We start from the raw sequence: 60,948 nt of genomic DNA, 5'->3' as shown, positions 1-60,948 counted from the left end.
CAAATTAATAACGTGGACCAAAGCCACATAACTAATTCGAGGCCCAGCAATATGTTACACAAAATGATCCACGCTTATAAGTTATGTAATGAGATTAATATTTACTACAGAGTACAGACGTGTGTTTTTGTAACAGAATTACAGCAACATAAGAGTAACCACAACTTTGTTTACTGACCTGGAGAGGTAAATAACTAGATATATAAGGATGGCTATTCGGGCTGGGCTGTTCCCGGTTTTGGCATGGCGGAGATAACTCATAACCAGCAAGTCTGTGAACTGGGCCGTGCCTTGCCCGGTAGAGCCGGTTGGGGCGTTGGGCAGGATGGTTTTAATATTTTTTTATAATCCAATCTTTGTATGCAAATTCCGAAAACTTATCTTCAAATTGTATAAAACTTTAACTAAATTTTAAGCTGTATACCTGTTTTTTTTTTTTTTTTTGATTTTGAATTTGCTTAAAATTTTGTTGTTATTCGAATTATTATAGTAGGCTTATATGAAATATTTTAGAATGTTTAAATGAAAATGGAAATATTATAGAATGTTTAAATGAAACTGAATTATTTTGTTCATTTTTTATTTATATTTCTTTTATAATTATAATGAAAAAACTAAGGGAACTAATTCTTTCAAATCGGTTCAGCATTATTTTTCCCAATTACAACAAATCTTTGTGATTTGTTTTGAATTATATTTTTGTTTAATATTTAGTTGGAAGAACAATTTATTTTTACTTCAATTTCTTTCTATAATTTTGATAAAAATATTTGATTTAATAACTGAAAACAAAATACAAAAAATATAAAAAAACACAACTCGAACCCCCGAGGCCGGCCTGTCACTGTTTTGAACCCCTAAGCCGCGCGCATTTGGCTCGTCCGTTTCAGCAGGTTCGACGAGTCGCGGGACAATATTTTTGCGTGCCCAAAAAATTCCAGTAGACAGGCGTTTGGCCAGCTCTACGGAAACATTTCCCTCTCTAGAGTATCTCTGTTTACTTTCCCGAACTGACCTATTTTGTTCAATTATTTTCAAAATGATCTATTTTTTTCAACTCTTGCCAAACTAACCTAGTTTTTTCATATTCTAATATTTGGTTATAATTATAAATATACAATATTATTAATATATATTTACTGAATTAATATTTTAATATTATATTCAAGCAAGTATTAATGAATTATTATTTTAATTTTAATATTTTAATTTATTATTGAAAATATAATATTAAAATATTAATTCAGTATATATATATTAATAATATTGTATATTTATAATTATAACTAAATATTAGAATATAGAAAAACTAGGTTAGTTTGGGAAGATTCGAAAAAAGTAGATTATTTTGAGAAGAATTGAACAATTAGGTTAGTTTGGGAAAGTGAACGGATATGTAGATTAGACAGGGAAATGCTTCAGCTCTACGCACATGAGACACTCTCTCAGAGAAACTACAGAACATACACAATCTAGATTTAGAAGGTTTTTGATGATCAACGAACCTGACGATCAGAAATTTTTTTGTTACATTTTTAATATTAATTTTTTGTTACATTTTAATGATAGTTTTATTTTATTTTTTTAAAAGATTTTCCCTTACTAAATTTTAATTTAAAAATTCAAAATATAATCTCGAGAGGTATCAGGTCGATCTATGTTTGAAACCTAAGCGTACCTTTCACTAGCTACTTTAGTAAAGATACGTGTACTGTGTCCATAGATATACCGGGAGGCCGGTTTTAACCTCGAAGACAATAAAACCTCGTCCTATATCATAAATTATATTAAATTTTTTGTCCTTGCATTATACTGTCTACCAAAACTACATACAGTAACTACTTTAAGGCCCGGCAACGTGTTGCACAAAATAGAAAAAAATGATCGACGATGTGATTATAAGTTAGGTGTATGAGTATTGAGAGGGGTAGGTCATAGCCTCGATCCTAGGTTGTGTATGAGATTATTAGTACTATAAGTTATTACCCAGCTGTGTTTATGTTACAGAACAAAAGAGAGCGCCATAACACAGCAACATAAAGATCACACAGATCTCCCTCCCTCTCTCCCTCTCTCTCTCTCTCTCGTAAAGATTGATAGATACGGAATCTTGGTCGATCATGCAAAAACAGCAAAAGCATTAAGTCGAGTATATGGTCCTAATATTCACATGCAGAAACATTCAAGTTGCTGCAGCAGCACAGGAGCGAGCTGAGAGCAGGACCACTGTACCAACAGAACACTATGCTTACATTCAAACCGAGCGTACGTATATTTTATATGTGAAATTTCGAATTAACATATGCAATATCGCGCCTTAAGATAATAACAGAGACTATCAAATTTCGATGTTCAATTAGGGTTTCCAGGCCTTATTACTTTATGCATCTCTGGTTTGTCACACTGGCCATGTAATTTAGCTTAAAATATTGTATAACTGTAGTATTATTCTTTCTTGATAAAAGAATGGTACAATCAAGTACCAAGTGATTGCAGCCAACTTTTTCAGAAAAATGTTGACTGCATTCAATTCTGCAAATTAAAGCAAATGCATGCAATTTTAACAGGTGAAGGGGTGGCCTATGTATTCATGCATCAAAAAGCAGGCAGTACTTCATAAATTAACCTCTTATATATCTTATATGTGTAGAGTAATCGGTCCAACAAAATCTTATATTATTCAATATTTCCATCTTCATTAATCGTATATGCAAGACACAGCAGATTAAACCAGATAAGTCAAACACGATGGGGGAAATTGAAAACGAGACCCTTGTTCAAGATCAAGAGAGGGAGAGGTTTTTATCTTCTTAATCTTAATTATATACGACCAGTATCTTTTTATGCAGACCTATATATGCAGCTAATATTTCGTTTCTCTAGGTCCTTTATGGAACTTGAACAACTGGGCACATATTTGTGGGGTTGAGGGTCATGCATGTTGCTGGATTTGCTGTCCGGTGGTCCAGAAGAGCCACATGAACATATAAAACTGATATATTTATGAAACACACCACATGTTTGTCGGATAGGGGCATGCTCTTAGCTAGGGTTATTTAACCAGTACAAAAAGTCAACCTTTTTTACTTAAATTGAATCCATGTTCAGACTACCCTAGAATGGGTTATTCATATACTCTCTCGTTGTAGTGAATTATATATGGGATTTAGACGTGACACCCATTTTAATGTTATAGTATTTTTTTAAGAATTTTTTGTGATTTAAATTTTTATTTAGAAAAAAATGTGAAAATAAATTGTAGAACTGAATTTTGTAGATGTATTAAAATACGTGTTGAGTATTGAAAAAAAGACATATATAAATGAATAAGACTGTGGAAGTAATTAATTAATTACAGGGTACCCCTTAAAAATTTACTGTATAAGTTTGTAAGAAATAGTCAGGTTATGTTGCGGTGTCGATAATATTTTGCTGGCCAAAATAAAGACAGTAAAGTTGAGTTAATAAAAAAGAGCGCCAATAAATCCTTTTTCTTGTAGGGTTATTGCATGACTTCTCAGTACTGAAATAGTAATATCAGAGTCGTTAATTCTCGGTCGGGATAAAGGTGGGTGTACGTATTACAATTTCGCAACCTCTGAATTCTGTACATTTTCCAATTGTCAAATTCATCAAGGCAATCTCTCATGAATTGAACTGTGCAGATGTCTATTCTGTTGTGCACATATAACAAATAATTTTTTGCACTCGAGAGCTGAGCTTGAGTCTTTTACTACAGGACTAGCTAGGAGGTGCAGTCATATATACAATAGCCCGCCATTCCAGGCTTTTCTAATCCCTAGCTAGGGTTTGATATATATTTGAAGCTAGCTAGCTATTGTCTTATTTTTTTATTATTTCTGGAATGAGTGTTGTTAAGAAACCGAGAAGCCAGAAAGGAACTGGAAAAAGGCTTACACAGGCTCTTAAGAGTGAAAACAACAAGTGAATCGCTCCCATGCACAGGTCCCTTTCTTGATACCTCTACCTCTTCGGGAATGCCAACCATACAATTCCATATCCTCTATATCTACCGTTTGTTTCATACAGATTTAAATACATACATGGCTTTGGGGAGCTACAACATACTAGACTAGACTGTTAGAATATAAGATCCTGGAAAGGGTCATTCTCTAACACCTTGAGGTTTTAGAGTAACTGGTTCCTTGACATGGTATCAGAGCGAGGTTGGCAGAGGACTCAGGTTCGATCTCTGCCACCCCCAATATTCTCACAATTTATAGTGGCACGAATGGCAAATTAATGCTCCAAAGATGAGCGCCCGTGATCCACTCTTCGACCCATAAATGGGCTCTCGATATTCTCACAATTTATAGTGGCACGAATGGCAAATTAATGCTCCAAAGATGAGCGCCCGTGATCCACTCTTCGACCCATAAATGGGCTCTCGAGTGAGGGGGAATGTTAGAATATAAGATCCTGGAAAGGGCCATTCTCTAACACCTTGAGGTTTTAGAGTAACTGGTTCCTTGACATAGACCTATCCGGATATAGTATCGGTTGTAACCTTGTCTATTCTATAATTCTATGGTAGACTTGTTTGGCTAACAAAAACTTATTAGCCAGTTGAATTATGGCTTAGTCTTCGTTTGTTTGTTAAGCATGTTTCCTAATTTTTCGGCGAAAATAATAATTCTGAAAATTATTTTATGTGTGTTTTCCATCTCACGAAGATAAAATATGTTTGAGATAGTGAAAAATTAAAATTGAAACTTATGGAAATAATAATAATTTCCATGTGCTTTTCTCCATCCGGGAGAAATAAAATAAAATAAGTTTGGGATAGTGAAAAATTAAAATTGAAACTTATGAAAATAATAATAATTTCCATGTGCTTTACTCCGTCTGGGAGGAATAAAATAAAAATGTTTGAGATAGAGGAAAACGTTATGAATTCATGAAAAATGAATTCTTCTTTTTAAAAGAGAGATAATATTTCTCAAATTGAACATGTTTTCCCCATCTATTTTCTGATAAACAAATTTTTTTCCGATTTAAGATTTGCTGAAAATACATATATTTTTTGATTTAAAATGCAGCACTGCCCTATTTTGATCGGTTTAGGCTCCGGCGGGTGGTCTAGGATCGGTTTGTTAAGCTCATGTTTGTTGTAAATATGGAACCTTTATATATGCTAAATATTTATTTTATCAATATGCTGTTTTTCTTCTACACACATTTCTCATTTCTATTACATAATGAATGAAAATATAACAAATAGATATTTTTCACGTCTTTCCCACCCAAACGCCAATCTTTAATCTCACCCGATACCAACGGAATCGATAACTAAATTTTTAGCCAAAAATACGTGAAACAAAGTTAGAAAGATGTTTTTTCAACAAACAGTGAAGTTTCACCAAAGAGGAGAGTTCACAGTGGCCCGAAAGGAAACGCAGGGCAATAAATAAAAAGCATCTCGAACTGTTAAATCAAAGAGAGAGTCCTATATATGAGGGAGTGTCCCTGTCCTTTTCCCCCACTCTTTCCTCTTTTTTGTGTTAATAATTCTCATATGATCACTTTCTCACAAAACATTCAGAAAGATCATCAGATCCAAGTTGGTTAGTCATTCTATCAATCAATCTCTTGCCCACGTCTACTTGTGTATATATGTACTCGTCACTGATGAGTCAATATTTCAATCAATCAAATCATAACAGAATCAGTCTTATAGTGTTATTATATTACAGGTGAAAAAACATGTCCTCTTCAGCTGCTTTTTCTTCACCGGACCACCAGTACCACCTTTCCCCCAGCTCCGAGAAGCTCTGTTACGTCCATTGTGACTTTTGTGACACGGTCCTCGCGGTACTCAGTATATATAGTCCTTTTTGTGTTAGAATATAATATGATTCTGATAACAGTTTCTCCTTTATTTTTCATGGAGAATGACAACCTTACATTTATCGTCCTAATTAATTTTCACATTTGTCTAATCTACCTTATTAATGTGTTGTTGCAATTGTAGGTGAGTGTTCCTTGCTCTAGTTTGTACATGACTGTTACGGTTCGGTGTGGGCACTGCACCAACCTGCTGTCTGTAAACATGAGAGCCCTGCAGCTTCCGTCCAGTACTAATCAGCTCCACCAGCTCGGACACTCCAATAACTTCTTCTCTCCTCAAATTAACCTTATGGTATGTTTAGAACTGGTCCATTTAAAACTTAAGATATTACTTAAGATGTTAGAGGAAGACTCCAAATAGATTTTATGTTATATTTCAACATACGTAGATTGAATTAGGGTTCATGACTCTGACGTAGTATATAGATCTCATTCTCCAAATTCAGGAATATGCTAGTTAAGTTGTGTGTATTCTCTGAAACCTAATAGAGAAGTGAGGATTCTCAATTCGTCGAATCATTTCGTCTTTGAAGGTCATGTTATTCATGATTATTTTGTGTTCAAAGTTTATATGCTAGACATGGATAATAAAAGGATAAGGTTATAATTTAGAGATACTATCTCTAATTTGCGGATTGGTCTTATCATGTTTTTCTGCTATTACTCCACTTCTTGTTTGCCTTATGGTGCCATTCTGCAGGAGGAAATCCGGAGCTCGCCTTCTAATATGTTTCTCATGAATCAATCAAACCCTAACGAATCTCCCATGCCAGTCCGAGGAGCTGGTGAGCTTCCTCGACTCCCTGCAACTAACAAAGGTATGATTCTTCATATAATCCATTTATCTCAAGTTCGCAACCCTCCCCTTAAGTTTTGTTCAGTAAAAACCACTTCAGATTATTATTCGAGCCATTTCTTCCAAGTTCTTAGTAGAAATCTTACTTGTCAACTTTGATCAGCAAAATGTGTCAAGAACAAAACTGTTAAAAGTAAAATTTTAAATTTCCTCCCTGGGAAATAAGACATAGAGATCCGTATATGACCTGTCTAGATGATGCTAAAGATAATGATGAAGCAATGATAGATAAAAATAAGATGGAGGGGGAGAGAAAGAAGGGGGGTATGTAGGGATAATGAAAGCAGCCGAACATGAGAAAAAGTCATATAAAGCTTGTATGAATGTCTGTCAACTTATTTTGTCCTTTTTATTCATCCATATGCAGCCCCAGAAAAGAGACAAAGAGTCCCCTCTGCTTACAACAGGTTTATCAAGTAAGCATTATCTAACTAATTTTCATATTCGATTAAAATTCTGGGAATGTGACTATACTTGAGATCGAATATTAAAGACTACTGCTGTGATTTTGCTGCATGCAGGGAAGAGATCCAGCGTATTAAAGCTGGCAATCCTGATATTAGTCACAGGGAAGCTTTCAGTGCTGCTGCCAAGAATGTGAGATCCAAGAAACTACATTTAATCAATTAATTTATATATATACAGCTTCTTATATTATATATTTCTCCGTCCTAAATTACTTATCTCGTTCGACTTTTGCATATAATAGCTTCATAAAGTAATTTTTAAATTTCATTGTTATGAATAAAAGTTTGTTATCAAGTTTGTACTTCCAACAAGAAATTTTCAAAAATAAGTTAATGCAGCTTAATGTACATGTAAGTCAAAATGGAAAAGTATTTTGTAGCGGAGTTATATTTTAAATTTTTTAAGTTATTAGTAATTACAGTAATTGTCAGGTTGACTACTAGGGTTTGATTATATCATAGCTTACTTAATTAGGTGGCTAAATTTTAACTTAATCAAGTGCTGATGATCACTAATTTTGTTGCATTAGTGGGCACACTTTCCTCATATTCATTTTGGGCGTTTGCCTGATCAATCCGTGAAGAAACCTAATGTGTGCCAACAGGTACTCTATCTTATCTCACAGTATATATAGTTGTTTGTTAATTTCAGCCTTATTATTATTTAAGGCCACACTTAAGATTCATGTGTTCTGGGTATTGTCTAGGACGGATCAGATGATGCGGCGAAGAATGACGGATTTCGAGCTGCAGCAAGTGTGGGGATTTCTCCATACAACTAATCAAGAACCGGAAATTAATGTGTGTTAATTAGGGCTTGTTGAGTTATGTTTACTCAGTTTCTTTCGACTTGTATGAGTAATTAGGGTTCTTGCATGTTTTCTGTTGTCTCTGTACTGGAAGATATAACAGTTTGTTCGAAAGATGGATTTCAAATTAGTCGCTCGTTCTAGCCTTATATACTTTCTGCGCCTGACTTAAATCATCGACTCGCTAGTTGGATCGGTCATTGTTATGTTGAGTTTGATAATAACGACATTATTTTTAATTCCATTCAGTTTAAATCAGTATTTTTTCCGATACGGGAGGATTCGAACTTCGGAGTATCGGGACCAAAACCCAAAACCCGTTGCAAAAATCGACCGAAAAAGTTCAATATTGGTGCATAACATGGTTGGTAGTAATATTCGATATTTAAATGGGTGAGAAAAATTGTTTTCGTTGTTTTGATGTTAATCAAAAGCAGCAACCGGTTGATTTTAAATGAACTGCGAGTAATTTGTATCCCGTAAAATGTATCTATAATTCCTTGAGTTTGATTGCGCAAAGATACCCAGGTTTCTGATTTTGACTTGTAAGGGCGAATCGGTTTATTGGTATCATTTACGGTACTGTTTACAAAAAAATTACGCCAAAAATGAGTTAGTTGACTTTGAGCACGTACTTTAAATGCATTGACTGTCTATTTCCGAAATTTATTTTTTTATTTTTTTTGTAAATGAAAATTTCATATTTTAATTTTTATTTACAAACATAAAATTTTAAAAATAAATGATATAGTTATGCAGTCAATGAACCTTAAATTGTGTGCTCAAAGTTAACGGGTTCATCTAATTTGGGATGGAGGAAGTATTATCCAATTAAATTTTTATAATTTATTTTAATTAAATTGATTTTACAGAAATATATAAGATCATTTTATAATATTATTATTATATTACTAATTTTTATATTCAACAAGTTATATATACCAAAAATTTTACCTAAACACACAATTAAATGAGGTAAGTTTTCGCTCATAATTAGATTCCCACTTATGAGCAATATGATACAGGAAAGAAAATAATAATAATAATAATAATAATAATAATAATAATAATAATAATAATTATTATTATTATTATTATTATTATTATTATTATTATTATATAAGAATAAACTGTAAAGTAGTATCTGCATCCGTTTTAGCATTTTTGTGATCAGAATTTTAATTTTATAATAAAAATATCCCATTAGCATTTTAGTTTTTATGGTTAAAGAAAACGTCTTAAAAGTAGTTTTCCCCAGCCATTTTTGGCAAATAAGAATAATATTTAGCTATTATATTCTTGATTTGAAACATCAAGGGGCTTAACCGAGTCACAACTCTATAAATTACTTGGTTAACAAGATGAATTGTGACAAATGTAATTGAGCTTGAAATATGCATGAACTGATCATAAATAAATTCCTCATCCTTTTATACAAGAACTGGAGTTAGAACTTAACAGAAACTTAAATCCTTCTATACAAAATCCAAGTACAGAATTTTACAGAACTAATTTTAAGTACAAGAACCAACCTATTTACTATGCTCTGCAGCTTGAATTAGCTAAAACAATATTGCAGAGACTCTGAAGATCAAAAATTACACTAATGAAGTGACAGAGTTACAAGAGGATCTACTCCAACTAATCAGAAAAGGGCTTGAATGTCTTGGCATCAAGAACCAACTGTCGTATTGAAGAGAATGCGCCCAAGAGTCCCACACATGTAAAGACTATCATAATTGTGTTGTTAAACCAATACATGAAGGAAGATCGGGAAGGCTTGAAAGTCATGTTGTATAAAAGCATTGGAAGAATGAAATCTAGAGGAATGAAGCCAACTGCTCCAACTACAGCACTGATGTCTGCAAAAAATGGCAGCATTGCAGCAAAAAGGCCGCATAATAGCATGTAGAGTGAGCGAAGCATGATCCGTGGGATTAAGTTTCTTTTGGAGAACAATCCTTTCTTCACATCAGCAGATTTCTTTTCCATGATCTCGTATGTTACTTGAGAGTAAACCTAGTGATGATAAATCAAATATGTCGGTACTAATTGTCATAAAACTGTATCTTACTTGATAATACAATTTAAAAAAAGGTTGGCGATTTGGATATATAAATAAAGTGGTTAAGAGCTTACCAGGGTAATGGCAAAGAGTTGAAGAATAACAAAGCTAACTGTAAGTGCTATAAGCCATTTTGGAGCCAATGACGGTCCTTCAAAGGGCAGTAAGTTATTCAGAATGTTTGGACTGGATTTGTTCCCGAATACCAAGTAGCCCGAAATTGCAACAGAGCAGAAAGTGACAAAAATTACCAAATAACACAGTGTTAGGCCCTTCACCATCTTCCCAGTGGCTGGTGGCGCCAGTGTTGCCTGTTCAGATTGACATAGTTGCCGTTCATATCGTTAGTAACAATGTACTGAAAGCTTATCTTCTACCTTGTCCTAAATATGAAGTAGGAAACGGGGCCATCAGTAAGAAAACAGTAAGTCAAGTGAAGGTAGATTTTACAATAACTGATACGAACTACATAATAAGTTGCTTTTGATGAGGTGCTGAAATTACCTGTATCTCAGGCAGTATCCCATTTCCAAATATGGCAGCTATTATAGAGATGGAAGTGAATGCACCGAAAAGCTTTGACGATGATGAGTTTGCTAGAGAATAATCCCTCGGAGGTGCATTCTTTGAGGAACCTACAAGATATGACAAAAGATGAAAACACCTATATTTATAAGCTAGGAAATCATCTGAGCAACTTTTTACACCCGAGCCGAATTCAAGTGCTCTGAAATTAACAAGGAAATACAATAATGTGACTGAACACTGAAGAATTTACCTGCATAGATGCAAGCCCCTGTAATAAGAAAAGAGAAGCCTAAGCAGAGAAGAAGTGAACCTAGATTGATATGCCTGAGAGAGTGGAAGGTCGGCATTTGAGAGAGAAGCATCATTACTACTGTCACCATTGCAATGAATTCATACAATTTTATGGATCCGGTCGGAGTGATTAACCTGTAGATGATCTTAAAACAAAGAGTCAGAGAGGACTCGGCTATTACTAGATATATATATAGGCACTCAGTGACCAATTACTCGGCATGATATTTTCTGAGATACGGTAATGAGCTAGAAGGTTCCTATACCTGGAGGCAATTTCCCGCAAGCAAAATGCATCCCACTGATACTGCAAAATTGATTGCCGTTTGTATTGATACAACAAAATAAAACATCCATCCAGACCCTAAAGAAATGAACACATTAACATTATGGTATTAATCTATCTGTTGTTTCTGTAAAGACCCCGGGATATGACAATGCAAAAATACTAATAAAAATAAGCACAAGAACATCTAATCCATCAAAGGTCCATTGACTTCAACAACATATTCTTTTCAAGAAAATGTACGCTAAAAAGCAAACCAAACCAAACATACTCATACCAGTGTTACAGAAATCGGGAATCGGACCTAATCGGTTGAGCTACCGATTTAGGGATTAATCGGAAATCGGGGATTAATCGGAAGGATTAATCGTAGTGAAAATCGGATTTATTTTAATATTAAAATATTATTTAATATTTAGTTATTATTATATTAGCTATTTAGTAACTAATATATTTACTATATTCATAAACACTATAATTATTCATATTTAAAGTAATATAGTATATTAATTTTAATAATTTATCATATATACTTCGATTAAGGAATATATATAAGGATTAATCGGATTTCAAAAATCGAATCGGTGACCGACCTTGCAGGGTATTAATCGGTTAAATCGGGGATTTTTACAACACTGACTCATACAGCTATCTCTTAAAGTGAACTATAATAAATAACACACGATCCATTATCTGAACTGTATTATTGCAATTAAAAATCCAGACTAAGCAACCATTAAGTCAAAATGTGACAACTTACCTAATACATCAGCAGCAAGTTCACGAAATCGGATGTGGCGACGCCCGGAATTTTCACAGTAATCAAGCACAAGTGACATGAGATAGTAAGCATAAAAAGTAACAGCACCCATCACAGTCAAGGAGAAGAATCCCAGCGCCCAGCCCATCCCTCTAAACGCAAACGGCAACGCCAGTACTGTTGGCCCTACTATCGCAGTTGTCAAATGATACCCAGCATGATACCATTCCCCTGCATATCAACTTAAAATTAATGCCTTCGTGTCCATATCATATTGTAAGAATATTGAGGAAGATGGAGAGTCGAATTTAAGACATCCGCCAAACCAGAGCTCTGATACCATGTTGAGAACCGGTTGATGTTAGAGGAAAATCTCAAATGGATCTTATGCGATATTTCAACAAACAATAATACCAAAAATTAATACCATTGCAAATAGCCTAATGAATACTCTCCTTTCACCCGAGAATAACATAAATCTAACATTGCTGGCGAAACCATGATTGTGAAACAGTCGAGACTAAAAAAATATTCAGTTGAGTTTTGGAGGTCAGCCGGGGCTCAAACTTAAATTTTAACTAAAGATACATATAGTAACTAAAAATTTACTTGAAATATGATATCCCCATCAAGCTGAAATCACATAAAATCGCAGGTACCTTTAGATTCAAGAACAAAAGCTGCACCAGCATCATCTCTGAGACTATTATCAGCAACTACTGAACCATTTTCTGGGTTGTTTGCCTTTGCATTTTCCATGAATAATGAGCCAAGGCCTAAGAGTAACTTGCCAGCGTGTTATATGCCTCAAGTCATATATGAATAATTATAATTGGATAATTTGCAAGGGCTGCTGCGGCATATATAAATAAACATAGTGAAAGAGAGTGTGGGTGATTGAGGAGCTGGATGAGTAAAAAAAGGAAATCAAGTCCCCAAAGGCGGCATAGCAGGCCATGCACGGAGGTGCTTTTCAGCAACAACAGATCATCTAGGACTAGACATGTGTATTATTATATTCTCTACGACATGCGTCCAAGTTTATATGCATTTGATTGTTGCAACATATTTTTAAAAACGAAAGCTGACAAAAGACAATCAGCTGTCCTTTTTGTTATCAGAACATAATCAGATGTCATTACAAATTGCTAAGAATCTCATATTAGTTGCAGTTTCCGTTGAACCGAAAAAATTATTATTTTTCAATATAAATTAGAAAAATATTTTGAGGCCTGACTATTGAAAAATCTATTTTGAAATACATTTTATGGTGATTTTAAAGTGACTGGAAGCATATATGATAGTAACATGTTGAGCAATACATTCTCATCTGTTGCGTTAAAGAAATGATTAGACCAAAAAGTTGAAGCAGATAGCGTAACTACTTCATCTAGAATCTGTGGACTCGAACACTAGCCGGAGCTTTATTAGGCCAGGGCAGGGTCCCGCAAATAATATAATTTCCGTAAATTCGTTTCTTAAATTTATATATTTCCGAGAGCACGATTGGATAGTTCTGTGTTATCTTTCGTCTATTGTTTCTCTCATATATAAAAATCAAAAGTTCAGTTTGATTTGTATCACTCTTTCACCCATAGTAGTTGTTAGTTGATATAAGTGGAAAATTAAGTGACCACACTATAAATTCATCTAAATGTAATACAATTACATAAACATGTCTGTATATAATATTAGCCTAAGTTATAGTTTATTACTTCATTATTCCCTCATTTCCCTGCAGTGGCCCTCAACTACAGATAAATTCTAGGCTCCAAACTGGATTGCCAGATGCAGCTCAATATCAGATTGACAAAACACCAATATAATCTTCGAAAAATTCAGATATTAAAACAGAAAGGCTACCTCATCATTGAACTCGAAATGTATTGTAATAAACAACAAGGTAGGTTGACAACCAAGTACAGACAAATTTCATATACTCAACTAGTCGAAAACAAGTTTAGAACAAAGAACCTCATTCTATGAACTGAATCTCTGGTATTCACATGGTGATGAAGGCAGGTCTGTCATTATCTGCCTCATCTACTCAGCCTTTTACAATCATCTCCATTAATACATCGTTCCATGCATCTATAGGCCCGGGCAAACACCAATGCAAGCAGTCGTTAACAATTTTTTCTTTATTATCCTTTGCGAATGGGTGAAAGTGTCTGTATGGACCAGGGTGTCCATCAGGCCTCAGTAATGAAAGAGGAGTCACATCAAGAAGTTTAAGCTTCACTCCAGCTTTAGAAGCCCTGATTTCAGCCTTTGCAAATTCGTCTAATTCAACTTCACGAAGAAGTTTGTTCAACACATTGTACTGGAACTCGCCTTCCTCAGCTGGTTTTGTTCTTTGGCAGTTCCCGCCACTGAACCATTCACCATTCTCAAAGTGATCTGGTGTTGGATTCCTATAAAAGATCATGCCTTTGTGATTAGACTTGATGACATAGTCAAAGACGTTACTGATTACTTTGCGATAAGCATAACGAATACCCAGCTCCGTTAGGTTCCTTTGAGGACAGTAATGGCAGCCCTGTATTGTGTCATTTTCATAGTATATTGCACTTTTGACAAACCATTTTCCTGATGAAAATACTATATAGTCCAAATTATCGTACACACTAGTCCAATGTGAATCAAGTTTGTCAAGTTGCAGCTCAATTTCTGATGTTGAAACACCATTGTAATCTTCAAAAATCTTAGCTTCAGCAAGAAAAGGTGACCACATAAGTGAGAGACTAAAGTTGTAAGAGGAAAAGAGCCATCTTCTGTTTTTGTAATCTGGATCATGGTAAACATGAAGAGGTTGTTCGACCTGAAAGGTTAAAAATGATAAGTTAACCACAAGACCAATGCATATCTATGGTAATAATTGTCATCTAGGAAGCATGAGTGCGGGTGCGGGGGTGTGGGTGCGCGGTACGTGGATACGGGAATTCGTCAAATTCCAAAATATGGGGATACGGGTGCGGGGGGATACGGCAAATATTAAAATATTAAATATATTATATATATATATATATATATAGAGTTTTACTCTAATACAAACCTCCTTATTCTACAAACTAAAAACCCACCTCAAATATCACTAAATTTTAAAGCACATATCACTAATATCTACACCTCCCTCTTCATCTTCCCAACCATCTCCATCTTCACCCACCTCCATCTCCGCCACCGCCTCCTTCACCTCCACCACTGCCGCCTCCTCTCCTCCGCTTCCTTCACCTCCACCGCCATCTTTCAATTGCAACCCCAATTGTATTCCACAGCTCCGGTGATAATACACCGCCTAAAACCACAGCCTTATCAAATTGTCTCCCTCCTCCGCCATCTCAGCCGCCCGTGTCTCCCTCCTCCGCCATCTCAGCCACCTCCTCTGCCACCTGCCTCCTCTACCGACCCTCCTCTTCCGTGCCCCGCCCACTCCATGCTCTCGCCCTTCAATATCCACCACCTCCACTATCTCCATCATCGTTATTATCAGCGGAATGGCTAACAAGCACAGATCTGAAGGTTTCAGTAAATTCTGGAGATTTTCACCATTTTTTGCAACACATATCACTAATTTCTAAAGCGAAAATCACTAACTTGTACGGCACAAATCACTAATTTGCAAAGCGAAAATCACTAACTAATACAGTAGTAACCACGATTTATGTAATTAAATAAGCAACTTTACTGATTAGTTATTCACTAAATGAAATAGCAATCATGGCTTCAATATTCAAGACATAACGACATATGAAGAAAGCAATTAACTATAAGAGAATCATGCTTAATTAAGTATCTGGGGAGGAGAGAGAGGAAGTATGCGTGATGACGCAGTGACAATAGTGGATGATGGACGGTGGCAGCTACGGCAAGGAAGGAATGTTATGATAAGGTCGCGTGATGATGAGTAGCAGGGGAGATGAGAAAGAGAAAGGGACAGAGATGTGAAAGAAGAGGGACGTGGATGCAAGTCTGTATGTATATGTAGTTAGAGAAAGGTAACTGGTGGGGGTGGGTGTATTGGTAAATATGTGGTTTTTAGTTTTTATTTTAAGAGTAGTTTGTATTTGATCATGAGCCTATATATATATATATATATATATATATATATATATATATATATATATATATAAAATTCATAAGATGCATTTAAGTAGGACAAAATAGTGGAATAACTAAATTAGTCATCCTTAAGTCTTGACAATTAAAATACATAAATAACTATTACAATATAAGTGATTCAATGATTTTGACCAACTAATTTTAAGTTTTTTTTTTTTAAAAAAAAAGTTGTTAAAAATTACGATTTGTGCCACTCCCGCACCCCCATCCCCGCACCCCCGCGTATCCCCGTCACTGCCTCCACCGATACGCCACGTGGCGTATCCCGTGCGTATCCCGCCGCACCCCGCCGCACCCCGCCGCACCCCCGCACCCCCAAGTATCCCCTACGCAGTTCTTCACCCAGATGAAGTATCCCTGCTTTCTAGATTGTCATGCTTGACTACAGGCTGAGCTAGTAACACCTCACGACAGGAAGTATGACTAACTTGCACCACAAAATATAATCGCATCTGCAGGCAAAAAAAATTATGCTGCAAGGTGATGTGGACAATAGTTGTATGTGTGAGCAACTGCGCGCACTCACTGTTATGTATATATTTTATACTTCATGTTTGTTGCATGCCAACATCCTTTAAGTTTATAGGATAAACAACTTGAGCATCTCAAATTTGATGCATGTTCCGAGTATGTTACATGAACAACTGCTTAAGCAAGCACCTGGTAGCTTTCTAAAACATGTTAATGGCATAGTATACGACGGGCGACACATGTTCTGGTTTGATTGATAATGACACACCTGAAACGAAATTGTCTTGCGGCTTGAATTTAAAATAATGGAAAGGGTTGCTCGCCTTTGATTATACTGAAGTCACAATAAAGCAGAATGATTACTCTTTTTTAAAGGTGAACCCTCTTTAGACTCTTTCAATGTATTCTGAAACTTACAATTGACCTAACCATCAAACACAAGGACTTGCTTTCATAATAACCCATCATTTGCTTTCCACTCTGTACAATAAGTCAATAACCTACTATAAGCTCCTTGTACTACAAAATTATAAAGAGGTGAAAGTGATCCTGAAACTGTCGTACTAGAGAATCTAGAGCCTTTTCGCAGCCACCTCTGGTTCTTGGAATATTATGACCAGAAAAACATTAAAATGCAAAACAAGGGGAGTATCAAACCCTGTTATTTAGGTTCAGGCCAAAAGAACTATGTCATATAGGTGCTTTAACAAGAAATCATCAAATTCTGAATTATTTACATTCAACTGACATGAAAATAGGGGCCCAATTGCACTACCGACATAGCATATGTGCATGAGTATATGTATTTCTTTTTTTTTCGAGAATAGAGTATTTGTATTTTTTGTAAATTGTAATTGACGTAACCAAAATAAATGGCTCGCAGTCTAGCCTTATGTTAAAAACTGGCAAGTTTACGTCAAAAAAGATATACTTGTACATGTTGATTAAATATATGGTATGAGCTCTAAAAGTAAAACATGAGATCAGAAAGGTAACTAAGAAACAGAGTATCTGTCCTGCATAATGGAGATACGAAATTGAAATGGGAGAACCGGAGAAGCAAACAAAATAGGCCATGTCTTGTTAAGAAGCTTGACTCTAGCAGATACCATGGTCATCGGATGACGTCTTAACACTATGGTCAACTGAACAATTTACTGGTCAATCAGACTAGCAAACAAAGAAGAATCATATCATATAGAGTACTTCCATGATTCTATATCAGCATGATCATGGTTACTATAGTAATAGAGATAAATCATCTTAAACTAACATTTACTCGACCATAAATGACAATATATGGATTTTACCTTTGACAGAATACAAAGCAACGACTGAACATGATTTCGCGATATTGAATCACCGATTAGTGCCCAGGCTTTATTCCTCATCATTTCAAGAAACTTTTTGGCATCGAATTGGGGCAACTCACAATCCTTTGGCTTCCACCTCCAGTAAAGATACTCTGTATCAGGCCTCCCATTCTTCATACAATTTTGATGACTTTCAATAAACTGGCAACTCTCATTTGTGTATCTTGGACCCTCCGGGTTCCGAATCCAATTCCCAACCATAAGATTACAGCTTCCTATATTAATCAAATTTCACGAAAATCAAATGCATTTCAGTACGCAGGACAATCAAACACTGCAATCCTAATCTCATACATAACCAAATACTTCCCCAAAACAAGCCAACATTAAACCAAGCAAAACTTGAATCAGAAATAGTCAAAAACTAAATCTTGAGTAAGCAATTACAGATCACATCTTCCTCCATTTTCTAAAAGATCATCATAATCAAATACATTAATACACTCCTATCACATACATACGCAAACAATTTCAACTAAAAACACAACGAATCAACATCAATTCAATCAAAATTAGAAGCAAAAGCTACAGATTCAAAACCCCACAAATAAAACCTAAATCATGATTACACAACAAAATTCACATATTTCTACATTAGCCAAAAACCACTAAAATTAACTTCATTGTGCTGAACACATTCATAACCAAACAAATTCAACAAAAACACCACAAACCAACATCAATTCAATCAAAATTAGAATCACAAGCTACAAACTAAAAACCCACAAATAAAATCTAAATCTTGATTACACAACCAAATTCACACATCCCTACATTATCAAGAAAAACCCATCTAAACAACTTCATTGTCCTAAAAACATCAAACCAACCAAAACACAAACCAAGTCCCCCAAACTCCAAAACCCACAAATAAATATCAAATCTCTATTTACCCCCAGATATAAGTCCAATCTTTAGTACCTTCATGGTAAAATTGCTCAATAATCTCAGGCACATTCACAGACCCTTGAGTTTCAGACCTCTCAACAAAAGGGGTTTCTGGAACATCAAGATATTGAGTGGATCGAGGTGAGATAAGCCTGAAAGCAACACCCACGAAGAGAAAAGCAACAGCTAATTTAACCACAAAGTGATTGTTCTTGCGCAAGAAATTACTCCATGTTTTTAAGTTCAACTTCATTTCTTTCCCAACCCAATCTCTCTTTCAATATAATAATTATAAATGCAGGCTTTATAAAGAAGTGAATCTATGATTAAATAGTTTTATGGAGTAGTATATTTTAGGGGATGAGCCGCCGACAGGAACTGTGGGATGTGAGATGTGTGACATGTATACTTACGGTAATAATTTATTTTTATGGGGAACTCAGTTCTATGTGCACAATTCAGGATAATACTAAACAAAGAAATACTATGAGTATTTGATTTTTAAAAATTAAAGAAATATTTAAATTCAAACAATAATGCCTTCAATAATTCACGTGACTCACATTTTTATTTGACTTGGTAGTTCTTTTCCAAGTATTTAATTTGAATAGTTTAATTTTCAAATCAATTTCCACTTTTCAAATTTTAAATTGGAGTCTCCGATTAATCAAGTTTAAACTCGAATTTAAGTCTGGATTTCTTAATCACCGGTTTATCGTATTTTTCTTCTACTCGATTTGATTGCGGTTCGGTTGACTTGAGTTCAAGTTTACTTATTTTAGCCGATTAGAATATCTGATCTGAATATAAATTATTCAATTTAATATTAAAAAATAATTATTATATAAATATTTATTATAAATATACAATATTCAAGTTTTAGAGAAATCAATTTACATTATATTTAAATGAAATAAATAATTCTAATACATTAATTAATATATAAATAATGTAAAACTTGATTTTCTGTAAAGAAATTTTCTTAACACGCGCACATACTTATTGTTTGGTCAGCCACAAAATTAGTCAAAAACGGAGTTTGTTTTAATTTTTTATATATGTTATTGGTAGTTCTTGATTGGTGGATATGTTTTAGTGTGTGTTTGATCTTCTACATTATAAGTTTTAGTTTTTAAAATTGTTTTTACTTGCATATGCGAATAGATTATTGATTTGTTATGATTTGAATATCAAATGTTTTAATTATGGTATAATTTTATATATTATACATGTATATATGTTGGTGTGTAATAATTGTGGGTATAAGAAGGAATTAAATTCTTCGGTTATAAATTAGATGGAATTAAATATTTGTGTAAATGCGATTTTATATTTACATATACATATTAGGTCATGTTTTTGAATAGAGGTCTGTTTAGGAAGTGTTTTTATGTGCATTTATTCGACTTAAATGGTATATTAAATTTGTTGATATATTAATTATTGATTAGAATTTATTAGGTGCCATAACCGATGGCTTTTATTTAGGTCTTGATTATGTTCAAGGAATTTGTACTATTTTTTGGATGGCCATAAATGGTGGCGTATATTTTTGGACCATTATGGGTTGGCACGATTATTGTCTCAGATTAATAATTAGAATCTATTAGTTCTTATATTTTGTGATGCTAATGATAACCTTTGTTGACTAATTGGATAATTAAAAATAAACTTATGTTCATTGGGATTTAAATATTATTTAATTTTTAATAAAAAAATTTTAAAGATAAGGATTAATTCTTTTCATTCCTTTCCTAACAAAAAAACTTAAATTTTTTGTTTATGTATTTTTGTCATCATAAGAAAAGATTAGTATTTATTATGATTTCTTTAATATTGGGTGTCTAATCAAAGTTCTTACTTTGGTTAGACATTATAATTTTTCACAATTGTATCATATTTTTATAACTTCTAATATTTTAATTTTTGAATAAGTTGTTATATTATTATATTTTTGTCATAAGTGGGTTTTGTTTCCCCCCACATTTTTTACTTAATTTATCATTCTTATGTTTTTTTTTTACTTAGCTTTGATTTTCAGGAATTTGGAAAGAGACTTTAGATTTTTTTTCATCAGACTTTAAAGTCTTATTATCTACACGTCCGGAGATATATTTGTGTATCTTTCGGTTAGATGATACAACTCATTTACGAGTATGTACATCCTGCAAAAAAAAAAAAGACACACACACACTAACAACTACTCCCTCCGTCCCCCTCAATTGTTTACATTGGAGTGGGACACGGAGACCAAGATAATGTGTAAAAAATGAGTAAAATTAGATGAAAAGTGGGTAAAGTGGTGGGATTTAGTGGGTGTAATAGTAGTTTTTATTGTTAAATATGAGATAGTAGGGGAAGATAGTGGAGTGTAATGATGAGAAAAATTTACTATTTATAGCAACGTAAAGAGATGAGAAGGACATACCAAAACAGTAACAGTAAAGAAATGAGAGGGACAGGGGAGTATCTTTTTTATTAGATATCTCAAATTTCATTTATGGTAATGACTTGCACAAAATAATTGTTAGAATCTTTCATTTAACTTAGTGATTAGTCTGTACATGAACATACAGAAACATTCTTTTATAAAATATAAGATACGTATAATTATATGCTCATTCAAATAATTCAAAATATCCAATTTTTATATAAAATATTTTAACTCGAAATTCTAATTTAAATTTATGATTTCAAATTAAATCCGTATCGAATTTCCGAGATGGACGGACCACCGACTGATTCAGTACATTTCCCGTTTAGTATTATAATTTTGGGAAAACAGTTTTTTTTTTTTGCCATCCAACTTATTATTTGTTTAGAAACCCACCACTGAATTATAATTTTTTTCTTTTTTGTCACTAATGTTAGGTTCAGACTTTTTTTTGTCACTAACGTCAGGTTCGGATTTGATTATTAACACTATGTTATTTTTTTAGTATTATTAAAATATAGTGTTAATCTGCAATATAATGACGATCTGATATGTGTTTATATCTTTATGTAGTGTCCTAGATAGTTTACCTTGGAGGACGAGAGTTGGACACGCATTTTGAGACTCCAAAAAATTTCAAAAATTATTTTATTTTATTTTTTCTAAATAAAATTTAATGTTGGTTTTTTTTCCTTAAAAAAACGTTGGATTTTTTTTTTGTCACTAACGTTATGTTTTGATTTGATTATTAACAATATGTTATTTTTTTAGCATTATAAAAACATAGTGGTAGCCTGCAATATTATGGTAATATGATACGTGTCTATAACATTATATACAGTCATCTATATGTCTCTTAGCTAGTTTACCTTGAAGTACGAGAGTTTAACAGGCATTTCAAGAACCTAAAAAATTTTGTTTTATGAATTATTTTAATACTCCACAAAAATATAGTATCACTTGACTTTATAGTTCTTTACCACTACTGGTCAGATATTTCAAGGTTCCCACTTTTTATAAATATAGTTCCATAAGTTAATTTTGAGATTTCCTTTTTGAGTAAAAAAAATCTGTACTCTCGTCCTCTAAGATAAACTACCTAGGACACATATGGAGTATTACATATAAAGATATAGACACAGATCACTATTATATTGCAGACTACTGAAAAATAGATTTCCAAAAAATATCGTTTAGATGGTCGGAAAATTTAATAAAAGTCTGATTTTAATTAAATATAATAAAATTTTCTAAAATGTCCCTTCAAAAGTTAACGGGAACGGCAGAAGATAACGGAAAGGGTGCAAAGTGTCTTACGGGTTAAAAGTAAGGGGCTGCATAGTGTTTATTCCAAAACTATTAGGTGCAATGTGCAACATATTGAAATCAAAGGGGGTGCCAAATGCAATTAAATCTAAAAAGAATAACATAGTGTTAATAATCAAATCCGAACCTAACGTTAGTGACAAAAAAAAATCCGAACCTAACATTAGTGGCAAAAAAAAATAAATTATAGTTCAATGATAGATTTCTAAACAAATAATAAATTGGGTGGCAAAAAAATATATTTTCCCTGTAATTTTAAATTAAGTTGGCGAGCCTGCTAATAACCCATGTCCAGCCTAATAATACAGTCCCATCCGGACATAAAGTGAGCAGAACCAAGCCATAGAGTCTGTCTAGAGGCCCATTCATTCTGGCCTAAAACATGCCACGTCAACTTAATTACATTTAATAATACATCTCTCTCTCTCTCTCCCTGTATCTCTCCCTCTCTCTCTCTCAATATTTTTTTTTTATCTCTGCATCTTCTTGAATTGCCAAACCCTCATCTTCATTCTGTCCAAATATTTATATAAAACTCACAAAACCCACTTGACTAAGCTTCAAGAACTTCATTCATAAGCTGTATTTGATCCTTGTAGTGATCAACGTGGCCTCATCTCAGCCATTGATGGAGTCTGCTCTTCACAACTTTATCTTCTGATATCACAACTCACAAGGTATGGTCTTTATAAAATACAGACAGTTTTTGGTGATCTGAGTGATTTCCTAAAGTGATCTTTTGCATTATCTCATCACTTTGGCCTCAGATATTTGTGGGGTATGGCTATCTTTCATTGTTTTTTCATAAAGTTTGGATTTTTTATCTGCTAATTAATGGTGGAAATGATTTTAGCTATGATTTATTTGAGCTGAAATGTTATTGCTCTTGCTTATGATAAGAAATTTTGAATAAGGGATAAAGTTTCAATTTTTACATCAATTTGATACCTTTATTGTGTAAGCATTGGTAAAAATGTGTATGTATTGTAATGGTAGGGAAGCTAGGGATAGTATGCAAATATATTATTTTGATGTTTTATAGATATTGACCCCTTCTGGTATATATTAAGTATGTTTGGATATGGGATTGAAGTTCATAAAATCGATCGTAATATGTTTTTGTAGTGATGTTAGTATAGATTTATCTCCTTGATCCTTTGTTCAATGTATATTACGGTTTTCATGTTTTTTTCTTTGTTCCTTTGTATATATGTTTGTAAATGAATTTTGAACTTATGATGGAATGTAATATTATCATCTAGCTTTTTATTGCTTAATTTAAGCTATAGTCACTTGGAGTAACATTTGTTTTGCATCTGTGTAGCTTTAGGAGAAACGGGGTTTTAATCGGGGAAATTCTGAAGTTCCAGTATGGATGTTAGCATCGGCGATGAAATTACTGCAGAGGAAGCTATAAATGCTACACACCAGCAGAGCAAGGATAATGATTATTCACTGAACCCTAACAGCACAAATGTAATGGGATTGGATGAAATGGTAACACCTGGTGATCGCAAGAACTCACTTGGTTTCTTTGCAGCTACTTTGGGAGGTGAAAACCTAGAAAGAATTAATGCATCTGAACAGGTATCGTCTAGTAATCGCCTTGAGAACGACGACACCTTTGAAGAGTTGACACTAAGAGATTGTAGTAGTGAAAAGTTAGATGCAGAGAGTAACTTGAGTAGTAGAGATAAATTACAAACTAGACAAAGCAGGTGGCATCATCTTTTAGGTGGATCTGGACATAGAGGCTCTCAAACGAGGGTAATGAATACTCTAGAGGATGTAGGATGCACAAGTAAATCAGAGCTCGATCACAAATCTCCACATAATCATGGAGCTGGAGATGCTAGTTTCCATGTAGAGGCTGCTGCCAGATTCAACTTTGAAGAAATGTCTAGTGTCCGGGAGGATCTAGGATGCACAACTAAATCAGAAATGTTGGATAGAGATTCTCCTAACAACAATTGCAATGAAGTTGACAAAACTAGAAATCAAGTTGCGTCAGGCAATGTGATACTATCTCCGAGTTTAATGAGGACGAAAATCATCTCCAGATCTGGGTTCACACAATATTTTGTGAAAGATACTTTGAAGGGTAAAGGAGTTGTATGTAGAGGGCCGGCACCTCGGGTTGAGTTCAGTGATCAGTCTTTTTTAAAGGCCGGTAGTGCTAACAAGGTAGATATAGATGCTCCCTTAAATTTGAATGGAGAAGCTGTTATGCAGGTAAATTCAGGCACACTCGCAAATTCTAGTAGAGATAATATTAGGCTGCCTCCTCATGTTATTGCCAACTCAGGTACACCCTTGAACTCAAATAAAGAAACTGCTATCGCTTCTACTCATGCTACTCCCAACCCGGTTAGAAACTCAAATAGAGATACTCTTCGTGCTATTCCCAACCCTGCTCGTCAAACTGTTGCTCCTCTTCCTCGTGTCATTCCTAACTCTGCAAGACAAACTGTTAAGCCTCCTCGTCAAGCTATTACTGACCCTGACATACTTTCCAATTCAAGTACTGAAGCCTTTATGCCTCATGTTACTCCCAGCTTACTCTTAAATTTAAATACAGAAACTTCTGTTCCGCATCATGATAGTGTCAGCATTAGACAATGGCTGAAATTTGGGAGGAACAAGAGAAACAAAGTACAGAGCCTGCATATCTTTAAGCAAATTGTGAATTTGGTAAGTAAATCACACTCTAAAGGATTTGCTCTGCTTGACTTGCGGCCTTCTTACTTTAAGTTGCTGCAATCAAACGAGGTAAAGTATGTTGGATCAAATGTTCAAATGGGGAATTTCATCGATGGAGATGCACACTACCAGCTGAATCATCGAAATGGTAAGAGGCCAATGGAGCACAGTAATAGCCCAATTGCCAAAAGAGGTAGAACCGAAGAGGACAATAATTCAGTTATAAGTTGGACTCGGTTTCCACATAAATCAGGTCTCGCAGCCGCTAATGAGATAAATGTAAGATATGGTGGTGCACAATATGCTGGGAGTGCATGTTATGATGACAATAGCCCTACACCAGTACGTGTTACTCAGAGTGATTTAAAGGGTGAACACATGTCTGATTCTTCCAAGTTGATATTAGGATCTGTTAATGATACATCAGAAGAAGTGAAATGGTATGCCAGTCCAGAAGAACTGAATAAAAGGTGTTGCACATTGTCATCAAATATTTACAGTCTCGGGGTTCTTCTTTTTGAGGTATGTATTATTGGGTCGAGCATAATGTTGCAAGATCAAATGAACCTTGCCTGTTCTGAATTAGAAAGCAGAAATTGGGGTAGAGACCTGCTATAAAAAGAACAATAAAGTGGCTATATGACTTGTATACTATTTCATTATATGATACAACACTTAACAAATTTTATACCAGAATCATAGGAGTATTAACTTGTTTAGCTGTTGTTTATATATTTTTAATCAATTTGAGTATGTGTAAGTACTACAGGATGCTTCTTAAGAAAAAAACTTCTTTTTGGTCACCTGTGAATTTATATTTGTTTTTATTTCATCTTTCACAGTTGCTTTGCTCCTTTGACTCAGAAAGAGGTCATGATGTTGCAATGCTCGATGTACGTAATAGGATACTTCCTCCGAATTTCTTGTCAGGAAGTCCTAGGGAGGCAGGATTTTGTCTTTGGCTGCTTCATCCTGAACCTTCTTCACGCCCAACGACAAGGTATTAGTTAAAACACTATTTAGAATATGTTTAAGGATATTTACATGTAATGGGTAGCATTGAAAGTCTGGGTAGTTAAGAAGTACTGGTATATATCTACATAATCTACACAGCTTAGTTACCAGCCGTTAGCTAGGTACTCTCCTGTACTATCAATGTTTGATACAGCTGTATGCATCTGTAAATGTAACATGTTACAGCACGTAATAGATGTTAACTTTTGAACTTGCAAAACTGAAAATAGTAATACAAGTAAATTCTAAAAGCAGTAGCATAACTTTAAATCTTTGGTAAACTAGGTATAGAACACATATGTACCCTGTAACCTAGTTTTGATAGCAGTCTTAGATCTTGGTCTAATGTATTGTGAATGTGATGTGAGGTATGGGATTAGTAATAGTGAAGATGATAGTTGGTTCCTTTAAGATGATAGCCTCACTTGTATACTATTCTAATGTTGCGCAAGTGCATTAAGTTCCCGATTGTATAGGTTAGTTCCAAGTAATTTTACCTTATATTTTCAGTCATCCTGTATTTATAAATAGATTTAGCTGATAGCTGAGTTACTAAATTTTACTATAAATTTAACATCATGTTGCTTTTCCGTATGTTTTTTAAATACTACATTAAGTATGTTTGTCTGAGGATTGTCATTTGTAATAGTTGTTTGCTTTCTATATGTTTTTTAAAATACTACGTTAATTGTCTAATGATTATTATTTGTAATTGTTGGCTTCTAACAGAGAAATCTTAAAATCTGATGTTATCAAAGAGATTGAAGACTTGAGCAACTTTTCATCGTCTTTCACACACGAGGATGCAGAATCAGACTTGTTATTACATTTTCTCGAGTCTCTACAGCAACAGAAGAACAAGCATTCCTCAAAGTTGGTGGAAGAAATCAGTTTATTGGAAGCGGATATTGAGGAGGTTGAGAAAAGACGGACAAAGATGTTAGTCTTACCTGAGGAGTCACTCCATGCAAGAGGGAAATTATTATTAGACAAAGGCAAGTCAAGTTTAGGAGTGAATTATGATAAAACAGCTCCTTTCTGCAACGAAGAAAGGTTGATGAAGAATATCGATCAGCTTGAAAGTGTCTATTTCTCTGTGAGATCTACTGTTGACAATTCTAGTAATGGGCCTGTTACATGTGATGTTAAGGAATTGCTAGAAGGTCGAGAAACTTTTTATCATGCAAAGAAAGATAGAGAACCAAAGAAATCAGCAGATGGCCTAGGGGTATTCTATAATGGTTTGTGCAAGTATGCTCGCTACACCAAGTTCAAAGTACGTGGCACATTAAGGAATGGGGATTTTAGTAACGCAAATGTTATATGTTCCTTAAGCTTTGACCCAAATGAGGAATACTTTGCTGCTGCTGGGGTGTCCAAGAGAATAAAGATATATGACTTTAATGCATTCCTTAATAGTTCCGTTGACATACATTATCCAGTGATTGAGTTGTCAAACAAGTCGAAGCTCAGCTGCACTAGTTGGAATAACTATATTAGGAACTATCTCGCTTCGACTGACTATGATGGCGTTGTTAAGGTGTGTTTTTTTGTCTTATTACATTTTCATAACTTAATATAATACTCTTGTTATATTTATAACTGAACCAAAAATGAGTTTTTGCTGAATTTGTTGGCTATCATGTGATTCCAACTGGGAATATTGCATTTTCTTATTTTTCTGAAATTAAATTTTGATATAATATCATTCTTTCGTGTGTGTGAGTGAGAATCAAAGAAATATACAAAAAAAAATTGTAACATGATAATTATATTTCCGGTGTACTGTTGTAAGTAACTTGTATCTATGTTTGTAATGGACTGAGGAACTGATGATATTACTTCTATCACTAACATATAAACATTGTGTCCAGTGTGTAATCATGTATAACGTAGAAATTCGTTTCAGTTATGGGATGCGGGAACTGGTCAAGAAATATCCCAGTATGCTGAGCACAGTGCAAGGGCTTGGTCTGTTGACTTTTCTCGAGTTGATCCAACTAAACTAGCAAGTGGGAGTGATGATTGTTCTGTGAAACTTTGGAATATCACTGAGGTAGCCTCCCTTTGTTTTCTCGTCCTTCAAAAAATGTTATTGAATTTGTGTTGTCTCTTTATCTGTTTTGATGTGTATTTATTGCATCATGCTGCTGGTTTATTACAACGACAGATAGTGAAACATGCTTAGTTATGACTTTATGCAATTATCTTGTCGTCAGTAAGCTCAGAAATATATACGCTGTAGAGGGCACATAAAGAGTCCTGACAACCGAGAAGCATCTGTGCAGAATTAGGAATTAGGATGACTCCTCTCTAATTTTGAAGCTGCTTTGCCGCAACACAGTTGTAGGATTGACATTCAGAAAGGCTTTTTAATAGTAATAATTTAATTCAGTTTCTTCATTTTTGCAGAAGAGCAGTGTATGCACAATTCGGAATGTTGCAAATGTTTGCTGTGTTCAGTTCTCTCCGAAGTCCAGCCATTTGCTTGCATTTGGTGCTGCAGATTACAAGACTTACTGCTTTGATCTTCGAAATACTTCAAAACCATGGTGTGTTTTAGCCGGCCATGCCAGGGCTGTTAGCTATGTGAAATTTCTTGATTCAGCAACCCTCATATCTGCATCCACCGACAGCACACTAAAAATTTGGGACCTTAACAAAACCGGTACCAGTGCTGTTGCGAATGAGGGTTGCATTTCAACCCTTCGTGGTCATACTAATGAAAAGGTATGAGTCCCCATTCAGAATTCTTTATTTTGGAAGATAAACAAAATACTTACAAGTGGGATTCAGTATTTACTACAACTATCTTTAATGTTATATTGCTTCTCTTCTTTTTAAACAGCATTTAACTTGCATTTTTTGGCTGCAACAGAACTTTGTAGGTTTATCTGTTACGGATGATGGGTACATTGTGTGTGGTTCGGAAACCAATGAGGTATGCATTGTATTTTGGTGGTTATTGTTTTCAGTCTAGATATTATTCTTACTTTTGCGGCCAACTCTATTTGGAATTATGCTTGTATGTCGGTGTAAAAGACAAATATGTAGATGATATTTAGCATGTCAATTTCTGAGAAAATTGGTCCTTCACCAATTGAATGCTGTCGTACCCCTTGATTATCTGAGAAGAGTATAATTAGAAGCATTGACACAGAAAAAGTGACTTGGGTTCTAGATGTCATAGACTATTAGATAATGTCTCCGATCTCTATCAGTAAAGGTCACTTGCTTGAATTGAAACAAGCTTGTGGTTCCAATATTTATGACCGGTCTGGTTATCCAATCATCTGTAAATGTGTTAATGTCTATACTATTGTAATTGTAATAAATAATAATAATAATAATGTGTCTAGCGGTTACAGCACTCTTATGCATCTATCTGTTGGCAAAGCAAGCATGTCCATTTAAATGCCTCCTAAATCTTAAATTGTGTTGTCTCTGCAGGTTTTTGCTTATTATAGATCTCTCCCCATGCCAATCACCTCTCACAAGTTTGGCTCGATTGATCCTATCTCTGGGAAGGAGACTGATGATGACGGGGGACATTTTGTCTCAAGTGTTTGTTGGAGGAAAGAATCCGAGATGGTGGTTGCTGCTAATTCCAGTGGATCTATAAAACTGTTGCAGATGATCTGAAGGAATGCTAGTTACTGAAATTGATTCCAAATTTGCAGCCAGGATGTTACTTTTCAGGATCGAGAGGTAAAATCAATGTCTTCCCATATCCTACTAAATGAGAGGAAATGCTTACAAAATTTTGGGTCCACAAATGATACCAGCTGACTTGTACATAATAGAGGACTTACTTCGGTCAAGATGGAAGGGTTTTACTACCTGCGGAATCAATGAATGCATTGATTCTTGCAGCCTCGTATAGAAACTGAGTCTAGAGAAAGGTGTGCATTACCTTTTTAAATCTTGACTTGTATATGTAACTGTTTTTCCATGAAAGTTGAACGGTGATGTTTACTTGCCTAGAGGAGAGTGTATCGTGGAATGTTTAGAGATTTTTTTTATTGTTTTTTCTTGATTCTCTATCGCCGTGCATTTGCAGGTTTGCTTCTTTTAATTCTCAGGCTTTGTCTTTTGATTTTTCATGTATATATATCTGCAATTACATAAAGATAATACAAAGTTGACCATATATTGTTGTGGTGATCTTTGTAAAAAATTTAAAAATAATCCTTGATCGTCCAATTAATCTATATATTGGCTTATAGTACAGAAATGTAAGAAGTTGAATTTTCGATTACTACAATCAAATATAAACAGTTAAATCAAATATTTTAAATAGAAAATTTAAAAAAACAATCCAAGAATTATAGCCTCTGCCGCTGTAATTCATAAAGTAACAGGTTTTCTTTCTGGTTCAAAAATCATCTACAATCTAGTTACTTTCTGCATCTAGAAGCAGCTGAAAATTGTAGACCTACATATTCATTTGGTTGAACTATACAGACTTCTAAGAAAAGTAGTTCTGTTAAACAAAATGCCTACAAGATGATGTACATAACTTGTTAACTTCATCACTACTGATCTCTTTGAGTTCTTCCGGGACTCATAGCTGCTGAGACTAAGGTTCTTTTTTCTGATCCAGTTCCTCCGCCACCGCGAACCCCAGTTAGATTTAGGCATGATACACTTTTTAGTCATTAGGAGAACCCAAGTACTCTGTTTAGTACTAAGACCCCAAGTACTTGACTCATTGGTGTTGATCTTTTTTTTTAAAAGCTCGTTCTGGTGAAGCAAATGTAGGTGATGTGTTTTTAGGCACTCGTGGTGGTTGTGGTTGTGGTGGTGGTGATTCTTTAAATGCCCTTGGTGTATCCTTATAGGTTTTTGCTTGTGAAGACCGAGGTGATGGAAGAGTTTGTGATGGTAAACTTAATTGTGAATGGCTTTTGGGTATACCTGCAAATCATGTATATTGATTAAGATCTAGTTAAAGGGTTAGCAATTAGGATATATATGCACCGAGTAATCTCTAGTACCTCTTACAGTTGAAGATACAGAATATTCTCTAGGACTTTTTATTGGTGTTTCCTTGAAAACTCTTGCCGGTGAAGAGATGGAATATGCTTTAGGAGTCCTAGCTGCTGTTTCTTTAGAAACTGTTGCTGTTGAAGACAAAGATGAAATGCCATTTAGAGTTCGTTTTGGTGAAGTTCTTGGCGAAAGACGTTTGAAGGTACCTGAATCCATGTTTAAAGTTAGTTTGATAGAAGTAACTAACAAAAAATTTAGAATTCATTATCGATGATACTAGAGAAGACAGAAAGGATCACTAGATGTGTAAATAGAGAAGACTAACTTGGCGATGTGCTAGATTTTGGATCTATTATTTTCTTGGGCATTAGAACTTTCTTTTCTGAAATCTTGAAACGTGGTAGATGTCTTGTCCGTTGTGTGGACCTCACTATTCTCACAATTTTCTTGTCTGGGATTGTAGCAGAACTTGAGCTTTGAGTTTCCACCCTCTGTGTATTCTTGATTTCTGAATTTTCAGGAGGGAAAATTTTATCAAGTCTTACTGTGGATTGTGCTGTTTTCTCTTGATTTTTCAAACATGTTGTGTCTGGATCATTTGTTGTCAAGTCTCTTTCTGGAATATCACTTGTTGGCAGCACTTTGGTTTCTGGGGCTGGAGGGTGTGGTGGACTATAATCAACATCTGCAAGCGATAGGTGTTTCGGTCTTGGATTTTCAGAATAAACTGACCTTAGATCACCATCTGATATTGATGAAATTTTTCTTTGTAAAACTTCAGATTGAACTGACCTGTGATCATTTTCTTGCAAAAATATATCATCATCCGCATCTTCTTCAAGGACTGAACCTGATCTACCTGGTAATAATGCTTCGTTTGCCAGATCCCAGCCCTTCTCTTTCGAGCTGATAGAAGTTCTATCCTTCTCAATAATCTTGTATGCAAACATTTGAAATGGAATTCTTGAGACTGAATCCAGATAAGAAATTTCCATTTCAGGGAACTTATACAAGTACCCTGTCTCTATGTCACAATAATCGACAAGAGGAGGTGGTGCATCTGGCTGACAATGATCAGGATTCATCACTAGCACCTTCTTGATATAGCGTAAAATCCTACAAATTGATGAGAAACTCGGTCGATTTGATGGTGTAGCTTGCCAGCATTTTCTGAGTAGGTTTGCAAGGTATTTTGGTGAAGGGTGTGGAAATAGTGGCCTAATTCCTAATCTTATATTTCGAATTACCTTTTCTCCATGAAGATAATCATTATCTTCGAAGGGAACCTTCCCTGTCAGTAGTTCAAAACAAAGCATTGCAAAGCTGTATACATCAGCTTTATCTGTATACTTTAAGCTACTATTGTTTCCTTGTTCTTGTTCAGCCAGAACTTCAGGGGCGTACCACACAACAGGATCTGCCTCATCCCGGTTACCAGATTTAGTCCGATGCATAGAACTCTTTATAGAGGTCACACCAAACCCCGTAACTTTCACTTGAGCATTCTCTGAGGATGAATTACTAGCTTTTAGAAGAATATTCGAAGGGTTTAAGTCTCCGTGATATATCTTCCGAGAATGTAGATATTCCATACCTCTTGCAATCTGAAACATTATATCAACTGCGAATGGGATGGATAACGGTACCTTCTTTCTCTGACCATAGTTCTCTTTTATATATACTGCAAGATTCTTCTGCATCAGATCCATAATGAGGCTTCCCTCTTTTTTCTCCTTGTCGTAAAAAGCACAATGGTATTGCATTATATTAGGATGTGATAGTGATAGAACAAAAGAAATTTCTGCATATAGTGGTTCAATCTCCCCATGAAAGTTTCTTAGAGCAAAATTCTCCCCCAGCCAGTGGATCTCCTTTATGCGACTTTTTGTCGTACCTAGTCTTCGCTTTACATGATAATCTGTAGCCCCAGTCAGAATCCAGCTTGGCAATACCTCTAATGTTTCCGAGTCCCATAGTTGGCTAATCAAGAAATCTCCAAGTTTGTGTTCATGCTTGGTCATAACATCAGAATCTGAACTCTTCCTCCCCTTGACTGTATCAATAAGTAACCACTTATCTTCTCTGACAGCAACCTCGAGTCTTTTGCAGATCTCTCGAGGAACCAAGTACTGTTTTCCAAATAGCCAGTGAAAAGACACTGGATCATTCAACTCACTATCGTACTTTCTTGTTATCATCAATCTTCTCTTTTGCATTTCATCTTGATCCACAGCTGACAATTCAGCAGCAGTTTCGATGGCCTCAATAACAACTGGAAAGCAACATAGCAAGTTATGAATGTGGAACTCAACACAGTCCCTGTTCTGATAGAGGCTAATAGCTTTCCCCCACCAATCTTTCAAGTCCAGACAATATTTGATGTAATTTTCGCCTTCTTTGAATCTTCTCTGGAGTTCTTTAAACGGGTACTCCAGATCTTTCCACTTGGTGTTCTTATCTTCTAGTCTCAAGTTTTTTCGGATCTCTTCTGAGATAGTTTCGAAAGCTAGAGTGTAGACATCAAACAGCAGACAACATTGCTTCTGGTTAACAGAGATGTCGTCTTTTAACACCATCAGAGCCTGAAGTCTTCCCAAAACCTCCCCGATTTGCCTGAACTGATCCATGGGGCTTTCAAAGTCATCCACATACACTCAGCTTTTCCTTTCCAATGAAACCCTCAAATTTGGAGCAAAATCAAACTGCACTCAAACCTAAAAATAAAAATAACAGATAAAAACCATAGCACCCTCGGTATACATCAAAATTCAGATACATCCAAAACTTAGAGTTAAACTGTTAAGCGTTTTTTTCCGTTGTATGTATGTACTAATATATATGTTACTAACATACTTATGTTAGGAACCCGCACATAGACCTTGCTTGACAATCGACAACCATACTTAAAAATTCAGTTTGAGATGTGGAGGGTCGAAATCGTATTGAAATTATTATGGAATAAGTATTGATGATCAATATAATGTACATGCCCATCTGACTTCATCTTTTGTTGCAGAAACTTTTTTTAATATATGCGAAGGAATCCAGAAACAAAGGGCTTGCATGCAATTTTGAATTCATCATCGTCATATTTCAATTTATAGAAACAGCAATCAAAGTAAAATTACCTGCTAAGCCCTAGTTCTTCCAATACGATCCGATGTGTTTTCCAGAGCCTTGTAGAATTCAAGAAACTCCTTTTTGATCTTTGATCTTATCAAACAATAATAAATCATAGAGAACGATAATTGTGAATAACATTAATGGGCAATTAAAAGAAGAAATTAGTTTAATAAACTGACGAAGAAACGGAAACAACCGGTGAGTCCGAGGTAAAGGAAGAAGCTGTTAGGTTGTCCGAAATAAAAAAACTTATTATTTAATTAGTAAAAAAAGAGCTATTAACCAAAAAACCCAATCAACTTATCATTTTTTTGCCAAAAAACCTTTGAACTTTTATTTTCACTAACAACCCCAATAAACTTTATTAAATTATATAAAAATATAAACCATGGTTAAATTTAAGTATCTTTCCCTTATTTGCATTTCTTTATACATGTATGTGCCACATGTTATCTATTCATTAATAAATATAATTTTTTTCTTTAATATTTTATAATATTATAATTTTATAAACCCACGCTACAAGGAAGATCTAAGTGTTTTCATCGTTTGTACCAAATAATATATTATTTTGACCGTTTTATAATTTATTTAAACTTAATTTATATTAATTATTCTACTTAAGTGTCTAACTTCTACGAGTCATATGTATATATATTCTACTTAAGGATAATTGGTGGATTATGATTTTATAGTATGATATTTTTATAATTTTGATTTAAAAATAATATGAAAATAAGTGAAGATGTACTTGTCACATATCAGATTTTTCACCCCTTTGTTTTTTCTTCTATTATTTGAATTGTTATATTTTGTCAAGTAAGCTATTTAGGTACTGTTTGGGGTTGCTGTTGCAGACAGCAACAACAGTTTTTTGCTAAAAAAACAGGTGTAAAACTGTTTGTTAAATCTAAAAGCAGCTTTTAGCTGAAAAATTGCTTTTAGAAAAAACAAATCCTCACATGCTTTTGAAAAAAGCTGTTTTCAGCTTTTGCAGGAAGCTGTTATAAATTTCACTATCAAAATTCACCAAAAAAAAAATTCTTTTTTTATATTAGAACTCAAAATAAGTAAATATCAAAAAAATTAGCAAATAATTATCAGATTAATATAACAGCACTTTTTTACCCGCACTTTTTCTGACAGCACATCAATTTTTAACAGCACTCCCAAACAGATGCTTAATCATCATGATTATTTGTTAAAATTCACGGACACGAAAGTTTGTATCAAAATCATAAGCTATATTTATTTTAGATCTTGTAGTTAAATCTTCACAAAAATAATTTTTTTTAGTTTTTTGATTAATTTTAGTCATGTTGCCACATAGGATGTGTTAATCATGATTAGTCTATGTAAAAGATAAGTAACTCCGATTAAATTTTTTCATGAATTTAGTAAAGTTTATTGGGGTTGTTAGTGAAAAGAAAAGTTTAAAGGTTTTTTGGCAAAAATATAAAAAGTTGATTGGGTTTTTTGGTTAATAGCTCGTAAAAAAATTGTAAGAAATATATAAAAACTTATAATAAATATATAAGATCGACTTTTTTGTTTATTTTAAATAATATCGAACTTTTTGTTTAAAATAATGTCGGTCGAGGTATTAATTTACTTCAGATATATAATATATTACTTCCATGAATATTAAATTGACATTGGGCCGGATCATGATTTCCCAGCTCCCACAAGTATCAATGTACTGCAATTATTGGGCCGAACAACCATATATGGGACCTTTGAGTCCACTATATCTGTTAATGGAGCAGTCACAGAACACACAAGGAAACCAAATGCAGATCTGGCTTTATTGCAAATGATGACCCATGTGTTATTCTTCGTTAGGCTCCACCAAAAAGTGTCTTTAAATATGGAAAACTTGGGTTAAAATAAAAATAGTGTGGACTGCTTTATTTGAGTATAAAAAACTTGCAGGCCTTAATGCCTAATAAGGGCCCAATTGCTGTCCACTTTATAAGTGGGCATCCCAGTCTTGTCCTCTTTTATTTCCCTCTTTTTGGCAGGATTACTCTCTGCGAAATACACTAATGTTTTTCCCGTTATTAAAGTTATTTTCATAGATATAACGAGAGACGTATTTAGGATTCAAATATTGAGATATTAAGTAAATTTCTGAAAAATATTTCTATATCTTAATATTTGATGAAGGCAAATTTTAAAAAATTTTAAAATTGTGAAAAATGTCAATGTTTTTAAAAAAATGACATGTGCATAGTGCCTCTTAAAAGATCTCTCGGGGTGTACTAGAAAATTAGTATGAGTCCCGAATTTTTAAAGAAAAATTGAATGAGTTTTCTTAATTGTTTTCTGACTCCCGCGTGATAAAATCCTGATATCATCCCGGAATTAAATATCACTTTTTCGTCGTACAGAGTTATGGTTACGTGATTTATGTAATTTAATTTATGTTATTTATGGAGTTCAAGTTTGCAGCACCTTTCGTTTTAAACAAGTTAAATTGGTTCTGCAGGATGCAGAAGACTGGTGAATAAGATAAATGAAATTCACCCAATGTGAATCACGTCAACAAAGAACATCAAATGTGGTGCGAGTACAATAAATAAATTTTTACTGTCGTTAGCTGTGTGTTTATTGTTATATAATGCACACATTAAAATCTGATATTTATGGAGTATCATGAATATTCATGCGTCGTTATGTAATCTAATGAAGTTGAACTGCCTTCTGTGTGATATCATCAAACCTCTCTAATAAAATCTGTCGCTAGATTCTGTCCCATACTGTGCTATGTGGGTAGGTGATAAATGAGAAGATTTATTCCCGGCAGTTTCAAATTAAGCTTTTAGATAAATTTTACAAAAGTAATCCCCGGTTAATTCTCGTAGAACTATTCGGGATCGTTTGATTGAGGAGTAACTGTGTAATCTTAGATTTCATCCCTAAAATATTATTTTTAATGATCTTACTAATTTTAATTGATCTATATGCATATAGGGATCTTATATATTATTAATGTGGTTCGAAACAACCATATATTATCAATTATATTTGAGAATTTTTTTTTGAAAACTATCTTTTAGGGTACCTGGCAATTCTGTTTGAATTAGTTCAAAAAAAATGCTCATTACTCGTATGAAATAAATTATTTATAGATTAAAAGTAACTTCTAATTATTTTCAAAAAAAAAGCAACTTTTAATTAATGTGAAGATATTTTTTTTAATATTTATAATTTATCGGGTATAAAAATCATTAATATAATAATAAAAATATTATAATTATCTTCTAAAGTGCTACTCTGCATATTTATTAAATTAAATTTCAAAAGAAAAAAGCTGAAAATATCTATGAAGTTCAATTTTTCATATTCAAGCTTATAAGTCTGAAATTGATTATAATTTTTTTTATATAAACCATACGAATGTATGTGATTTATAAATTTAGTAGTCAAGAATATACATTTTACCAATCTGGCCCCTATTTTCCGGAACTAAACGAATCAATTTTTGACTCGCACAACTTTGCTAATAGGTAATTTAATTTGAATTTAACCGAGTCAAATCAAATTTAAGCACGAGCGGAATAATTTCAAAACTAGAATTAGAATCTAGGAAACATGATTATAATCAAGACCTCGCGAACTTCATGGCCGGGATCGTGCACTGCAAGTCTACAATTTACCATTCTACTAGCGGCTGGGCAGCAGGGCTAATTACTGTTACTGCAGGCGGCCCCTAACAGTGCTGGAAAGACGCATATGCTGTACACTCTGTTCATAATCAAGTGGAGATTGGTGAATATATGTCTCTATGTGGCTGCACTATCATGGGACCATCATGGACCATCTTACATCCTTATAATTTAGCTTGTTTTGTTCCTTTTCTTTTCCATATAATTATGTACATGCAGTTAAAAAGGCTGCTGATTCTTACAAGGAAACGAACCAAATCTTATCTCTTGTGACACTTCCTCTGCAATTATCTGCTGTTTTGCAAGATTTTGAGGCTGTGAATGTCCCTAGCTGTTTCGAGTTTTTTCAAAGTACTTTGACTGCTTTAATTCAAAAATAATATTGATAATTTAGTAGTATCTTTAGTAGATTTGTAAATCTATTTGGTTTATTCATGAAGATTCAGTCACAGGGATCCTGTGAATTGTGATCCTCAGAAAATGAAACTACTGTTGTTTTTATGCATCAACTTGGGGGTGACAGTAAATCAAGTCCTAGTTGTAGCTCTTATTGTGTAGGCCTGTTTGATTTTCACCCTCTTGTTTTCAAACCATGCATCACCTTATCAGCTTTAATCAGGCAACCATATCTAAAAGATAGTTACACCTTGCATGCTCTGTCTCGTACAAATTAGTAGTATCACGTATACGGACTCTACTACAGGCACATACTAACGATCATTTTTTAGTTATGTATTGAATTTTTATTGATTTCAATTCCATCAATAATGATAGTCCTTTTGGATGCACAAAACCAAATACTCCGTTTTAAGTAAAAAAGCACGAGCACACACTAAAACAACCCTCGCATATTACTCCCTCTGTCCCATTTAATTGTATACGTTTCTTTTTTCACTGCTCGACACGCACTTCAATGCTCTTATAAAATATAGTTCTATAACTTATTTTTAAAATTTTCTTTTTCTGTATAAAAATATAACATTCAAACTTTTATTCAGAAAAGAAAAATCTTAAAAATAAGTTCTAGAACTATACTTTACGGGAGCATTAAAGTCCGTGCCGCGTCCCCGTCCCCCAATGTATATAACTCAGGGGGACGGAGGGAGTAATAATTAATTGATTAAACATATGACGGTGTGAGGACTTGACAAACGAACTACTCCCTGGACTGAGGTAATTGATTTTATATCATTCCCTAAGACATTAGAGCATTAACTATTAGCAGAAAATATCATATTTTCTGATAATCCCCTTTTTCTTATAATGTCTTCACTTTAAGAATTGAGTCTAACTCTAATCATGAAATTGTAAATTGTTCTTCATGTACTAATCAGATAAATAAATAATTAAATTAAACTTACGACTGCGTGAGGACTTAGAAAACAAAATTTCTTTTTAAATCGAGGTAATCGATATACTGCCCGTTTTTCTTGCTGTGTTAGTTCATAGTTGGGTTTACTTATTTAGTCAAATCATGAGTCTGTAATTTTGTGTTCATGCAACAATGAGTGCAGACTTTGGAACAGAAACCCCAAATATTTGTCTCAATATGGGGATTGGGGGTCACCTGTGAATATACCAGCCCATGAAGAGGACCACTCTGATCTCTCCAGTTTCTACAAAGATCTAAAGAAACAGATAGACAGATTCATATGTTAGACAGCTAGAATCATACATCCAATCTAGCACACATCTTCTCCACCAAGATCCTATCCTCGTTTCGACTCTTGTCGAATTCCTGTGACTTTTCGAATGTACGTCTCTTCGGACACCAATTAAAAACAACCTCAGACTACAATTATGACAGAACATTAAAACAAAACTCGCTTAATATGTTCATACTCCCTTTGGTTAACAATATAAGACACGCGACTTCAGGTCTTGATACGATGTGTTTTACGAGATAATAATTAATGATTTATGTCGAATTTCGTGATTCACGAGGGAGGAATGCGATGTCGGACATGAGACAAACCAGTGCGGGCATGGAGGGGGGGAGGGGCTCTGTGTTTTTTCAGACCACCTCAGCTGACAGAATTATGTTGTGTTTGGTTGGGGTGAATGATTCCGGAAAGAATGGAATGAAAAATGAACTATTTTATGGATGATTTTTAAGAAATTTCTTTCCTTCCTCCATTCCATTCCCTACATCATATGCTAGATATCATCCCTTCCATTTGAGATGGAATGCTCCATTCTCTCTCATCCTCAATTTCTTCTCAAATCTCATCATAGTAATTTTGCACTCCTTCAAATTTTTTCAAAACTTTCTTCCTATCTCTATTAGTTTCAAGTATTTTTTACTCATTTCATTCCATTCCATTCCATTCTCCCCAACCAAACACAACATTAGAGAATTCAAAGCCTCCCATAACCTATCAATTTCTAAATCATTTTAATAACTAACCATTCCCCTTGCTTTCCAGATTATACCCTCCTTTTAAGCTTCCTTTGCAATTATTTTGAATAATTTTACCGAAATATTCAAGTCACAACAAAACTGGCCATGCTTCATGCATACTTACTCAGATTCTGATGAAAAGGTTCTGATTTTCATAACACTTTAAATCATAAAGAAACCATTCAGTTTTAGATGGATGATAATGTTACACAAAACACAATTGATCATTTATTTTATTGAAACAAAAACACAATTGATTATTGTTGCTTATTTATTTGTTGTTCTAAATCAAATTTAGGATACATAACAAAAATACAAACACAGTGTGCCATAGATGTCTTGTTTTTTAGATCATCTATAGGTTGAGAATAGCTCAATAGCGTTATATTAATGAGCATCCTTAGACTTGTCAACAAAAAAAAAAAGCCATCTAATTCAAATTTTATTTTAATTTAATAATAAAATTCCATCTCTTTCCACACTTATAATTTGTATATATTAATATTGGAATAATAAGACTTGTGTACAAGATTTCTTTTCGAGTGAATATACAAAAATATTGTCCCAAAATAGATGGATACCATATTTTATATATTTATAAGAAAATTACTAGTATATTCTTGGACATGCTTTGCGTTCTCACACCAAAATCCATTTGAATTTTGAAATATTTAAAAAAAAGTTAATACTGACCGAAACGTTACAAGAGTGAACAGGGATATTTGATATTTCATTACTCTCCGGGTACAGTTTAAAGATTTGCCTACCAACTCCATATCAGTTATAGGTGTGGGTCATGACCCATTACTCTTTAGAGTTTTGCGTAACTAATATTCATACAAATGTACAATGCACCATCACCAGCTTCAAATTTCCCCATCATACCAAGCATGATCTTGCATACATTGCATATAGTCTATCCATATGAATTTCACGCCTTCAACGTGAATCCTACTGTCATTCAAATTTGTACTATTTTAAGTAAATTATTCGAAATTTAACACTCGTAACATAAATTATTAAATTATAATTATATAAACATAAGTTGATATTAAAAACTTCAATACAATCTTAAATCTATTCCTACCAAAACTGCTGCAACATTAATTAATTCAATACTCAATACAGTATTCTTCACACTACTAAAGAGCCACAAGAGGATCCGACCCGAAAATATCGCCAAAGTCTTGGAAACAGTCGTCATCGACCCATGAAGACGACCCGAACCCGAAATCATGACCCGACCCGAAAAACATATCGGAGCAGCAATCGTCAAACATGGTCTTGCCCATTTGGTCAAACAAATCTAACGGCGAACAGTGGAAATCAAACAGATTTTCCGTGAAAAGAGGAGCGTTTGTACCGTCATTTGTTCCCAGGAAATCAGTAAAACTTTCGGCTACTTTAACGGTGTCAGTTACTGTACTTGTTGACTTTGTATCATCATTGTTTGACTCTTCATTGGAAACCGTGACAAACCCTAGTACAGATTTCGGTGAACAAATATTTGGAGTTGTGTTATTCGACTCCACGCCGGAGTCATAACCGGAGCACGTCGGAGATGGGGTTTTCTCCGGGACGGCTTTTGACGGCGGTTTCGAGAAGTTCGTTAGCGCGTGAGGTCCACGTAGCTTGATAGCCGCGTGGTCGTAAACCATAGCAGCTTCTTCTGCCGTATCAAACGTGCCTAACCACAACCGTACACGTTTCATCGGATCTCTAATCTCGGCCGCCCATTTCCCCCACGGCCGTTGCCGTACACCTCGAAACTTCTTGCTAGGGTTTTGCTTAATCGCCGGCGCCTCTTTTCTTGATTTTCCGGCGATCTTTTTCCGGGGATTACTCCGGCTGCTTTTGATAGTCACCTCATTTACATATCTCTTCATTTTCCTCCGGTTAAAAGTGGGCCCCTCTTCGTCGCTGGAGGAGTCAGTAGCATCGGGATCCGTGACAGATATTCTCACAACCCTGGAAACACCCCTATCAGCCCTAGAAGAAAACATGGTCGTTTGAGTTCTGTGTTCAGTGCACTTGACACGAGACAGCATTTCTGTAGAATTACTTGGACTCATACTTGCATTGGAAGTATATCAAAACCGAGAAGTCGTAATCAGCACACAAGACTATTTCCGAATAGACGGGGAATAAAGGAAAAGAAAAAGAGAACTAATAGTGAAAATCAAAGTTAAGAGATAAAAAGAGAATGAGATGGAATGCTAACGGTAAGGATGAGCAGTAGTGTTTTGTGTTTGATTCAGGTGAGATGAAGTGTATGTTGTGTTTTATGGAAACTCTTTGAAGTAGGAGAGTGAGAGTGGGAATGAGAGATTGAGGAACAAGGGAAATTAGTTTGTTGGAATGAAGAGTGTAACTAATGTGGATTCCTCTTTATATAGGATGCTCCTCCACCATCATGTATTTATGTCACTCTTTTTTGTTTATTTTTTATTTTAAATTCCCCGGCGGTTGTGGAATTGTGGCCGTGCGAGACACTGTTTTTTTTTCTCAGGTGACTTAAATCTAAATTATTGGTACATAATAATGGTCAATTTTGATATTTTAGTACATAATTTGAGTTTCATAAATTATCTTTTAGATTTTTTCCTGAATAAGAATATGGATATTAAATTCTTGTTAAGAAAGTAAATTTCGAAAAATAATACATAAATTTTTTCCATTCCAAATTATATGTAAAAATTTAAAACAGCTATTATTTTTGTATGGAGATAATATTTACTTTGACTAATATAAAATTTTGTTTTATATATGAAATTATTAATTTGGATAAAATATTTACCCAACATGATATTTTCGGAGAGAGAGCGCTATCAAGTTCGAGTCTTCTTATAATTATTTATCTAAATTAACGAATTATTTATCAGTTTGATTTTATCAAATACTTACTTTTAATATTATTACAACATAATTTATATGTATTTTTAATATACATCATAAAGTTGCTTTGCAAAAAAATAAAGGAGAAGTTATTGACTTGTTTCAGGTTAAAAATGTAAATAACGGGTAAAACATGAAAATTTTCTTGTAAAACAAATATATGTGACTTATATCAAGTAATTTTATAAAATTTATTTTTACATGTTTGAAGATTATGTGAATGGTCCTGTTGCTGTGCATAACAGAAATGTCGGGTGGCCGCATATAATTAACCGTTTAAGTGCTGGACATGTGTCGACTGGTGGCTGCGAGGAAGAAGATAAAATAAGTGTTGGCTGTGACTCAGCAGATATTTTTCGAACTTCAAAATTCTTACCATCTTTTTTTAAGTTTTGCGAGCGTACGTGGTGTCCTAAAGTTTGTGCAGTAAAATTTTACTTTAATTACTCCCTCTATTTTTTTTTATATGTCATTTTATCAGATAGTAATTTTAATATTTTTAATTGATTTTTTTGTAAATTAAAATTTTGATTATATATTTTGATTAAAAGAATTTCAAAAATAATATTTTTAATTACCTGGTCAAAACACTTAAAAGTGTGTGCCAAAAAGTGAAACGTCGTATATTAAAAAACGGAGGGAATATAATTTTTAATGAAAAATATTTGTAATCGGTATGGAATGTTAATAATGTGACACACGAGTCCAAATTATTTTGAAATCTAATTATACTCCCTCGCTTTTATATAAAGACTAATTTTGCAATTTTAGAATTAAACCACGTTTATTTCTCTGGCTATAACCCCTGTTCGCATAATTATGTGATTCAACTTATGTGTTTCATTAATAAATTGAATTAATATAAACAAATCCAATTTCATATTAATAAAGACATTTTCAAGAAAATAAAATACACCACGTTTAAATGCGTGTCAAAGTGTAAATATAAAACTAGCATAAAAACCCGTGCGAGGCACGGGACTCTAGTTTTGTTGTGTTTTAAATAATATTCGTGTGTCATCATATTATTTCGAGCATAATTACTACGTCTTTTTTTAAAACAGAATATGTAAATATGATATGTAACATTTGCAATCTAATAGCATTGATAGTAATAATATCTACTATATTTTAAAAAAAAATTATGGATCAAAAACAACATTTGAACTGATTTTTCTATATTCAAATTCGTTAGGATATAGAGGCCACTACCATATTATCTACATGTTCAAAATTATATTGGAAATTAATACTGAAACTTTTAGAATTTAAATATATTATACCTCATTAAAAAGATCTGTAATTTATTGTTGAAAATTATTAAATTATTTCATCCAATATGAAAACTTGTTCTTGATATGTGAATTACGATATCCTAAATCATGATTAGATGAAGATGTGTGGTCCGCGTTGTTTTATATTTATTTCTCTTTTTTTGAGCGTACGTTTGTGTAATAGTTAAGTGTTATATGATGGACAGACCATCAACACATTCTTTTTTATCATATGTTGCACACACTTTGTATAAATAATAATTGAAACATATATTGTATGTAAAAGACCCTACCTTACTTTATTATAAAAGCATCAATTGAACTAATAACCTTATAATTGTACCTGAAAAATTCCGACACGTTTGATGTGGCTTACCCTTTTAATTTTCATATCAATTATATAGTATTTCAATGTCTTATATTTTTTTTATTAATCTAAAATATTAGATGATTATTACTTTGATACCGCGTGTTATAATATTGTCTTGTTATAAAATATTAATTTTTTATCATTAGTTTTCTGAGCTTGTTGATTAAGATTTTTAATGATTTTTCATGTAATTGTTATAAACCAGATTTCAAATAGCAAAAATAGAGTAGATGTCAGTTAGGCACCATGAAGTTCATAAAAATAAGAAATTTTTAGTTTAATTAACCCTATAGTTACTTTTTTAGTTTTGTGCAAACTCACATTTTTAAATATTTTGATACTCTTATTTCTTAGGGGTGAGCAATGTAGTATATCATGTTCAGTTGTTAAAGATCAAATCAGGTGTTCGATATTCTGGATTATGGAAAACTATTCTTGTATAATTCTCGTTTAATGAGATATTAGTTTACACCTTATCGCGTCGGATTATCCATTTCAGAATTAATTATATTTTATTAGTTTAATTTGTAAATGATTAATTAATTTAATTATAGTTTGAATCATTTTATTTAACTCGTATGTTGTACATTGATGGATGGCATATTAAAATTATAGTTTTAAGACTTTAATATATATATATAACTTATTTCTCTGTGTTATTTTATTTTAAGCAAGTAAAATTTATAACTCAATTCTTTTTAGTAGGTCTCGTAAACACGTTTTATTATTATTTGGTTGACTTTTGATTAACAACATTAAATTTCCCTAAATTCACCTTTGTATCACAAGTTATAATATTTCAAATTCATATATCACCAAAATCACATCATTTAGACATATTTTCTAACACCAAATTTGATGTCTTTGTCACTATTCTTATATCTATAATTTTTTTTTTTGAAAAGATTTGGTTACACGTCGAATTCTGAATTCATAAGTTTAAAATAAAAAATATTTTAAACAAAAATATTCTTTCAGTTATCTTATTTCATTTTCTTAAAAATATTGTAATCTCTTTATAAGTCACCTTTTATAATTAAAAAAAAATATGACATAGTCCATGTTGAAAGTCCATCAATTTTTCCTTTCAAAGATGCTCACCGATATCTTAGTTTTTGTGCTTATTTCTCACATTCATGAATTAAATTTCTCTAATATTGTATCGGTACTCGTTTAAAGTATTAAGTTAGATTTGAATTCGTCCAATTTTATTCAAATATAAATTATATCCATTTTTTGAAGTCTGAAACATGGCTCGAGCCCAATTGTTCAAATTCTTTATCAAATTTAAATTTATTACATAAGTAATTAATTTATAGATATTAATCAAGCATGTAAAAAACATATGAGACTTACCTGAAATAATAACTTATCTCAAATAAATAAGATATTGAAAAGAATATAAATACAACAGTTTTAATGTATGAGTTTAATGTTTTTGAATAAATAAAATTAATTGCCTGTGTAGCTCAAGTGGTTTGAGTGGTGTGATTGTAATGAAGAGGGCTTGGGTTCGAGTCCCATTAATAATATTTTTTTTTTATATGTATGAGGAGGAGTTAGGTTCGGAGTTAGGCTCAGGTTCGGAGCTAGGTAATTTATTTGCTCAGGAGGGAGGCTTGACACGAACGTGTTGGGCTATTATATATATAAATAAGTAGATGATGGGGCAGGCTACCTAAAATTTGCCGCCAAATTGTATATTGCATACGAAGTCCGATGCAAATATTTTAGAATGCTTGGCCTGAGTTTTAACTTCTTAATTTTCTCCATGTCTAAATCAATATGTCGCCTAATCAATGATCAAATTTAATTTAATTAATATTTTTCTATAATCTGAAAATAAGTAAAGTATCCTGAGATCTATTAAATATATTTAAACAATAAAGGGGAAATGTGAATAAAAGAAGATGAGATTATTTTTTTATATTATAAAAATATACCACTTTTAAACAGGTTTTAAATATAATTAATTGAGAATAACATCCAAAATTGAAAACATTAAAAATATAGATGGGGTTGAAGGAATATTATATAACCAATATAAAATTTTATTAACCATTTTAAGATGATACAATGCCATTTTCCACACATATATCTTACAAATTTACAGCACAAATCTTCGGAATTTTGTAAATTCTAACTTAAGACGTAAGTTCTATGTGCATTGCGTGACATTCGTGTACCTCCAAAACTATATAATACAACTTCGAAAATATTTCTTATCAAAATTTTGACAATTACGTATCATTCGGTTTACACATATTGATCTTCCTTTCTCATGATAAAAGCTTTAAAGCTACCTCTTTGTAAATTATTATCCCCACTTTGCAAGAAACTTCTTCGAAAAACTTAGGACCGTGTTTGAATCCACTGTCAAATACTCCCTCCGTCCCTTTTTACTTGTCCTTTTTGAAAAAATAACGCATCTTAAGAAAATGTTAGGTGGATATCTTATTTTCATACATATCCCTAATAAATGTAATGAATTAGATAGAGTTGTGTATATATATATGCTAGTCAAACATTGGAAGTTGTTACATTTTGAAAAAACATACAAAAAATTGCTTTGAAAAGAGAAGTGGACAAGTAATTTGGGACAATTTTTTTTTTCAAAAAGGACATGTAAAAAGGGACGGAGGGAGTATTAGTTTTGTCAAAAGCCGAAATTCTAAAGTTGTTAACATATTAATCACATGGTACAAATGTGTTTCCAAAAATAGAACAAGCTTCCCGTAGATACGAATTTTAGTTTGAGGGGCAATTACGTATTTTTCAGTGATTTTTACAATGGGCCGGACCAAGATTATTGGGTCGCTGAGATTGTTGAAGTCCAAACACTCCACAACTACAGATACGACAATAGACGCGTCTACGTTGTTGGACATTTCACTTTACTAGTTTGTTTTTTAATATTTTGAGGGAATTTATGTAGACCATGGAATACTACGATTGCTTCATTGTTTCATTATATTCGGCTGTATAACCTTAAATTTATTGTTTCGACTGTAATTTTTATTGTTTCTCGATGACCTTGCAGTTTTAGTTTTGTTGATTATGTCAAATTATATTTTGATTATCCAGCTGAAACAAATAGATGGCACCTGGTTGTCAGTCTTTCGATAATCACAGATCACAGATACATGAAAAAATATAGAAACATAAATAGTGTATACATCTGAAACATGTGGTAGTGAAGCCGATGACCGGTTTACTCGCGTGCCGTAATGATAAATTTCACTCATAGACTCTGTTTAAAAAGTGATTAATCACCTATTAATCCCTGTTCCGTAACTTGTCGAACTAATTAAATATCTTATTAATCGCCGATTAGTCCGATTAATCCCCGATCAATTCAATTAATCTCCGATTAATCCTTATTCCATTCCGTGACTTCACCGATTAAGTCCGATTTCTGCTTTTTACAACACTGCTCATAGATATATGATAATTATTCAAAAATCTCAAAAGTCTCAAATAAAAACTATGACTAATAAATTTTGATTCAAAAGCTGCTTTAAAAAAAGTAGGAATCAATTTGGATAAATTAAATATTAATTAATTATTTTACTTCAAAAAATATTAATTAATTATTTAATTTTTCCAAAATTATCTGTTTACAAATAATATTCTGTAAAACATTTTTGGAAAATGAACTTAAACATCTTGATCCCTTCGGTGATGGTGGCTTCAGTTTCGGCTCAATATTAAATTTATTAAATTATGTAATAATTTATAAATATATAAAATTATCTCAGATAATAATTAGTACCACCTTTACAACAATATAATTGAAATTGCTTTTTTTTTTTTATTATTATCCTTTTTATTTATTGGAAACATGACGAAAGGCCGTATAAAAACAAAAGACGTAAATAGTAATCGCCACGCAAAAGTGGCAAGTGCCTATTTGTTTAAGACTTGGAAACCTGTCCAACTTGGTCTCCCACTTGCCACTTTCGTCTATTTATATTCCGTGTACGTGGTGCCGGATTCATCCTTTATTATATACCGTAAAATATTACTCCCTCCGTCCCTATTTATCTGTCCACTTTGGAAGTAAAAATTTGTCCCAATTTATCTGTCCATTTATACTTTCAAAACTAATTTAATGATAGTTTTTCAAATATATCTCCATAATTTCAATTTTCAAGGCTTGACTTATTTAAAACTTGGTTGAATTCATATTTTCAAGACATAAAGTAGGGGTATTCCACCATTTTCAAGATATTAATTAGAGGTATTTAATGAAAAAGTTTATACAATCAATTATTCCTTGGTATGTGTTTTTTTTTCTAAAATGGACAGATAAAAAGGGACGGAGGGAGTATTATATTTTTTGGCTAAATACAAAAATTAATATTTAATAAAATATATTAAACGCACCTCTGAACTGTTTTCGTAATATTAGGTGTCACTCAATAATTAGTAGTTAGTCTCTCATGATCGCGATTAGGAATAAAATTATTCTACTTTAGAAAGTTAAAATCAGTTCATAATGCCGATTTGTAGTCTAATGAAGTTTGGATTATGCACCATCATTTTCTCCTTAACCATACTGATTAATGAAATGATTTTTTCTTTTAATTAATCCGTTTTTAATGGTTCAAATCTACATTCCTTTTGTTTTACTCTAATAATTGTATTCATTGGCCATGTTAGAATGTAGGAATATGTAAATTTTAACTTTTTGTTATTTCGTCAGCCAGAATTATTTGATATTGACCAGAATATTCTGAACGCCTATGTACAGTTTTTCCAACGTACATGATATATCATTAGCTCGAATAATTGGGTTTAGGTATGAAAAAAAAGACAATTCCCTACTTTATGTCAAGCTTTGTTTATTTTTTTTGAATTTTTACTAGAAAATATGTAGGAAATTCAAATAAATATTCTGTCTTCTGAAATTATTTGGACATACACGTACGATTTCCAATTAAAATAACCAAACATATCTTTTTCTTTTATGACCAAATACAATTCGCTATAATATTATTAATTTACAGGAAAGTTCAATTCATTTTCTAGCGCATCCAGTTATATCTGGTTGTAATATAGAGTAGTATTTTTGTTAAAAAAATTAAAAAAAAAAGCATTTTTGTATTTTTTTTAAAAGATCGTAGTTTCTCAATTTTAAAAAACCATGTTTTTTCTAAAAAGCCCCTAAATAATAGTGCTGGGAATGATAAATTTATTTTAAATTTTTAATATATATTGGGGCCATTTGGCCAAGCTTAAAAAAAGTGATTCCATGGTTAAAGTGAAGTAGAAGTGAGAAGTAAATAAGTTGATAAAGTGTTTGGAAAAGAAGCGGGAGAAGCTAGCATTCTCAGCTTCTTAAAAGTGCTTTTACTTATTTACACAAACGGGTCAACAAAAGCAGAAGCCAGAAGCAGGAATTACTTCCCCTTCCCAAACAACCCCATTATCTTTAGTATATTAGCATTTATAAATTCTACGAATTATTCATCTTTATCAATATATGCAGTATATATAAATTTATAAAATTTCAGCTATAGTATCTGTTATGCCGGGATTTTACGCACAGGAGATGGTACAAAAATAAGTATTATATTTGTTATATTTAATCGAGATTACAGCAAACAAGATAGGCATATGAATGATTCAAAGGAAGCCGCATTTCGAGGAAGTTAGTTCAGTGTTGAAGTAAAGATAAGGAAGTTGGAAACAATCACGTATGCGGGGAGAGAAAATAGGAGTTAGTGGAGTTATAGGACTCTAGCCAAGGGAGTTATATAAGCATGCAAGTACTGAGGGAGAAAAAGGACAAGCTATTAACTTGAGCTATCTACAAACACCAGCCTATCAAATTAAAGTTACGTAGCATACATTTTTCTTGAATGACCAACACACTTTTATAAACCCACTCCTTCATCTTCTACCCCCAGATCATTCACTTTCTTATGTATAGACCCCAAGACCATTCCTCATGCACATATAGATACATACATTGATGCACAACGGTCTTATCCTCTCCATTTTCTATCAATAGAGTTCTACATCCTCATCTCCCTCAAGTCTTCACGTCGACGGGTACGCACTGCCACTGACGGGAACATCTTCTGATGACGACGACTGCGTTTATTTATACTTGTATCTTGTTTTTATCATACTTGTAAGCTCATACTTCAACATTATAGTGGATATTTGGTTGGGACATTCCCACCCGCGGTTTTTAACCTTTTACAAGGGGTTTTCCGCGTCACCAAAATTGATTGTGTTCTTGTCTTTTATTTTCTTTTCGATACTTGTCCATTCGATCTTCTAAATATTCACACATAAAAACACTTACTCCATTGTTATAGAAATTAAATAGGCTTGGCTTTTAACCCTGCAAATTTTGGTAAAAACAATTGGCGCCGTCTGTGGGAAACTAGCGAAGCACTTACATGATTTCTATGACAATGGAGTTCACGTCGACGCGCATATTAATCGGTTCAAAAGGTGCTACAAGAGACAGACGACATGATACACTAGTTATACGTTCATATATCACATCACTATGGTTGACATACAAAAAAGATTTCTGGTTACAAACATGTAGCTATCCTACGGGTTGGCTGGAGCTCATGTCGACGGGTTGGCTGAATTGAAGAACACGACACTCAACACACACAATGGAAGTTTACGACACTGATCGTTAATGCATTACGAAGACCATTCATGAGTAAACATCTCGAAATTACACTGACATGTCCAACATTATCATGGTTCAGGGGACTGCCCGACGAGTTGATCAACATGTCCATATATCGCTGACGCCTACAACCTACAACACGTGATAGTTTGAGAAGACGACGGCATGCATGTGTCACATCTGTCAAGAGGTACACAAAGACTCCAAGAGGGTACTAATCAAGGTTAAACATACCTGAAGTAATCGCAAACGACCATGACATGTACGACGGGAACAAGTTACATTCATCTCATCACGTCTGACGGGAACTATTAAACAACATGTAACGCGACACGAACAACAAGACATGGATGACATCTACGCAACGATAAACAACGCCACAAGGAGGAAATTCATGTCATCAGCCTTGAGAATTCTAAGTTACAAAAAAAATGTGAATACAAAAGAGAACGTCAACAATGAATGACATGCGAACCAAAGACATGTTGAAGAACATAGACACATTTCAACGACACGGTTGGTGACAATTCTAGAAGTATCCAACTCCAACTTGAGTTGACTACAGCCTCTAAGGAGACCAACAACATGACGACAAGAGTCAAAACACATGGGGCTGACGTCATATCTAAAATCTTCACCTGTCTAGACATGACGTGATGAACGCGTTCGACATGATATAAAAAAAGAAGACATGACATGACCAGGAAGGATAAACATAGAAGAAATAGTCAGAAAGAGACTACTTGTTGCGACAAGTTCAAAAAAGTTGATTAAGGTCGGCTTGATGACAGGGGACATGACGGTCGACACCATGACGTGAATCATTGACACCTCTAGAAAGGTCCGATGACTCCAACGAGATTCAATGATACATTGTGAATTACGAACTACAAGTCCCCAGGGGCTCGAACATGTTACTTTTGGAACTTTATCACATGTAAGTGAAATCATCCTCTTTATTCTCTTAGTCTTTAGCAATATGATAATAAGTTGATTACGATCTTTACTTGGGCTTATGTTATTTAAATGATATTTCATGCTTCCAATGAATGTTTGCTTGAATAATTGATGATCTAATCATAATGAAACATGTGCTTGTTTCTTACATGACTTGCTACTCTACTTGATAGATATGTGTCTTGAAATATGTTATGCAAGTTATTCTAAATTGTCCATGTTTAACTGCTTAAAGTTGACGTCTTCATCATGATATTTATTGTGACATGATATTGCATGAGTATATTTTAGATACATATTAATAGACAAGGAGGGCTGATCACCCATCCTACTACGGTTGATCATTATCGAATGATGATGACGACAACACTACACATTACACAAATAACTTACGACGCCACGAATAATGATGCATTTCAACATTATGTATTTAAACATTACATAATCACAATTACAATTACGAGCTAAGTTTCAAGAGGGAAAGGCCTTTTAACTAGCCTACGAATGCATGCATCGACGTTTGAAAATAAACAAATTTTTCGAATACATCAACGTTTGAAAATTATATGTTTGTCGAATACATATACTACGTGCACCAACGTTTAAAAAATAAGTTTGTCGACTACAGTTACGCATATTACAAGTTATAATACATCGACGTATTTAACATACATGTCGACGAAAACACCACAAAATCACGCAAGTCACGACCTTTGGTCGGACACATGAATTACAACGTACATGTCTACATGTCATCACTTACACGTGTCATAATAGATTGCATTGACTACATGTCGCACATTACAATTACAAGTGCATATTACGGTTACAATCAACATATCACGTTATAGTCACGATGACGAGTTACAAATCATGTCTACAAGTTACATATTACGAACGGAAGACATACTACAAAACACTTTACGTGTTGGTACTCCTATTCATTACGTCATGGCCACTCCAAATTCAGGGGTCACATGAAACAATTTCAAGCCATGGACACATAGAGCAGCTGACAATGACAAGATTATGTACAACATCTTACATATGTCAGAAGACATCTACAAGGGGCTTTACATATATAATGTAAAGCAAAGTCATACAACTTGACATGTTAGTATCACGGGGTTGATTTCAACTACATCCAAGCCTACAAACAACTAAAATGAATACAAAGTGTTCTCATCGTAGAATATCTTGACAACCATAACAACTCGAGATAACACTATAACGACGCAACGAGATAGAGACTCGATACAAGACAATGGAGAACAAGACAAATCGACATGACATGATCACATGTTGCGAGCATTAGTATTTTGACATAGCATCGGTGTTCCTATCTGCCATGATCTGAGAAAAACGGAGTGGTCTAGAAGTAATTTCATTGGTTGCATGTCTCCACCCAATAAAATTAGGGGCTATTGTTATGCCGGGATTTTACGCACAGGAGATGGTACAAAAATAAGTATTATATTTGTTATATTTAATCGAGATTACAGCAAACAAGATAGGCATATGAATGATTCAAAGGAAGCCGCATTTCGAGGAAGTTAGTTCAGTGTTGAAGTAAAGATAAGGAAGTTGGAAACAATCACGTATGCGGGGAGAGAAAATAGGAGTTAGTGGAGTTATAGGACTCTAGCCAAGGGAGTTATATAAGCATGCAAGTACTGAGGGAGAAAAAGGACAAGCTATTAACTTGAGCTATCTACAAACACCAGCCTATCAAATTAAAGTTACGTAGCATACATTTTTCTTGAATGACCAACACACTTTTATAAACCCACTCCTTCATCTTCTACCCCCAGATCATTCACTTTCTTATGTATAGACCCCAAGACCATTCCTCATGCACATATAGATACATACATTGATGCACAACGGTCTTATCCTCTCCATTTTCTATCAATAGAGTTCTACATCCTCATCTCCCTCAAGTCTTCACGTCGACGGGTACGCACTGCCACTGACGGGAACATCTTCTGATGACGACGACTGCGTTTATTTATACTTGTATCTTGTTTTTATCATACTTGTAAGCTCATACTTCAACATTATAGTGGATATTTGGTTGGGACATTCCCACCCGCGGTTTTTAACCTTTTACAAGGGGTTTTCCGCGTCACCAAAATTGATTGTGTTCTTGTCTTTTATTTTCTTTTCGATACTTGTCCATTCGATCTTCTAAATATTCACACATAAAAACACTTACTCCATTGTTATAGAAATTAAATAGGCTTGGCTTTTAACCCTGCAAATTTTGGTAAAAACAGTATCGATAACGCGGAAAGAAATTCTCATACATGATTAATCGATATCTTTATTTGATAAGTGTGATATGGCCAAGACAAAATAAAAGCCTGTGGATTTCTTGGACGCTGCCAAAACCGGAGTGCATGAATCCATAGACAAGAGACAAGTAAAGAAAATACATCATATTCGACAAAATTTATAAATGCCTGATTATTTCAGATTTGTTTTACTGCAAAAACAAATTACATTAATGTCTGTATTGTTTTGTTTCATGAGCTTTATTGATTATCGTTTAAAATTATTGGTAAGTGGAATATTTGGGTTGGCTCAGTGATTAAGCTCTAACAAGTTGTGTTAATCATCGTCTCCAATGTTGCTTACTTTGAGCCACGAAAGCAAGTAAAATATCTTAGCGTTTTTAACGGTTTGTTTATGGAAGCTAATCATGGTCATCAAGAATATTTATGTCTCGATCATAGATTCAATGTGCAACATGTAGTTCATTATTATGTATTTAAACATGTGTGTTGAATCATGATTTTAATCGTAAAATCAAAATTTTGGCAACAGTGGAATCAAATTTTAATTGATTTTTATCTCCAAATGATGATTTGCAAAATAATTTATATTATTCTCAGATGTAAAACAATGTCATTATCTAACTCCTGATTACAGTACTCCTTCCTTCTCTTTTATTTTCTATAAATCATTTTACATTATTTGACATGAATTTTTAAAGTGCATAAAATATAACTTTATAATTTTATTATATAAATTTCGTATTTATATAAAAAATTTCCAAAAATAAAAAATTAATATACTTAATAAAACTACATTTATAATAGTTTAAAAAACGTGTCATCTCCTATATATAAAGAAGCTAAAAGACGTCGCAATGAATTTCACCCTGCATGCATGTGATACTCACTTGCCAACTTGTGCAATTTGGAGTTTGGCACTAGATATTTACATGCCATTCGTCTCCAAAAGCAAGTGATTATTATTAACTCACACTTAATTACCCAAAATGGAAGATTAGACTGGAAAGTCGGAATGATTACTCAATGATACTAATCTTTAATTGATCATTAAATTATCTTTAACTTCAATTGGATACGTAGTCTAGAGCACGTATAGCACACTTTTATCTGTAATGTGGTAATAATGTGGGTATGTGGTTAGTGTATTACATGATACATGTTTTCTGGGGCTTAAGTACTCTGCTCACTCGTGCTCACTGCCCTTTTGGTCGAGCATAAAACAAACTTTAATTACTTTATAACCAAAAAAGACAAAGTTAAAGTTTTGATGCTTTCAGGATTAGGGAACAACACGGCGAGCCCGCATTTCCCGTCCTAGAAATATTCGTGATTAATTATTGAAATGAACCCTTTTTTTTTCTTTTTAGGAAACAATTATTGAGATGAACTTAATTTGATCTTCCATTTTTCTTTTCCGAAAATTTAGTAATACTGTTTGTAGTCTATCCGATTTCGCATAATAATATAGACGTAAGGGTTGTCACGTGCGCTATTAGAATTTTGTGCAGCTAAAGAGGTTTTGGAGATGCTTTAAGACATCGTGCGTCGACGTTTTCTAAAACAAAAGTGTAGTTAGTATCTACTGTCGCCGGCCCACCTCAGTACATTGCCTATAAAGGTGCAGACCATATAATAGCGGCCCATACACGATCCATTAAGCCCAAAAATGACATTAATAGTGGAAATTCACAATTGTTAATTCGAGATAGTACTCACACTTTCTGCCTTGTTTTGGCCTCCCATGTCAAAACATTTGGAAGGCACCAGAGAGTAATTATACCATGAATAACAAAACAAACTAACAAAGCAATACTGAATTCAAAGAGACGAAGAGAAACAAAAACATACCACGGCAATAAAAAAACATTGAAACATTCTTGATTCCATTTTTCAAGACAAACCACATACAAAAACAAAGCATAGTTGTCTTTCAACTTTCGAGGAGGAAAGTTTCAGAGAATCCAAATCCATCCATCTTGCAACAGACAGATCATACTTTCATTCATTCATACAATACAATGATAAATCCCAGGCCACAAGTACACATGTCTATAGAAACAGGCGCAAGGAAATCCTCCTGATGCATTGCCCTAACCCATGGCATACTTTTGGGTCCAGCTTCGGGCCGTTGTCTCATACTTGCTCCTGTCCGTCTTGTACATGTGGGCTATCTCTGGTACAAGAGGATCATCGGGATTTGGGTCCGTCAACAAGGAACAGATTGACAACAAAACCTGAATATACAAACACAGATATGAAGTATATACACAATATGGCTACATAGGTTGAGATTGTTTTGAACTGTAGATTGTTTGTTTATTAAAATTTAAAATGTTTTAATGCATGCCAGTACACATTTGCAGAGCACGGGCACGGGTCATGTGACTAACAGCAATCTAGCAATAGGTTCATCAAATCACACAAAAGACTGACTTGGTGACTTGTATCATGATCCATACTAGAATCTGAAATTTAAAGTGCATAGAGTCCAAAACAGCCTTGACTTATGATTGAGAAGGTAGACCAACAGATCAAGCTGGCCAATCATATACTCTGTTCGTCCCTTTTATTTGTTAACAGTTTTCCTACATCACTTGACACACATTTTAAGATGCACATAAAATATAATTCCATAACTTATTTGTGAAATTTCTGAATAAAAGTTTAAACATTAAATTTTTATTCAGAAGAAACAAAATGTTAAAATAATTTATGAAGCTATACTATATAGGAACCTTAAAATGCGTGCCGAACCCTCCGCCCAAAATGTTACTCCCTCTGTTCCGTTCAATTGTATACGTTACTTTTTAGCACGCTTTTTAAAGTTCTTTTAAAGTATAGTTCTGTAATAATTTTTTAATTTTTTTTCCTGAATAAAAGTTTGATGTTTAAACTTTTATTCAAAACAAAAAAAATTAAAAAAAAAAACATTAAAGAACTCTACTATATATAAGAGCCTCAAAATGCGTGCACACAGTGTACGTATATAACCCACCGCGATGGAGGGAGTAACAATCAAAAGGCCACAGAGATGAGATGGATACAGGACATATAGTTAAGAAAATGGCTGTTGGATTTTTCTTCTGTAACATATTCGTCGTTTTTATCCAATATCAAAGTATCTCGAGTCTTGATTTTGTCCAATGGTGAGCTAATCTTGTCTTATAAACAGCTGTCAAAGTTATAGAGCAAAAACCTTGGAAATAGTAAGAGCAGGACTCCATTGCTCCTTTAAAATATCAAGGCAGATACTGCCATTGCTATTGATATTTGGATGAAACACTTTAGTCCTGAAAGCTACCTGCAAAATTTAATTAAACCATATAAAAAATGTAGAAACAGTGACACAAGAAATAAATTTCAGCAAAATATTGCCTTCTTAGCGCACATAACTTGACACAAGATGACTAGTAAAACATATACAACATGTATTTAACAAAATGTTTCATATTCAAATGATACACACAAGAGAAACTACAAATCCAGTTGTTTCTGCTACATAAAACCTAAAAAAAATTTACCATATTCCTTTTAAATATGTAATTTTTCCAGGTGAAAAAGGCACAATTAGAGGCTATCAGTTCCAGTCCACAGTTTAAACTCCAAATTTTTTGACATCTTTTATAGGTAAGAAACAGAGAGTACTTGTAATTTATTAATCAACTACTGATCTTTATAACTCATTGAAATTCAACCCCTTGTTTCCTCAAGAAAATATAGATATCAAAAGAACTTATCACATGATTCTTTAAAATACAGGATACCTTAGGTGGTTTGAAAGGATAATCTGGTGGGAAGTGGATAGTAACAAGAAACACGCCACCCGCATAAGGACTGTCAGGGGGTCCCATTATAGTTGCTTGCCAATGAAACATGTCCTCGGCAACTGGGCCTATAATTCAACACATGCAGGAGAAAAATAAAAAAAAAGAATAAAATATTGCACAAACAGATACCCCCACACTTTCAGGTTACAGTATAATCTGACCATATATTCTTAAAGTAGTGTCTGAACAAGTGTGTTGCTTAGAGTTGTTTCTAACCCTTTAAAGGAGATGGAGGGTGCAACAATACAAGCTAACCGGGCTTGACAAGTTTCATTAATAATACACATCATCACATATTACAAAACAATACTTATTAAAGATGTGGAACTTAAATGTTTACTACTAATGTATTTAACCTCGAGGGATATAAATACAATCTATGTTCAAAACCCAGCTATAGCTAAATCTGAGTTCAGCTCCAATCCTCTTCAAGAACTGAACACCACACACACAAAAAAATATCCTAATTTCACCACTTAATACAAGTAATTTAACAAGGACTTCGTGAAGTAAAAGAAGCTGAACCAAAAACAATACCACAACGAAAACTAGAAACAGTACACTAAACCCCTAGAAGAGCTGTTGCCATAATTCAACATAGGTTAAACCTTCAACAGCAGTATTAGCTTCCGATTTGCAAGAAATCCCTTAATTTTAAGACGACAATTACTAGAAAGATTCACAAATACTAATTATATGAACACAATAACAAACAGACAAAGTAGCATAACATATATATATAGAGAGAGGGGGGGCGGGGGGGAGGGAAAGAGGGAGAGGAAGAGGGAGGGGGAGGGGGAGAGAGAGAGTACCAGCGCTGCAAGAGGTGGGAGGATCTCTCTGGAGATCCTTGAGCTCCTTCAAGATCCGCTTGGAGGCCATCGCAGACTATATCTCCCTCCTACAACACCAAACCCTAGATCAACTATTTCACAACATCTATCTACTATACATAAAGAGAAATCGTGAGAGAGAGAGATTACCTCGAGATCCTCGCTTTATTATCAGAGAGATAGAGGGGAGGGGGTGTTTGATTCTTGATTGATTGAGAGAGAGAGTGAGTAAGAGGCGTCGTCGGTGTTGCTGGTTGGTTTGGTTTGGGCTGTTTCTCTGCTCACGCACTCTCAGCCCACGAACCCCACCTGCTCAATCACTTTCTCATTCTTTATCTGTCCCACACCCTTTACTGGGCCCACTCTTTCTACTCGTTTCACTGCTGTGAGCTAGGGTTGTTTTTTCTTTTAATGGGCTGGACTCGTTATGATTTTATCGTCCTCCTATTCATGGGCCCACTCAAGATCGAAGCCGAATGGGTTGGATAATTCAACCAGGCAGATTTGTTACTTAACTGATCAACCCGAAAATAACTTATTTTAACTCGATAATAATAATATCAAGTTTATAACTTATATTTTTTTGTCATAATTTTATAACTTATATCAAATAAAATATAAATAATTACTTTTGTTATGTTTATGATTATTTAAATAATATGTCAATATATAACACATATATGTCAATAATATGTTATTTACATATTAATTTACAGCGGCCGGTATATACTCTCTTCGTTTTGAAATATAAGCTGCTCTTTTTTACATGTATATTTAAGTTCTTTGACCGCATGTTTAAAATTATTGTTTTTGAATTTTTTTTCTAAACAATAATACCAATCATATATTTTTATTTAAAAAAAGAAAATTTTAATAATAATAATAATAATTTTTAATATGAGGTCAAAGTATCTGGTGCAAAAAAGTCAATCGCTTATATTTCAAAACCGAGGAAGTATCCCTAAATAAGGGGGAAAAAAAAAAAAACAAACCAACCGAGGAGTATCCGAATTTCCATGCTTATCTGCCGAGGGGCTTGTAATAATTATAATTAAATATTTATAAAAAAACAAAGCGACAAGTGAATGTTAAAAACCCTTGTCTGGGTCTGGTATGTATTCTTTAATCATTCACTTTTGAGTTTGGTTTTATCAGATAATGTTTAGGATTACAGTTTTACCAAATTGGTTTTGGATTTGGTTAATTAGATTATTAAGATTAATATTAAGTAGTTGTTAGTATAAAAGATCGACAAAGATTAGAGAACAACAGAGTGATTTCAAATTCTAGACTGCATAGAATTGTGAATTACAGTACTATTAGGACTTTGGTGATTGGAAAATTACATCTTTATTTTCTTTTTGTATATAAGGATTGAATCTTTACAAAGAT

General features: G+C 33.7%; 7 protein-coding genes across 8 annotated transcripts; 2 read left to right on the top strand and 5 right to left on the bottom strand.

The window, feature by feature from the left end:
* The first annotated feature begins 5,470 nt into the window (after positions 1–5,470).
* LOC108206881 (axial regulator YABBY 1) lies at positions 5,471–8,130 on the top strand. The gene is made up of 8 exons (XM_017377311.2): positions 5,471–5,585; positions 5,715–5,832; positions 5,993–6,160; positions 6,569–6,686; positions 7,092–7,140; positions 7,246–7,321; positions 7,722–7,796; positions 7,899–8,130. The coding sequence occupies exons 2-8, from the start codon at positions 5,725–5,727 to the stop codon at positions 7,971–7,973; spliced, it is 669 nt and encodes a 222-aa protein (XP_017232800.1). The 5' UTR covers positions 5,471–5,585; positions 5,715–5,724; the 3' UTR covers positions 7,974–8,130.
* A 1,274-nt stretch (positions 8,131–9,404) lies between these two features.
* Positions 9,405–12,904, bottom strand: LOC108206763 (probable GABA transporter 2). 2 transcript variants are annotated; one of them, XM_064088453.1, is made up of 7 exons: positions 12,590–12,904; positions 11,931–12,161; positions 11,151–11,248; positions 10,904–11,030; positions 10,570–10,700; positions 10,140–10,376; positions 9,405–10,019 (listed from the first exon to the last, which is right to left on the bottom strand). In XM_064088453.1, exons 1-7 carry the CDS (start codon positions 12,687–12,689, stop codon positions 9,642–9,644), a joined length of 1,302 nt encoding a protein of 433 aa, XP_063944523.1. In that variant the 5' UTR covers positions 12,690–12,904; the 3' UTR covers positions 9,405–9,641. The 2 variants fall into 2 exon arrangements, with proteins under 2 accessions (XP_063944523.1, XP_017232651.1); XM_017377162.2 differs by having other exon boundaries at positions 10,844–11,030; positions 12,590–12,901.
* An 871-nt stretch (positions 12,905–13,775) lies between these two features.
* LOC108210088 (protein trichome birefringence-like 23) lies at positions 13,776–19,236 on the bottom strand. Its single transcript, XM_017381345.2, has 3 exons — positions 18,818–19,236; positions 17,834–18,111; positions 13,776–14,751 (listed from the first exon to the last, which is right to left on the bottom strand). Exons 1-3 carry the CDS (start codon positions 19,035–19,037, stop codon positions 13,978–13,980), a joined length of 1,272 nt encoding a protein of 423 aa, XP_017236834.1. The 5' UTR covers positions 19,038–19,236; the 3' UTR covers positions 13,776–13,977.
* A 3,699-nt stretch (positions 19,237–22,935) lies between these two features.
* On the top strand, positions 22,936–30,299 carry LOC108209432 (protein SPA1-RELATED 2). The gene is made up of 8 exons (XM_017380333.2): positions 22,936–23,221; positions 23,869–25,766; positions 26,087–26,244; positions 26,988–27,798; positions 28,168–28,314; positions 28,671–28,988; positions 29,137–29,199; positions 29,709–30,299. The coding sequence occupies exons 2-8, from the start codon at positions 23,916–23,918 to the stop codon at positions 29,898–29,900; spliced, it is 3,540 nt and encodes a 1,179-aa protein (XP_017235822.1). The 5' UTR covers positions 22,936–23,221; positions 23,869–23,915; the 3' UTR covers positions 29,901–30,299.
* A 74-nt stretch (positions 30,300–30,373) lies between these two features.
* LOC108207909 (uncharacterized) lies at positions 30,374–34,597 on the bottom strand. Its single transcript, XM_017378340.2, has 4 exons — positions 34,379–34,597; positions 31,576–33,964; positions 31,256–31,456; positions 30,374–31,175 (listed from the first exon to the last, which is right to left on the bottom strand). Exons 2-4 carry the CDS (start codon positions 33,875–33,877, stop codon positions 30,967–30,969), a joined length of 2,712 nt encoding a protein of 903 aa, XP_017233829.1. The 5' UTR covers positions 33,878–33,964; positions 34,379–34,597; the 3' UTR covers positions 30,374–30,966.
* Positions 34,598–41,428: 6,831 nt separating this feature from the next.
* On the bottom strand, positions 41,429–42,820 carry LOC108206758 (ethylene-responsive transcription factor CRF2). The gene has a single exon (XM_017377157.2). It carries the CDS (start codon positions 42,512–42,514, stop codon positions 41,585–41,587), a length of 930 nt encoding a protein of 309 aa, XP_017232646.1. The 5' UTR covers positions 42,515–42,820; the 3' UTR covers positions 41,429–41,584.
* A 13,932-nt stretch (positions 42,821–56,752) lies between these two features.
* Positions 56,753–59,863, bottom strand: LOC108209972 (ubiquitin-conjugating enzyme E2-17 kDa). Its single transcript, XM_017381197.2, has 5 exons — positions 59,707–59,863; positions 59,536–59,624; positions 58,661–58,788; positions 58,093–58,197; positions 56,753–57,130 (listed from the first exon to the last, which is right to left on the bottom strand). The coding sequence occupies exons 2-5, from the start codon at positions 59,603–59,605 to the stop codon at positions 56,987–56,989; spliced, it is 447 nt and encodes a 148-aa protein (XP_017236686.1). The 5' UTR covers positions 59,606–59,624; positions 59,707–59,863; the 3' UTR covers positions 56,753–56,986.
* Positions 59,864–60,948: the final 1,085 nt, after the last annotated feature.

This window comes from Daucus carota, chromosome 2, assembly GCF_001625215.2.
Source record: "Daucus carota subsp. sativus chromosome 2, DH1 v3.0, whole genome shotgun sequence".
NCBI classification, from domain to species: Eukaryota; Viridiplantae; Streptophyta; class Magnoliopsida; order Apiales; family Apiaceae; genus Daucus; species Daucus carota.
This window is presented reverse-complemented; position numbering and strand designations above follow the sequence as displayed.

Coding starts and splice junctions, on each gene's coding strand:
- LOC108206881 (XM_017377311.2), top strand. CDS start 5,725: ATGTCCTCTTCAGCTGCTTTTTCTTCACCGGACCACCAGTACCACCTT. Junction 6,161..6,568: donor CTCCTCAAATTAACCTTATG/GTATGTTTAGAA, acceptor GCCATTCTGCAG/GAGGAAATCCGGAGCTCGCC. Junction 7,322..7,721: donor TCAGTGCTGCTGCCAAGAAT/GTGAGATCCAAG, acceptor TTGTTGCATTAG/TGGGCACACTTTCCTCATAT.
- LOC108206763 (XM_017377162.2), bottom strand. CDS start 12,689: ATGGAAAATGCAAAGGCAAACAACCCAGAAAATGGTTCAGTAGTTGCT. Junction 12,162..12,589: donor TTTTGTTCTTGAATCTAAAG/GTACCTGCGATT, acceptor GTTGATATGCAG/GGGAATGGTATCATGCTGGG. Junction 11,031..11,150: donor TTGCGGGAAATTGCCTCCAG/GTATAGGAACCT, acceptor CTTTGTTTTAAG/ATCATCTACAGGTTAATCAC.
- LOC108210088 (XM_017381345.2), bottom strand. CDS start 19,037: ATGAAGTTGAACTTAAAAACATGGAGTAATTTCTTGCGCAAGAACAAT. Junction 18,112..18,817: donor TGAGCAATTTTACCATGAAG/GTACTAAAGATT, acceptor TGATTAATATAG/GAAGCTGTAATCTTATGGTT. Junction 14,752..17,833: donor TGCTTTGTATTCTGTCAAAG/GTAAAATCCATA, acceptor TTAACCTTTCAG/GTCGAACAACCTCTTCATGT.
- LOC108209432 (XM_017380333.2), top strand. CDS start 23,916: ATGGATGTTAGCATCGGCGATGAAATTACTGCAGAGGAAGCTATAAAT. Junction 26,245..26,987: donor TCTTCACGCCCAACGACAAG/GTATTAGTTAAA, acceptor GGCTTCTAACAG/AGAAATCTTAAAATCTGATG. Junction 27,799..28,167: donor ACTATGATGGCGTTGTTAAG/GTGTGTTTTTTT, acceptor AATTCGTTTCAG/TTATGGGATGCGGGAACTGG.
- LOC108207909 (XM_017378340.2), bottom strand. CDS start 33,877: ATGGATCAGTTCAGGCAAATCGGGGAGGTTTTGGGAAGACTTCAGGCT. Junction 31,457..31,575: donor AAAATCTAGCACATCGCCAA/GTTAGTCTTCTC, acceptor ACATGGATTCAG/GTACCTTCAAACGTCTTTCG. Junction 31,176..31,255: donor TGTATCTTCAACTGTAAGAG/GTACTAGAGATT, acceptor CATGATTTGCAG/GTATACCCAAAAGCCATTCA.
- LOC108206758 (XM_017377157.2), bottom strand. CDS start 42,514: ATGAGTCCAAGTAATTCTACAGAAATGCTGTCTCGTGTCAAGTGCACT.
- LOC108209972 (XM_017381197.2), bottom strand. CDS start 59,605: ATGGCCTCCAAGCGGATCTTGAAGGAGCTCAAGGATCTCCAGAGAGAT. Junction 58,198..58,660: donor ATCCTTTCAAACCACCTAAG/GTATCCTGTATT, acceptor TAAATTTTGCAG/GTAGCTTTCAGGACTAAAGT. Junction 57,131..58,092: donor CTGCTCTTACTATTTCCAAG/GTTTTTGCTCTA, acceptor TTGTATATTCAG/GTTTTGTTGTCAATCTGTTC.